The sequence below is a fragment of the Ambystoma mexicanum genome, chromosome 9 (genome assembly GCF_040938575.1).
Source record: "Ambystoma mexicanum isolate Mex_15411 chromosome 9, UKY_AmexF1_1, whole genome shotgun sequence".
Classification (NCBI taxonomy): domain Eukaryota; kingdom Metazoa; phylum Chordata; class Amphibia; order Caudata; family Ambystomatidae; genus Ambystoma; species Ambystoma mexicanum.
This window is the reverse complement of record NC_090931.1, coordinates 1,407,277,349-1,407,349,437: the sequence shown is the minus strand read 5'-3', so window position 1 is coordinate 1,407,349,437 and position 72,089 is coordinate 1,407,277,349.

The window sequence follows — 72,089 nt, the reverse complement described above, 5'->3', positions numbered from 1 at the left end:
CTCGCCAATGACCTTCCTGGCGGCAATAAGCGCATTGATTAATATTCACAGTACTCAGAGGAGCATTTCCTTTTGGAACGTACTGACCTCTAGTCTGTGTCGTACCTCCTCTGGGGTTTCTAACAATTTGCTGCAATAATACTTTGGTTTTCAAATCTCCCTTTCTCTTTTCAATTTTCTCCTTCTCATTATTAACACGGTTCTCATAATACTGAGCCATGTGCAAAACTTCAGATTGAGATTTTGCCTGCCAAGCGCTCTCAGAGGACATAATTTGTGACTGGATGTCGGGTAACAATCCACGTACAAATTTGTCCACGAACAACCTTTTTCCCGACTCTGTACCTAACACAGGCCGTAAGCTTGTCCCAAATAATCCTTTAATTATAGTTTTTAGTTTAGTGACAATCCTATCAGGTAAAGTAAGTATTACCTGTGGTGGTTTCTCACCAGCTGGTCTTTCTCCATCAATTCTAATCATATTTGCCCACGTATCTCCCAGTCCCGGCACATCATCTATTGTCCGAACCTGTTTCCATACATCTACGGGTAGGAGTACAGGGAATAACAAGTCAATGTCACTCAAGGTGAACACAGAGGACTGTAAAACGGACTCTATCTCTTTGTAAAACCCAGTCGGGTTTTTCCTGATATCGGGAACTGATTGTCTAATTGTGTTCACTTCCTGTCGTGAAAACGGGACGTGAACAAATTGCGATACATAATGTGCAGGGATATCCACAGCGGGGGCACCAGTCCCAGCGTTGGCGGGGATCTCAACTTTTGGGACAAAGGTCGGAGGAACCTCTCTCATAGGCAACTGAGATATAGGTACCTCCGGCCGCTTACTAAGCAATAGAGCCAGGTCGAGCGCTAAGGCAGTTGTAGAAGTGTCGGGCGAAAAAGCCCTTTTACAAATCCCCAATAATTCTATGGGGCAACTAACCCTCTTCCTTACACATTCCTCTTGCAGGTGCTGTACCATCACCTGAATTAACTTTCTTTGCATTTCTACTGTATACTGACTATACGTGTCATGCACTTCGTCTGGCGGTGTCGATGAATCTGAGATCCATCGAACCGCATCTTTGGTACAAATTCGTACTTCCTCAGGTGCCGCTCTATGGCACGGAAGGAACCGTTTCTGTACATATATTCTATTGTCCTCATCATCCTCATCTCGTGATTTTTCAAAGTCTTTCCTAAACTCAAACAATCTTTCAACATGTCCATATACTTTCTGCTCTGTGTCCCTCGAAAGTGCCAAAGCATTCACATCTCTCACCTCTTGTCGAAGATCCGAAATTTTGTAATCTACCCCACATCACACACAAATGAGTCCCCAAACCTTCGATAAAAACATTTTTCTCGGGAAAACTATTCAAATTAGATAATGTGGAAAAAACATTAGCTTGATCACCTTTCTCCATGCAATGCTTAGCCCATGCAAACAATTCCTGTTTCCTATCTGTAGAAACAGTACTACGAGTCACAATCTTTGACCCTGCACCTGGATCGACCTCAATCAATACGGGGCCACTCGGGAGCGGAGGTATAGGTAAATTTAACAAAGGTGCAACTATCGGTGCAGGGGGAAGGGGCGGTGCGATAGGCGGAGGAACAACAACCATAGGACTAGGAACAATAGGTTGCCTAGGGGGAACAGGAGTAACAACAGGAGCGACAACAGGAACAGGCGGGGTGCCCAAAATAGGAGCATACGGAGGTGGCGCTGAGGCATCCAGCCTGCGCTCATTTAATAACTTCTCAATAAATTCTTCAGAAACATGGAAATCTTTAGAGGGGTACATTTTTTGGACTCTGAGTGAAAAGGCTCTATCCATATTTTTAACTAATTCTGACCGCTTTTCTTTATCATATAATAATGCTTTTTCAGCGTTTGTTTTATGACGACGTGCATGCTTATCCCTACTTTTAAGCTGCTGTAATGCTTCTTTCTTCCAATTCTGTAACACATCAAAGGCTGCTGGTCTAGCCTTTTTCTTTAACAAGATCGATTCTAAGTATTCAATACGGGGATCTCAAAACTACCATTGATTGGCTACTGAAATTCGGAGGCATGTCTGGTCTGTCTGTGCCAAATATCATTAAACACTATACTTCCAATGCCATACTTACAGTACATAGTACACGCCGGCGACCCCACCTGTGGTGCCGGGCGGCTAAATTCCAAGGATTGTCGATCGCTGCGGAACAGAGCCCTAAAACAGCTAGACAATTTCCCAGGCATTTCACAAAATATTGGTGTTACCTGGTTCAATAATTGTGTCTGCAGATACAATACGCCAAATTCAAATTGTCAGGGTTAAATTAAGAGCCGGGTCACGACTGCACCTGACCAAACCTAAGGAGGACCGTACGGTTTACCAAAGAACTTACCTAACGAATTTTACCTTGTGTTTGGTGGTTTCGGCAAATCTGCCCGCCTCAAAATTGGACCCTCGTCAAGATGCCGTGTCAGACCACACGACTATCGTCCAAGGATCGGATCGTGCAGCGATGCCGAGGTATCGCGTCTCGCTCGGTCGGGCCCGCAGAATCACACCGTCCGATCCCGGTTCGATAGTCTGCGTCAACCTTCAATGATCCCGCATCAATCTTGAGGGTCCCTATTCGGGCGCCAACTGTGGAAACAGAAAAATTGATATGAGGCCGGGAAGCCCAAAAGGAAACACACCAAAAACAGGTTACAAAGAACATACAAAGCGCTTTATTCAAAGATACAACAATTACCAAAGTCAATTGACATACAGATAGCTATTCGGCCCTCAGAGTAACAGAACAAACTATCAACGGAAGTTCGCCGTGTTAGTGTGGGAGACCGAACATTGGGATACTCAGGTTTTTATACTTTTCATCCAGCTCTGGCCAACCCCCTCGCGGGTTAACCATTCTCAGAACCAGGCCTAGGATTCGTTGCCAGGTCAATCCCATAATGTATGCATTTGATCAGTTTCGCTGATACAGTTGTTCATTTACACACAGGTCAGGGATAGGACAAGGTCTCAGTTCGTGACCCCAACAAGTGGCCTGCAGGCATATTACTTATTCTTGTGTGCGGAGGTCACAACGGCCAGAATCCCACTCGAAATGTCATTCGGCCTCCATTTTGTTGTTCAGGGTGACTTCCACACTACGAGAAAACCTAAAATGGCGCCTAAATCCAAGATGGCGATTTACACAATACATTAAGGTCAAGACCTTGCCGCGGAATCTATGTACACGATGTTTTTAGACAACTTGGCGTAGGCCAACATACATTCAAACAATGCGATAGGAGGTACAATATTATTTCGATTTCCACAGCCCCTCTCTCACTTTTCATGCTACTAAACTTATAATCTCCTCCCTTATCTTCTCTCGTCTCTTCTACTGCTCCTCCTTACTCTTTGGGATACTTACTTCTCATCTCGCCCCCCTCAAATCTATCTACCATTCTGCCGTCTGTACCCTCTGTCTCCTTACCTCCCGTGACTCCATCTCGTCTTCCCTTTCCTCCCTTGGCTGGCTTCCCTTTCACTCCCAACTTAAATTTAATTTTCTCTGCTTAGTCTTTAAATCTCTCCATGGTCTTGCTCCCCCTTATCTCTCCTCCCTCCTCTCTTTCTACACTCCCTCCCGCTCCCTTCATTCTGCTGACCACTTCCTTCTCACTGTTCCTCCGTCCCCTTGTGCCCCCTCCCGTTTCTGCTCCTTCCAGCTCCTAGCCTCCCTGCACTGGAACTCCTTACCTCTCTCAATCCGCTCTATTCCTACCTTCTCCTCCTTCCGCACCTCCCTTAAATCTCTCCTTCTCCATCCCCACCATGAAACCCTTCCCCCTTCTTGCTCCCCCTCCTTCCTTTATCTTTTCCCCTTGATCATCAACCTCCTCTTCCCCCATCCACCCCATCCTCACCCTTTTACCCCTTCCGTTTCCCTCCTCCTTCTCCTCCTCACCCCTCCCTCTCCCTCTCAGTTCTACTGCACTACTCCCCCTCTTCCCTTCAGTTTAATTGCTCTACTTACTGTTTTGTTGGTCTGATTCATAATGTTAAATTGCTTCAACTGTTATAATGTTATATGTATCCAGTTGTTAAAATGTACAGCGTTTTGGAGTAAAGCGCTATATAAACATAATAAATACAAATACAAATACCTCTTTTCTCCCTGCAACATCCAATTGAACTCACTGAAAAAGCAAAATAAAAAACATTAAAATACTTGTACTTCCTGCAAAAGCTGCCAAAGCTGCTAGGTATATCAATAGGATAGCCAATGCCACCTCCGATACCCAGGAACTATTTATCATCCTGAGGGAGATAGAAACCCTAGAAACCCCTTCTCTTCCACCAGCACTAAAGACAACGCCTGGTGTGAAACTGTCCAGAACAGCCTCACCGGGAAAATTAGCCATCTCCAAAATAAGATCAATACCACAAGCTCTCTCGTAGCAGCCCCCTTTGTCGCCACCAACTTACAAAGCACCAAGCCCAGACATCCCATGCTTCCATTTCCAACGTATTTCTTCTACCAACCTAGACATTATCATCAAGGGTCTTAAACCCTCGTGCTGTAAAGGGGACCCAGCATCCATTGTCAAAGACTGTGCTGAACCCTTACTCCGGCTCATTGCAGCCATCACAAACTCTTCCTTCACCACTTGCTCTGTGCCCACCACACTCAAAGAATCTTAGATACCCCTCCTGCTAAAAAAAAAAAATACCTTAGACCCCACAATCCCCACTAATTACTGGCCTATCACAACTGCACCCTTCATGCTGAAAATAATTGATAGAGTTGCATATCTCCAGATCCAGGACTTCCTTGAATCTCACAACATCCTAGGCACCCATCAATCAGGCTTCCGCCCCAGGCATGGCACTGAGACAGCCCTTCTTGACTTAAAAAATCAATTGGACAATGCTATTGACTCTGGCAAACTTTCAGTCCTCTTCCTACTTGACTTATCAGCAGAGTTCGACCTGGTTGACCACACTATGGTTTGCCACCACCTCACCACTTCAGCTCACTTCTCCCCTGAAGCCACTAAATGGGTTGCATATTTCCTATCTAACATTACATCAAGAGTCTTTGCAGGTTATGCACTGGCCACTCCTACCCCAATCAATTGTGCTGTCCCCCAAGGATCTTGTGTCTCTCCGCCTTTGTACAACATTTATACAAAGCCCCTTTCTGACCTCCTCGACTCCCTTGACACCTCTTACACAAACAATGCCAATGACACAAAAATCCTTATCCTCCTGTCTGGCAACCACTCCCAAGACACAGCTAAGGTAAATGCCATCAACAAGACCATTCAAATATGAATGGCAAAGCATGTCCTCTGTTTGAACCATGAAAAGACAGACATTTTGAACATTGACTCCCCAGCACACCTCATCAAGCTTGACAAGTCCTTCAACTCCTTCACCATTGATGGCCACAACATCCCTGTTGTATCTGCTGTAAAAACTCTGGGGTCTTCTTGATGCCTCCTTGAAATTTCTTGTGGCAGGTGAATCGGTATAGGCCGATTTGACCGACAAAAAATGGTCACAATGACCAATAGTTCTAAAAATGCTACCACCAAAGGTTCGAACACCAGGAGTTTGAACCTTTGGTGGTAGCATTGTAAAAAAAAAAAATGGGGGCTGCGGGGGTGTCCTTTGCATCGCCCCGCTCACTACACTTCATGGTATAGTGAGCAGGGGTAGCGAGGGACACCCCCACAGCCTTCCACTTAAAAAAAAAAGAAACAGGGGCTTTGGGGGTGTCTTCCGCATCGCCCCGCTCACTACACTTAATGGTATAGAGAGTGGGGGTTGCGGGGACACCCTCGCAGCCTTCCATTTAAAAAAAAAAAGAAATGGGGCTGCAAGGGTGTTGCCCGCATCGCCCCGCTCACTATACTTATGGTATAGTGAGCGGGGCCTGTGGGGGACACCCCTGCAGCCTTCCGTTTACAAAAAAAAAGAAAACAAAAGGACACTATGGTGCCGGTTCCCGATCATGGAAGCTGCAGGAACCCAGTGTGAAGATGAAGGTAAGTGGGGTGTGTTTATGTTGGGGTGTAGTGGGGGTGTGCTTAGGGTGTGGGTGGGGGGGTGTTATGCGTGTGTTGTGTGTGTGGGTGTGAGTATGTATGTGTGTTCACATGAGAAAGGTGCACACTTTTGGTGGTTCGCACCTCTCTCATGTGAACGTTTCGGTAGTTTCTGCCACGGCCAAATCACTTACATTTGGTGAAGCACATTGCTTCCACTTCTGCATATGGCACGAAGCTGATCAATGACAGCAAACTGTTCCTCTCCTCTGGCAACCAGACTTACTTCGCCCAAGCACTCATTGGATCCAAATTGGATTAGTGTTACTCCCTACTCCGCGACACTTCCGAAAAAAAACTTGAATAAACTGCAAGTGGTCCAAAACAATGTCTTCTGAGCTGCCACCGATTTGTGCAAACACGACTATGTATCTGAAACAAGGAAAGCCTGCCACTAGCTCGCCATTAGGGATAGAATATCATGTAAAACTCTATCATCCACCAATGCCTAGCCAGCCACACGCCAACATATCTTATCCAAAAGATCAAAAGATAAGACCCTACAAGACCACTGCCTGGAGATTCCGATATACAATTGTAAAAGATCAGGAGGAGCGAGTTTCCCAGTCCGGGTGGTCACCCTGTAGAACAACACCCTCCCACCACCACCACCTGCAGGCTGCACCTTCCTACCACACATTTAGAAAGAGTTTAAAAACCCACCTTTTTAACAAACTGACTTCACCACTGTACCATTTCCTTTGACATTTCTTGCAACTACCTTCTAGATGCCCCCGGGCTTAGTGTGCTGCTATAAATGTATAAATAAATAAATACATTATAGAGAAACAGTTGCGTTTTACATGAGATATCATCTAGACCCTCTCCCGCTTAACCAGGTTTGCAATTAAAATGCTTACCTGATATAGATAACCTTTTACATACTGCAACATGAAAACACCTTTAATTTACTAACTCACTATGTTTGTTTAATTTATTCATTACTGAAGTAAAGTTTTTCACTTATAAAAAAAATCCAAAAGATGTATTGCCACCATCACTATGTGGTAAGAGCCGTACCCTCAAAAGGGGTAATTGTCACTTGGGATAATGACCCTTTCTCAACATACGACCCTTGGCGCTCCCTCAGTCTATATGGCTATAATAATGGGGCAAGTGACAAAAGTTGTGTTTGTTTTTCTACATTATTGCATGCAACCCACGCTGGCTCTCCCTTCCCCTTCTTTCTCTAGCTCTAAATGTAATTCCATTTACTCCTTTCTTTTTTCCCTCGCTTCGATCACTACCTCCCTGTCGCTGATCCAACTGCAATGCTTAAATAAATCAATGCCACTATTGCCGAAGAAGGAGGACTAACTTATGAAACTGCATCATTAAACCCATCTACAGCCACAGTCCTGGAAAACCTCAATGCAAGGCTTTTATATCGAACAATGAGGGTATTCAACTCGATGCAACCATTAATATCTAGTATTTCAATGTGTGTGGCCTGGAAAATCAAAAGTCTCCCAAACATGACTTTGAGCGCCCCAATAAAGACTGCAAATGTATTTAAAATAGGCCTTGTCTGGCTATTTGCACGCAGCCCAAGCAAAATCACGGCCTCGTAAATTGATCAAGAACATGATCTTTGTTTTGTCTGTGGCATATAAATGAGTCATGAAATGCAATATATAAGTGAGGAAAGCTGGCAAATTTACAGGAATCCCCATTAAACTGTTCTGGCGTGGGTGGGCGCAAAATGCCTGATAACTTACCGATAAGCTTCAGTGCTCTTGTGGTCTTTCTTTCACATGGGTAATATATGTGGTGCATGGACATACTTGAAGCAGGCATTCAGCTGGTCTTTCCTTTATTTCTTCTCATCGCAGTCCATGATCTCTATTTATATAAAGCAGAAAATCTGTTAGTTTGTTCCTTATACAATTCCACACCGTTCTACCAATCTGCACGAAATGATGCATAGTTACCTGTTAGGACCTTCCGGACATTACTGACTAGATGACATTTAGACACCAAGCCCCTTTACCCGGAGTTCTGCCCCTTCATACATGAGACGTTTGCCTGAAATTGGCCAAATATACCTCAATGCAAGGGACAAAACTCATGTGGGACCTTGAAAACCACATTTCAAGACCCTAGGATGCACCGTTTCTTAATTATTTGCACCACAATGATATGCTATCATATGGCATTTATAACACACCTATACACAAGTGTTTCAGGGTGCAACAAGGCAAGGGTGGGGGAACAGAGGGAAGACAGACAGCGATCCTACTAGGCCAGGTGTCATTCAGATTGCGCAAGTGCATGGGAAGGAGAAGGGGAATAGTGCGAGGGAGGGGGAGAAGTGCAGTACATGGGATAAAGAATAATAACAGTAGGTAAAGTACGGCCTGCTTGTGGCAAGTGTGAGGGTAAGTGCAGATATCAGGTGTCAAGTGCTGGTTGTGGGACTGTAGGGATACATAGACAGTCCCGAGTGCAGGGGGTTGCCAGGAAGGCAGTACAGGAGTCCGACTGGTGGTGGAGGGGATCTGGGCCCGAGAACAGATGGTGGCCAGGTAACCAGTGAAGGTTCAGCAAGGGATTCAACAAGGGAGAAGGGGGGAAAAAGCAGAAGCAAAGAGAAAGGTTTTGAGGTACGTCCGGAACTGGAGATGGTTCTCCTTAAGTTTCAGTAAGGCAGGGAGGCTGTTCCAGAGGGAGGCCCCAGCCGAGGAAAGAGATCTACCACCCACTCGTTGCTTGGAGTAGCGACTCACCCTGAGGGAGTTGGAGGCAGATGAGTGAAGAGCTCAAGAAGGAAGATATTTCGGAAGAGAGAGTTTAAGTTATTGAGGCCCCAGGCCCCAGAAGACCTTGTAGACAATGCAGAGGGTTTTGAACTTAATCCTCACAACCACTAGGAGTCAGTGCAGAGATTTCAGTCCTAGAGAGATACGGTCCATGGGCTTGAGGCAAAGGACAAGTCTCGCAGTCCTGTTCTGGAAAAGTTGCAGAGGGCGGAGAGTAGAGGCAGGCTGATTTAGAAAGAGGATGTTGCAACGGTCTAGCCTAGAGAGAACCAGACCTCTAGAGAGACTGTGAGCTTCTGGGTAAAGGAGAGGAAAGGAAGAATACCTCTGAGGAGGTGCAGCTGGTAGTGTGACTTCTTAGAGACGTCACAGATGTGAGGAGAGAAGGAGAGTGTGGAGTCGAAGATGACCCTGAGGTTTTTAGCCTCACAGGTGGGAGCAGGAAGAGGGCCAAGAGAGGCTGGCCAGAGAGTGACAGGAAAGGGGGAAGTTGGGGTACCGATGAGAAGAATCTCAGTCTTACTGGCATTAACACAGAGATCATTGGCCGCACACCACTCCTGGATGGCGGACAGACATTCAGAGATGAGAGAGGGAGAAGAGGTGGCTGAGGGTGGCCTGAAAATGAACACCTGCATAGCACTGGAAGTTGGGGAAGAGCGCGGCAATGCGGTGGGCAAGAAGTGCCAGGTATTGGTTGAAAAGCCAGGGAGAGAGGTTAGACCCCTGGGGAACACCACAGGTAGATATAGAGATAGAGGATATGAAGGACCCAAGTTGAACCAGGGAGGATCGATCAGAGAGGAAATAAGTCAGCCACGCTAGGGCCTGACCAGTGATGCCAAGGTTATCACAGAGATGATTGAGCAGGATGGCATGGTTGACCATATCAAAGGCAGAAGAGAGATCAAGTAAGATGAGGACACAGGGGGTGTTGGAGTCAAGGTTGGAGAGGAGGTCTTCACGGATGTTCAGGAGAGCAGTTTCCGTACTTCTGGCAGCTCTGAAACCAGACTGATGGTCATGGAGGCAACCAACAGATTTAATGTGAAGATTACGCTGAGAGATGGCTAGCTTTTCCAGGAGTTTGCCAAGGAAAGGAGTGATGGAGATTGGCCGATAGTTGACCAGGCAAGATGGGTCGGTCGGCAGAAGGTTTGTTAAGAAGAGGGTGCACAAGGGAGTTCTTCAGGGGGGAAGGGAAGACTCCAGTGGTGAAGGAATGATTGGAGAAGTAGGCCAGGGCAGGCGCCAGGGAGTCAATGTGGTCCTTGATGGTTTTGGAGAAGCAGGGGAGAACCTGTTTTGATGGGACTTTCATAGATCGGACTTGTCTGGAAACCTTGTCAAGGCAGAGAAGGAGGGAGGAGAGGTGGCTGAAGAAGGGCCGGAGGAAGAGCAGGTCACTGAGCGAGGATGGGGAGAGGGGGAGAGAGAGGACGGGATGTCCTGAGTTTTAGAGATGAAGTGAGCGGCCAGAGCCGTGCAGAAGGCTTGGGAAGGGAGAGGAGAGGTAGAGACTGTGGCAGGATTAACCAGTTCCTTGCAGATTTTAATGCACCGCAATGCACCAGATACATTTTCTTTTTGTGTATTTTCTATGTTTTTCTATTTCCAGATGTCTCCCAAAAAGAGCAAATCTATTGGACAAACTAATCCAAAATCATAAAAAGTGAGATTATTAAGGGCTTGTCTCCAGAATCTGTGTGGAGTACGGGTCCATTTTGCTAGTGGGCTTATAAAATAGACCACATTCAGCAATTTTTGGCAAGATGTTCTATCAGAACCTGGTCAATGGCTGCACAGCAAGGAAGGGAGGAGTGTAGGGCAGCAATGAGTATGACTATCCTCCAGTGCAATACATGTTACCAGATTGGACATGGGCCTCCTTGTCCCTCTTCATTCTCGCAGCTCATATTATATGAGGAACTACTCTTAAACCCGACACACATTGCAACACACCAGCTAGGTCAAAAAATATTCAACACCCATGGATGTATCTGTCTTGCACAAACAATAAACGAACACATTGGAGTGCGTTGGTATAAAACACAGACATGGAAATCCAACTAAGGTGCAGTGGTAAATGATTTATAAGTCAGCAATGGTTTACAGGCAGCTTCCTTTGAAATGTTTATTAGCGAAATCATCTGCAACTTGGCACATGATGAAGGTACTGTTCATCCATTGGGCCTCATTACGACCCAGGCGGAGGACCATGGTGCTAATAGCACCATGGTCCATGCTGGTAACTTACCGACTCCGCCATGGAGAAAGGGGGAATTACCACCCCATTACAAGGTTGGTGGGGCGGTAACTCCCCCTTCCTCCATGGCCCTTCGCCATTCCCATTTTGGCCCCATAGGGCTCAATGGGAATGGGGAAGGCGCTAAGTACGGTGCCGTAAATTGCAGCACCGTACTTAGCACCAAGGTCCCTTTGTGGGTCCCTACTTTAACGGCTGGTAAAACCAGCCTTTAAGGTCGGGTCCCGCAAAGGGATCTCGTAATTAGGCGCTAATAGGTTAACAGTGCCGCAGCCTTTTATGGTGCTGTTAACCCATTAGCGCCTGGGTCAAAAATTATAGACCTATTTCGCTTATTGATGCGGACTGCAAGCTTTTTGCCTCTATGCTTCTTTCCGACCTTAACGTTTGGATTAAGGAAAATCATATTCTCCCCAAACAACCAACAGGTTTTAGGGCAGGCCACTCAACTAATCTTAATGGTCTTATTATGAGTGCCCTGCAAAGTTCTTCCTAGGGTAAATATGATGGTTCCCTCTACGTTGTGTCTATCGACCTGTCAAACGCCTTTGATTTGGTTATCAGGTCTAGACTATGGGAAAAATTAACTAAATGGGGCATTCCGGCCGGTCTGTTAACTCTTATTATGGCTATGTATGAAAACTCGGGGGTCCATATCAGGCTTGATTTGGCAGGAACTCTCTCCAGAAGGATAAGAACCCGTATTGGGGTGAGGCAGGGTTGCTCGTTAGCTCCCTGTCTTTTTATCCTTTATATGGCTGATGTGGATGATTTTCTGGGAAATACAGGCATGGTGAGTGCCAAACTGGGGGACTTGAGGCTCTCATGGTTGGCCTATGCCGATGATTTTCTTCTTTTTGATCACACTAAAGTTGGCCTGCAGAGGCTCATTTGCAAATTTGAAGAATACGCCATTCTTAATGGGCTGAAGATTAACCCGAGTAAAACCCGTACTATGGTCTTCTCAAAGGGGAGAACGGGGAAAAACAAAGTATGGAAAATAGGGGGTGAAAACATCATCAGAGCACACAAAATTGTCTATCTCTGCTTTTTGATACTGGCCCAACCTTCCGCGATTGAGCTTAGACAATTTCTTAGACACAAACTGCTCCCACTCATCTCCCAATCCATTAGATTAGACAACAAATACTGCATGTTCTCCCTCAAGCCTGTAGTAGACTTTTTTAAGGGTAAGGTTGCTCCAAAGCTACTTTATGGAATGGAACTTCACTATTCGGCACTTTTGACTTTTTGGGACTCTCTTGAGGGTTCTATTGGAGGAAAATTCTGATATTGCCGAATTCTTTTCCAATAGTGGCCATTAGGTACGAACTAGGGCTAGTCTCACTGCGAGCCAGGATTCTCTGTCTCTGGAGGGTCCTTTCTCTTTTTTCAGCTCTGCTCTTTCCCAAACCTGATACCCTCTATGCTGTTCTGGGTCACGCGATTTTTTCTCAGGGACCTCTGGTCCATAATTTATATCTTAACGCATTCAGTGATCTCTGTGATAAGACCCTGTCGGATATCTCCACTGATAGGGTCACTCTACTAACGAATCCCAATAAGGTTAAGAAGTGTCTTTTTAGTCATGATTAGAGTAACACCATTGAAAAATTGCATTCTTATCCCTCTCTGAGAGACCTACAATTCGACCATAAGAAAAGAGGTCTGTTGTCTTTTATTCTGTCTCAATTTCCCAATAGATATTATCGTTCTCTTCTCATTAAACTCAGATGGAATCTCCTTCCCACCCGGGAAGTCCTACATAAAAGGAAAGAGTTTTCTGATTTAGACCCTATCTGTCGCTTTTGTAAAACTCTCGGGGTGATTGAAACCTCTCGGCATCTCTTTTTAGATTGTACTGCTCTGAAATCTTTAAGGGACAAATATTTAGTTAGATTCAGTGTAATGGGTCAAATGGGGGCTGATAATCAGATCTGGTCACAGTGTCTCACCATTACTAATATTAAGGATGGACTTGCTATGGCGGGTTTTATCAAAGCTCTAGATCTATATGCCCCTCTGATATGATTAAATTTGACTATATGAAATGTTTAATTCCTGAAGGCTTATTGTCTATTTTAAAATTTCAAATTTTAATGTTGGAATTTTATTGTCGCTATAACAAGGGGGGTTGTCCTACCCTCTATGGATCTTAGGGGTGCGCAGGGTGAATTCAGTGCACACTGGTTTTAGACCCTTATGGGTGCCCGTGCAGTTTGGGCAACTATTGAAGGAAACAGCATACTTGCTGCTGTCAAACAGATATCTCTAATGTAGTATTCATGTACAAAATTCCAATTCTTTTATATACAATTGCAGCTTTTTATTGATTAGCTGATGCTTATTTTCTTTGTGCAAAGCATTTTAGTAAATTTTGATTTATGACAATGTGCATTGTGGAACACAGAAGCATAGTTAAACATTCACTATGACATCAATGTGAAAGTAAAAGTCAAAGTAAAAGGCATGGTAAGTAAAGCGTTCATTTGTACATTTTAACTGGCAGTTTGTTTGTGAGCAAAAATGTTTCATGCCAATGAGTGTAGAAAACACAGGATAAAAGTTCAGATGGAGAAGACGTTGGAAATCAGTCTCCTATGCCCGGCTAAAGTCTGACCTCATATTTGGTCTACGTCTGGGTTTGAAGTTAGGAAATGAAAAATGCAGCACAGGATAGGAACCCGAAAGTACTTTCGGAAAAAAAGTGCTGCTGACGTTTCGGCAGAATAGATGGTAGCCTTCTTCTGGGGCCCAAGAAAGTCAGGAGACTCACTGGTCGTGCGTCCAGTTAGAGCGGATGAACCCAAAGGGTTTCATCATAGGGCAGTTGGAAGGGCGGAGGTGGCCTGTGTGGGCGTAGGCAGAGTGGATGGCCGGGATGCCGGTGGGCGGCCAGTGGGTTAATATTGCCGGACCCTCTGGGTGGATTGCGAGGTCAGTGGAAGGTCCATAAGAGTTGAACCTGAGGCTGGTAGGTAAGGTCCCACCTGGAATGGGCAGGGGACCGTCTCACAAGCAGTCCAGAAGTGAAAGCATCATGGATGGACACCAAGACAATAGAGGTAGATATCGGCACCAACAGACCATGGAAACAAAAAACCATGACGAATTGTAATACTGACCACGTTGTGTGCCTCATTCACTGTAAATGCGGCCTTCCGTATGTAGGAAAAATGGCCAGAAAAGTGAAAACGAGAATATTCAAACAAAAAAGTTGTTTGAAAAACAGAACTGAGAACACTCCAATGGACCAATACTTTATTTCCATGAAACATGGACATGAGGACTTCACATGGAAAATCTTACAAACACTCAAAGGGGATCCCAGAACCACGGTCGACCCCAAACTATTCAAATTGGAACAGGAAATGATTTTCAGAATGAGAAGCAACCTTTATGGTTTGAACGATTCGATAGAATGGAATAAGTAAAAAAATGATCCTCTCAAATATTTCAGTCCAAGTCAGTGCCCGGGGAGATGCCGGCCTGTTGGAAGTCACTTCACTAGAATTGAATATGTGATTGGGGGCTCTGTAACATTGCCTGTGAGAGTCTCACAATAGGACCTCCCAACTGATCCATTTTATTTATTTATTTATTTTTCTACATGGAATAAGATATACAAATGTGACCCTTTCAAACGCTCCTGGGAGAGTATGAACCTGTCCCTTAATAGTCACGATACTAGAATTGACAATGGGATTGTAGACACTGTAACATTGCCCCAGAGATCCCAGCAACAGGACCGTCCAATTGATCCATTGTAACTTTGCCTTTGAAAGTTTATTGTGACTACTTTGACAATTAGATTGTTTTCTAGGACCACAATGATTAATAGGGGCGGACTAAGTGTCACATGGATACTGGGAGTTTGGCATTGTACACGCCACACCCCAACTATGTGAAATGAGAACTGTTAACACCATTAGGGAAATGGATAAGCTGCCTCATGAGAATTTGTTTATGGAAACATGTATTATATGTCCATGTTGAGTACAGCGATGCACTCGACACACTAAATATCAGCACTTAGCAGGCTCGATTCACTGGGTTATCTCATAATTTCACACTCTGTTACCCAGCATATTATAATTTTTTCGCAGCTGTGAAAACTAGACCAACCGATTTGCTGAACTGACCTTCACTCGCTTAGGGTCCCACTGTTGAACCCTACCAGGACCTTTTTTCTGAGACGGTTTTAAGTATTGGCTGGCTCCATTTACAAATGGCGCCCGTGGTTCCCGTCCATTTGGTTTCACCAGACGGACTGCAAACATCAACAAGGGACTCTCTCAGTGTCTTGTAACCATAGTTACTGACATGCTTGCTCCGCAGCGTCTTCACGAGTAGACAAGCCAGTGCCGCGGTCAGGACGGGCAATCAAGAAGGTGACTCTAGCGACCCAGAAGGGACTTTGTATCCTGCCCCCACAGACTTGACGAGGTAAGCGAGTTGGCCGTTTAGGAGACTTTTCTCGGGATAAACTAACAACCTGGTAGCCAGCGCACACTGCTCTCTGATACTTTCTTGTAGCAGCCTGACTCTGTGGGTACTCTCCACGGCACCTACAGCTTCCTGACCTCATATAATATATATTTCTTTTTGGCAGGGAGATCAGACGCCCCAATACCAACCGGCACATAGTGTCTTACCAGTGACTACACTACAGCACCTGCTATTCCTCATGATACAGTTCACAGGTACTTCACTTCACTATATTTCTACACTCTATAATAGGAAAGAAGGGGCAGGTTATTGCTGTTAACTGACTAGCCGTGTGCCCACGGTATGCCCCATGCTTGCAGTTTGGAGCATATGGTTTATAGAAATGACCAACTAAGCGGCGCCCGCACTTCTGTTCATCACTCTAGGTGACAGCATCTCCACGCACCACCCAAGTGAGTGACTTCTCTTCCGCCAATCCTTGAGGACTGACAGTCCAGCAGATTGGCTGTGACTGCACTTTCACACTATTGGCAAGACTCCTCCATAGCGCAGCTTGGAATGCAAGCTCCCACTACAGGTGGGTGGAACACACTTTTTTAAATTTTCTGAATTTGACTCTCCCCCTCTACCCTACTATGTTTGTCTTAAGAGAGCCGCGTGCTCCATGTGCGAATGAAAAGCGAATCCTTTGATTTTCTTGCAGCCAAGCTGTAGGAATACTGATTTTTCCTACTACAATTCATTTGTACGCTCGCACAAGAACCACTCTGAGGTCCTTTTTTATCCTTGAAGATTGGTTCACTGTTAATTGATTGAACTTTCTGAGATCTATATGAGCAGTGGCAGCTTACTTCTCTTTTTAACCTTGACAGGTCGTATTTGTTTGTCTACCTTTGCACAAGCTGGATGCTGAATAGGAATTTGATGCGCACAACTTCCTCCTGATGGAAGTTCTGTATATGTGACACTTAAGAACTAAAACATGTTGAGACTTTATGTCTCCGTATAACAACAGTCACAAAACTAGCATCATTTGTTAATATACTAACCATTGCAAATTATGATTCAAAATGTTTTGCTCCTTCCTATGCTCCAATTGAAGGTTAGCCCTTTGTAGGCTATAGGTTGTGATGTTCCTATGACATATTGATTGAATTTGTGTCCAATGATTTAATACTTGTTTTATCTATGTCTTAATTAATTAAAACTACCGTTTGTTAAACGTTCCACTGAAGACCTGTCAATACACGTTCTATTTTCATATATTTAAAGGATTGCTGGTATTACCAGTACCTTTACTACCAGTACCTGTAATACCAGCTGTTTTTTGCCGGTGGGGTGCCTGACTTACCTCTAGTTCATGGCTGGAGGTAAATCAGGCCACACGACCGGTAAGCTTGTAGTTTGCCGGTCCAGAATCGTGCTGGTAAAAAGAATTTACTGGCACATTAATTCCAGACCGGCAAACTTGTAATGACGCCAATTGCGTCTGATGCTGAAGGCACTAAACTAGGGCATGACACAGACAATTGTCTCAAATCTCAGATGAAGTTAGTTGTTTACATCTTTAATTGCAGCACTGCAGGGTGAACACAGAAATGCACAGCACACAATCCCCAAACAATCCAAGGCTGTGCTACCCCACACCTTTAACCTTTATCCATAACTTGTATTGGCTTTCAGAACATTTACTTGAAGATTCAATGGCTTCACTAAGGAGGAGTTCTGTCCTCCCTATTAGCACAGTGGTCTTTTTTTAGAAGCCAGATAGCTTCCACAGTCTTCAGGAAATAACCATCACACAGGTGCACCCTTAATCCAGGTAAGGCTCACACTCTTTTTCTTCATCCATTTCAAATAACTTGTGTTTGTGATGCAAGGTTATCATGTTGGCTTTGAATGCATATTTCTGAATAGCTTAACCAATCAAAAAGAATACAGTTTGTTTCGTTGAATACAGCATTAGTTGCCAAGTTGCATCTCTCTATTCTGAGTGCTATCCTATAACTCAAAATCAAGTCTTTCTCAGAATACTTCTTCCATTTAAATGTACATTCACTGTCTAACCCCCTAGTCTATGGCCAGACAATTCCCAGGGATGGTCACAATATGCCATTCATCCGACAAGGATATGTGCCCTAAAGTACACATGGTAGTGATGGGTGCAATATATTTGTTTAATGTTAATGTTAATGTTAACTGATATTTGTACAGCGCACTATCACCACCGGAGTGGTCCCCTGGTGCTCTGGCGGCTCTGAAAAAAAGGGAAGGGGAGGGGGTGAGTTAGTGGGAATAAGCTGGAAAAGTGCAAGAGAGCAGTGATGTGCTGTTGGCCTCAAACTTGTGGTTCCGTTGGCTGGGCTTGGGGTGCTTTCCGGTCGTTAGTCGTCGTGTGCTGTTGTGCGAGTCCATGTGTGGTTTGCTTTGTTGGTGCAGTGTAGTGAAGTGTGTGCGGATTGTTGTGTTGTAGTAGTGTTTGGTTAGAGTTTGAGAGGTGTATGCAGAGGGGTGAAATTGTTAGTGGATTGGTTAATTGGCATTGCTGTCCGGAAGTGAGGCGCTGAATTTCCGTATTCTCTCCAGGTGGGGTTTGGAACATCTCTGCGTCTCTATCCTGATCTGGGCCATCCGATACTCTCATTCCCTTTCACACATGGCATCCAGTCACATTCATAACCTTACCCAAGTTCGGCCTCGGCCACCTACGTGGCACTTGTCTGTGTGTGGGGCAGCCATGCGTTTGTGTGTCCCTTCAAATCATAACATAACAAAACTTACAGTTACATTTCCCATCAACATTTATCTTCCACAGTGGTGAATACCTGTCCCTAAAGTGGCATTATTATGTATGACCATATTTTGAAATTAAAGTGATGTAACTCTTTTTTTCTCTGGTGCCCTGCATACTGGAATTTCTCTTCTCTTATAGATGAATGGTTGTCCTATTCTTGCTCGGCGTCTGACGAAAACACATTCAATAAGCACCTCCTTCTAATGATTAATAGTGAATGACTAGATTTTCCCCCAGTTTTCAATATGGCATTGTCCCCTAATCACTTGCTGTTCAAGAAAGCCGATAACAGGGAAAGCTCTAGCGTGCACTGCCTTACTGGCATTTGGCAACAAGATCACCATCCATCACGATTTTGCCAAGGAGACTGTCACACAGAGAAAAGCATTTCAGAATTAAATATCCATACTGACAACACTAGGATACACATATTGCCTATATGGCCCATCTATTACAAACAACTTCCCCCCTGGGCACACCCTTCTATGATCCATACGTCTAAGCAGACTTACTCAACAGTCAAAGAATAATGGTGCACCCTGCTTGACCAAGCTCTACTTCGAATATTGGTGGATCCAGTGCTTTGGTTGTTCGGCTCTCTATCCCAGACTTTTCATTTATTTATTGTGATAATTCTAAAGTGAAACACATTTTAGGCATGGTGTCATTACAGATCTGCTGGGTGTCATTTTGCTGTTTGAGCAATAACCTTTTTGTGAATTTTGCAGAACATATACACTCCTAATACAGATGATGCTTTATGTAGATTATAACTAATTTATATGGTGCAAAAACCACCCCTTGGCATTGATTACACACAGAATAGAAGTGTGTATTGTTACCCAACTGACTGGTGCTCATATTTTCTTAACTCATGCAAGGGATTTCAATCAGGCACACGCACAAGTTTCGCCTAGTATGTAGTGCGCAAATTAAACCCTTATTTTATTTGTGTCTATAAGTTCAATATTCTGAATGATATACCACTCATATCACACCCTTCTCAAAATACCCTCCAGGTTACACTGAACCAGGAATCAGGCTAGTTTGTAAAGGTAAATATGTATTTATTTATTTAATATTCAATCACACATAGGTTTAATATAGATATATATGGGGCAGCAATCACCCAAAGGGTGACAATACAATTCAGAAAGATAAGGAAAGCAATTGAATTCACTTATAAGGAGGCAAAATCGAAAACACAGGGAAAAAGAACAGTTTGTTTTGCACACAGATAGCGTTTAGGTTAATATTCCCCCTGCAAAGTTTCGTTTAAATACAATTGAGCAGTCCTACACCAATGTGAGTAATCATCAGTTTTTCAGGAATGAAACACAATGTCTAGAGTTATAGGCAATCTTCCCACCCTAAACAAGAGAGGAAAACCATTTTGGCAAATGACACTTGTAAACTGGCAGATGAAAAATGGCTATGTGAAAGACTGCAAAAAGGTGCAGAAATGCTTAAATGGAGACCACTTCTAAAGAAAGCAACACTAATCAGGTCCTAACACACATGAGCTATAAGATAAGCAACAGAACACACTGTAGATTGGTATCGGATGGAAGAGGCACTTTGAAATGGGAGAATGACAAGTGTAAACTTGTGAATTTTGCAAATTCGCTGCAAACTTTTACTATGCGATATTGAAGAAAAACGGGTCAAATACACTGTTCTGCAATGCAGTTCTTTTCCGTTGTGGAGATAGCTAAGGATGTTAGGTATCAGTGAGAGTTGAAATTGCGTTTCTATCTTTAAAACAAAAGGGTTAAAGAGGTTTTGGTGAGAGGTGTTTTTCCAAAATAGGCGCAAAATTGAAAACAGAAATGTGATGACAGATGGGTTTGATTACACTATATAATGACTATGAAAAAGATAATGCCACAGATGGATTTTACAGTCACGTGATCAGCGTAACCCGTCCTGTTGTCGATTCTGTACTTCTTCCTGGGATTTACTTTAGTTATTCAAAATCACTAGGGATTTATGGTTTTGGAAGACCGGTGAAACAATCAGCGCAAGAAGGATTCTAATAATACTGGAGTTCTGAGTCAAAGATGGGATGGGTTGAGATAAGGATAATACAATGCAGATATACTTAGTGTCACTGTTCTTCCTGTTAATACTTGCAGAAGAAGTTATTAAATTGGACCGTCAGCTCTGCTCAATTAATTGGATCTGGTCTACCGGCAGCTGGGCACTTCTAGCGGGATTGGATCAGCAAGGCGGTTCTGGTCAACTGGACTGCACCTCAGCCTGGATTTGGAAGGGCCCCTTCTGGTTACTGGACATGGTAGGTATCAGGATGCAAGTTTTCAGCGGGCCAACCTTAGTGGTACCAAGCCAAGCTGAATCAGAATTAAATCCCTTCAAGTTTGGGATGTTTGCAATTGCGTCAGGCTAGCAATAATTTTGCAATGCTAGAGTCTGGATTCTGCAAAGAAATCTGGATCTTTTAAGAATTCTGGTGTCAGCTACAAGTTGAAGAGTTCTGGAATAAGGTGCTGCACAGACATCTGAAAGGGTTCTGGAATCAGTGTGTTCTGGAAGCAGTCTGTTTTTGGCGTTTCCATTGTTGAACCAGAACGGACTCTCCCAGCTTCAAATTGCTTTCACTTGATCTCCTTTTGCCATCAGTCCATTCTTTAATTCTTTTCCTTTTCAACCTATCCCTTTCTCTTATTTCCTCATCTTCCATAGGAGTATAGTCCTCCATCTATGGAAGCTTGGTTCGGGGCTTATATCTGATCATCAGCTCTGACAGTGATTATCCAGACATCTCATGAGGAGTATTTCGAGAGCTTCTCAACATCTGGCTTATGGCCTGAGGCATAGACATATTATCCACCACTGCTTTTTGTCTAGTTCTGTCACACACTCCACTCCCTCCGGGGGTCCCATTCCTCATCCCCGTGCCCCGAACACCCCTCTCCCTCTTGCCTGGTTCCGGGACTCACAGGTTGTCTCATTGCCCCAGTTGCCACGGCACCGACTGTGACAAAGCTTGGGTCGGCATGCTCTTTGCACGTGGAGACGTCTACTTCCCTGGCGTCTTCCGTGGCGGCTGCTAGACCGACTTCTTCCGCGTCACGTGACCGCCACCTTCCGCTCGCGTGTTTCTGGACTACACTCACGTGATGCGCTCGCGGGTCATGTGACTGGGAGGAAATAGCACCGCCAGTATTTAAACGGCTCTGTTGCGGGGCTTCGGTGCTTCACAGCTGTTTCTTCGGATTCCTGTACGGCGCTACATACCTTTTGTTTCACATCTTTTGGATCTTGACCTCGGATTTGTTTCACGGACTGGCAACGGATAACCCTTGGCTTTGGTACTTGCTTGATAGATCATTATTACGACCATGGACTGCTTCACGGACTCCTACTACGTTCCGCCTTTCTTGTGCGGATTCTGGCATCAGGTGGGCCTGGCACTTGCAACCTTGCTGGGATACTTACATTCTGGAAGAACAGCCTTGCTGGGTCTCGGAACCTTCCCATAGGTTAAACCGCCACTCCACAGACACCTTTTGGTAAGAATGTTCCACTTACTTGTTGATTGGTTGTTGATACTGTTTTGGCTTGACACTTAACCAGTGTTTCCTTTACAGTGGTTCGGGGTTCCACGAATACCGCAGTTCCGGAAAGAACATCTCCCACCTGTGGCCTCAAAGGCGGCACAGAGAGTGACTTTGATTCTCTATGTGCGGCACTTGTGGACAGAGGACTCTTCGGCTACAAGTCAAGACACAACAGACTGTGAAGCCATCCTGTCGTGTAGCTATGGAGGGAGCTGCGGATGACCCCTTGACCACTATGGTTCAGGCCATAACCGTGTTACGTGCGGACATGGCCGCAGCTAATACAGCCATTCACCAACGCTTGGATACCATTCAGAGTGCTAGACATCCTCTACCCTCAGATGCTGAGTTTGGGGATACCCCCCCAGGCCCCTCGACCGTCCAACCTCCCATTCCACCCCTTCCTAACCCCGTCCCCGTAGTACTGCCCTCTCCTTTTCCTTTGGCTGCCCCTGAGAGGTATCATGGGGATCCTGGAAAGTTTAGAACCTTCTTGAATCAATGCAAATTGCATTTTTTGTGTAGACCCATGGCTTTTCCAGACTCCACCTCTAAGGCAGCTTTTACTCTTTCTCATTTAGCAGGCACTGCTGCTGCCTGGGCCAATCCACTCCTGGAAAACAACAACCCAGCCCTTTATGACTTTGATTTGTTGGTCACTGAGATGTCACGAGTGTTCGATACGCGCCATAAGGTCCAGTCCCGAGACCTGGAACTCCTGGACCTGGGGCAGGGTAGGGGGTCTTTGATCGAATACATTACTAAGTTCAATCAGCTTGCAGCCGAGACTTCCTGGCCTGAATCCAAAAAAGCCGTTGTGTATTATTGCGGCTTAAACAACGCCATGATGGATGCCCTTGCGGTTGTTCCTTCATTACCGACCTCTTACCATGATCTAGTCGATTTAACTCTGCAATTGGACGCCAGACGTTCTGAACACAGGGCTGAGGCTGGTCTCCTGCACACCACTGCCCCATCTCCTTCCACCTCGGCCCCCTCAAACACCAGTTCCGAACCCATGCAAATCGGGGGCATCAGGAGCCCTATCACACCCATAGAAAGGGAACGTAGGAGGGTGGACAATGCTTGCTATTATTGTGGTCTACCTGGCCATTACGTGAAGGAGTGTCCTCGTCGCCCCAAGCTAAAACCATCGGGTTTTCGGAGTGCTCGACCCTAGACTCGGGGACCGGGTTGAGCGCTCCCTGTCATACCCTAACCCTGTGTTTGCTTTCGGCTGCATCAGACCTATATACGTGCAGGCCATTCTACAACCCACACCTGACATCTCACACCCAGTTACGATTATTATAGATTCCGGGGCTACAGGTAATTATATGGACATCACACTGGCCCAAACCCTGAACCTACCTCTGCTAGCCAAAACCTGGCGGAACCAGTACAGGCAGTGGATGGGACTGCTCTGGTTTCTGGACCAATCAGACAGCAGACCGCCCCGATGCTCTTGACCATACAGGCTAAACACAGGGAGACCCTGAGTTTCGATCTCATCTCAATGCCCCAGTTCTGTGTAATTTTGGGAATACCTTGGCTATGGGAGCACAACCCCTTAATTGACTGGAAAGAGGGTTTGGTGCATTTCGAATCCGATCTCTGTCAACATTTCTGTCTAACCGCAGCCACCACTATTGAGACACCCGCTCAAACATTGGGGGTCATGGCTCAATTATCTCTAGAGGATTCCCTTGCCCCCTCCAAAGAACACCACACGGTTGGACTGGTCTCCACACTCATTCCGGCCCAATATCAAGACTATCTAGAAGTGTTCGACCATGGTTCATCAGAAGTTTTACCGCCACATCGTCCATACGACTGCCCAATAAATCTGGTTCCGGACAGCACTTTCCCCACAGGTCGTATCTATTCCTTGTCTCCTACTGAAGATCTAGCCCTCAAAGATTACATTCAAAAGTCCCTCCGTCTGGGCCAGATACGTCCTTCTACATCCCACGCGGCGAGTCCCATTTTCTTTGTCCCCAAGAAGGAGGGTGACTTACGGCCTTGTGTGGACTACCGCAGACTCAATGCCATTACCAAGAAAGACCGCTACCCCATTCCACTAATCACGCCCCTTTTGGACCGTCTCACACATGCCACTGTCTTTACCAAATTAGACCTCCGCGGTGCCTACAATCTGGTCCGTGTGCGTTCCGGGGACGAATGGAAGACCGCTTTTTGTACTCGCTATGGCTTGTATGAGTATACGGTCATGCCGTTCGGTTTGTGCAACGCTCCGGCCACGTTCCAGAGGTTCATGAACGATATCTTTTCTGACATCCTGGACGTTTTTGTGGTGGTCTACTTGGATGACATCCTGATATTCTCCCAGACCATGAAGGACCACGTACCGCATGTCAGGGAAGTATTGTCTCGCCTACGGATGCACTCCCTGTTTGCCAAACCCGAGAAGGGCCAGTTCTATGCTGATTCCGTAGAGTTTCTTGGTTTTCACATCTCGTCGGGACGGCTAGCCATGAACAATTCCAAGGTTCGCACAGTGCTGGATTGGCCGGTCCCCGATTCGTTGAAGGCTCTCCAATCTTTCCTTGGTTTCGCTAACTTTTACAGGTGATTTATCTCCGGGTTTACTTCTTTGGTGTCTCCCCTCACTTCTCTGACTAGCCCTCGCACACCTTTTCTATGGACGGACACACATCAACAGGCCTTCGAGGCTTTAAAAACAGCATTCACTACTGCCCCCATCTTGCAGCACCCAGACCCAGAACTGCCATTCATAGTGGAAGCTGATGCTTCATCCTTTGCCCTAGGTGCTGTATTGTCACAGACTTGCCCTACCTCTGGTCGCCTTCACCCTGTGGCCTTCCATTCCCATAAATTCACAGATGCCGAATCCCACTATACCGTGACCGAAAAGGAACTACTGGCGGTCATGGATGCCTTCCGCGTTTGGAGGCATCAACTCTTGGGTGCTAAGCACCGTGTCGCGGTTTATTCTGATCACCAGAACTTACAAGACCTGGCTTCTCTGAAGTGTATCAACAGCAGGCAGGTCAGGTGGCATCTCTTCTTTGCGACCTTCGACTTTGTGATCAAACATCGCCCGGGTAATACCCATGGCAAAGCCGATGCCTTATCGCGTTCCCCTGGGGGGGTGGCCTTGCCGACATTTCCAGACACCCTTCTGGATGTCGGCAAGGTGGTTTGTTTGTGTACTCCAACTCTGCCCTTACTTGACGCGATACGGGGTTAGGTTGCTTCACACCCAGGCCAGCTGTCCGATTGGGATTTGGTGGTTCACGATGGTCTCCCCTTTGTTTCTGATCGTCTATTCATGCCTACGGTAGACACCCGCAACATGGCCTTGGAATGGTCTCACGACGCCCCGATTCATGGTCATCCTGGGCAGAAACGTACTTTGGCGCTGCTGAGAAGGTGGTGCTGGTGGCCGTCTATGAGAAAGGATGTTGAATCTTACGTCAATGCATGTGTTGTTTGCGCACAGTGTAAGCACCGTAGGGGTCGCCCTGTGGGTCTCTTGCTTCCTTTACCAATTCCTCACAAACCGTGGCACACCTTGACCATGGATTTCGTCACTGACCTACCTCGGATCCGGGGCTTCGATACCTTGTGGGTGGTCATCGATCCCTTTTCTAAGATGGCTCGTTTTATCCCTTGTAAGGGCATTCCCTCGGCACCTCACTGGCCCGGTTGTTCTTTGAGAATGTCTTTTGTCTTTTCGGGCTTCCCTCGGTTCTCATCTCGGACACGGGTTCACAATTCACTTCACGTTTCTGGCGGGCCCTGACTAGGTTGCTCGGGATAGACGTTCGTTTCTCCTCAGCATATCGCCCTGAGACGGACGGTCAGACCGAGCGACTGAACCAGACGCTGGAGCAGTACTTACGTTGTCTGACCCTGCAGCTGCAGTCTTCCTGGTTGAGCGTACTGCATCTTGCGGAATTCGCGTACAAAAACGCTGTCCATTCTTCCACTGGTTTCTCCCCGTTCTACGTACTTTATGGTCAGCCCCCTCGTGTTTTGCCCTTCACGGATTTGCCTACTTCTGCCAATATAGCTGCCCTCCATGTGTTAGGGATCTGGCCTCCGTCCATGCTCGGCTGTCGACTCATCTTGTCGAAGCCCAGGCGTCCATGAAGGCGCAGGCGGACAGGAAACGGGTGATGGCCCCGTTGTATACTGTGAGATCCCGCGTTTGGTTATCCACCCGACATCTGCACTTGGTGGGTTGTCGCAAGCTTCTACCTCGCTTTGTGGGTCCCTATACGATTACTTGTGTTATCAACCCTGTGTCTTATCAACTTGCTCTCCCTGGTTCCTGGCGGCTTCACCCTGTTTTCCACGTTTCTCTGCTCAAGCCCTGTCCCACTCCCACACGGCTTCGCTCTCCTGGGGCCCCGGTGTCTCTATCCACTCCGGATATTTTTGAGGTCTCTGCCATTCTGGGTTCCCGTATCTCTAGGGGGCGTCTCCAGTACCTTGTTGATTGGTCCGGGTATGGCCCCGAGGAGCGGTCCTGGGTCCCGGCTACTGATGTCCAGGCTCCCTGTTTGGTGGCACGGTTTCATAGGGACCACCCCTCGTGCCCACGGGGACGTGGGCCTTTGGGGGGGGGCTCTGTCACGCACTCCACTCCCTCTGGGGGTCCCATTCCTCATCCCCGTGCCCCGAACACCCCTCACCCTCTTGCCCGGTTCCGGGACTCACAGGTTGTCTCTTCACCCCAGTTTCCACGGCGCCGACTGCCACAAAGCTTGGGTCGGCATGCTTGTTGCATGTGGAGACGTCTACCTCCCTGGCGTCTTCCGTGGTGGCTGCTAGACCGACTGCCGCCTTCCGCTCACGTGTTTCTGGACTACACTCACGTGATGCGCTCACGGGTCATGTGACTGGGAGGAAATAGCAGCGCCAGTATTTAAACGGCTCTGTTGCGGGGCTTCGGTGCTTCACAGCTGTTTCTTCGGATTCCTGTACGGCGCTACATACCTTTTGTTTCACATCTTTTGGATCTTGACCTCGGATTTGTTTCACGGACTGGCAACGGATAACCCTTGGCTTTGGTACTTGCTTGTTGGATCATTATTACGACCATGGACTGCTTCACGGACTCCTACTATGTTTCCGCCTTTCTTGTGCGGATTCTGGCATCAGGTGAGCCTGGCACTTGCAACCTTGCTGGGATACTTACATTCTGGAAGAACAGCCTTGCTGGGTCTCGGAACCTTCCCATAGGTTAAACCGCCACTCCACAGACACCTTTTGGTAAGACCGTTCCACTTACTTGTTGATTGGTTGTTGATACTGTTTTGGCTTGACACTTAACCGGTGTTTCCTTTACAGTGGTTCGGGGTTCCACGAATACTGCAGTTCCAGAAAGAAAATCTCCCACCTGTGGCCTCAAAGGCGGCACAGAGAGTGACTTTGATTCTCTCTGTGCGGTACTTGTGGACAGAGGACTCTTCGGCTACACGACAGTCAAGACACAACAAGTTCTCTTTATAGTGTTTATAAATCTCCCGACCATACCATTGGCCTTTTGCAACAGTGGAGTGATCTTTTGGTGCTTAAATCCAAGATGTACACCAAATGTGCTGAAATCATGCCCTTGATATGGTGGGCCATTATCAGTTTTAGCTACATTTGGAACACCCCACTCACTAAATAACTGCTCCAAAAGTGCTGCGACATGATGGAACTCAGTAGATGCTATATGCTTAACCAATAGAAATCTGGGGTACTCATCCACAATTACCAGCAAATATCCTCCTTCTTCAAGCGGGCCAAATAAGTCAACTGCCACTCTTCCATGGCCCTTCAGGTAAGGGCACCAGCTGAAGAGGTTCAGGTCTTTTTCGAGATGCGGTCACCTGACACGCAATACAGCGTTGTAATGTGGTATCAACTATGACATCCATGTATGGAACCCATAATTGACTTCAAAGAATTTTCTTTATATTTGCAACTCCCTGCTGACCTTCATGCGCTAGCATTACAAGTACTTTCCGCAAGCTTTTTTGAGCCACTAACCTAATTCATCTCAGCAGTACTCATTCGTCAGTTACTGACAGCTCACTACTTACTCTGGCTACTTTCCAGATCTCTCCAGTCTACCCCTTCTTCTGTAACTTGAACTTTACTCCAATGTTTCCACTTACCAGCTTTGGTAATCCGAATTCCCACCTGAATTGTAGGATCTGCCTTACTCTTTTCAGCAAATATGTCCTTCTTGACAGCAGATGGCAATGCATTTAGTGACAAATATGACAAAAACTCTTCTGCCTCCTCTTGCATTTTGTTTTCACACACTTCTTTTGGATGTCTCGACAAATAATCCACAGGATTAGCTTCTTTTCCCGGCTTGTAAATAATGTTATAATCATATTCCTATTGACAAATTTCCCATCGTTCAATCCTCGAGGCATCTTAATTCTAGGGTTCCCAAACAGAGCCAGTAGGGCTTGGTGATCTGTACTCAAAGTGAACGGTTTTCCAATTATAAAATGATAACATTTTTCACAAGCCCATAATGCTGCTAAACTCTCCCTTTCAGCTTGTGAATATGCCTGTTCCATTTTACTCAGGGCTCTACTTGCGAACGCCACAATATGTCTGACCTTGTCTTTTCCAGGCTCAGTTTGTCCTAAAATGCCCCATAGACCCACCAGGCTTGCATCCACAGTGATTTTGGTTTCCCATTTTGGATTGAAATATTCTAACTGCCTTTCATTGGCCAATTCCTTTTTTATCAATTCAAAACTTTCTTTGCAATCATCATTCCACTCGACCGCCACCTCTTTCCTAAAAATGATCTCACTTTCGCCACATCCTTGGGAGGATCAGCTCTAAAATAGTACTCACTTTCTCTGGGTCCGCCTTGATTCCATTCGTTGAGAATATGTGTCCGGAAAATCGTAGACTACTTTTTTTCACTCCACAATTTGGACCATTTAATGTTAATCCACTATCCTGAAGGATTCTACATACATGTTCCAATGCCTCATCATGTTGACTTTGATCTATACCATATATCAGTATGTCATCGCTATAATTGAAAGCATGCTTTACTGGTGCAATAACTCTTCTTATTGTTTCTTGAAATATCTCAGCGGCCGAAGAAAATTCAAAACTCAGTCTTTTATATCTAAACAATCCCTCATGAGTCGTAAAAGTGGTTATGGGCCTTGAATTTGGAACAATCACCAGCTGATGATGATCTTGATTTAGATCCAATTTTGTGAACCCAGTGGCCTGATTCAAACAAATGATCATGTCCTCAATACTGGGTCCTGGGTGACTTATTACTAAAACCAACTGAACTCCTCACAAAACATCACAGCCCTAACATTCCAGACCTCCCCATTCCATCTGATATACAGTTCTTTGTTCCATATTCCAATGTATCAGAAACAGTAATGAACTAACACATAGGTGCTTTAATAACATACCCACAACAGAAGTTAGCCTAAGTTAGTACAGTGCGGGAGACAGTGCTACCCTGTTGTGCTCATGAGAGTCATCATGCTCTATATTCCATGTGGAGACCAGCAGTTCAGCCTCCCTTTGACTTATGATCTTTCCTTTTCCTTACCACCTCGCTTCATCTTTGAAGTCCCAACCCTTCATAGTGCGCTAGTCTGATTACAATAAAACGTCAAAACTTCAACAGTAAATAGGAACTTCTTCAGGATGATTGACTCTGGACTTTTTTTTTTCGTTTCTTCTTTATAAAAAGTATTTTGTACAATTAAATCAAATAAATAAATGTTTAAAAAAAACTTCAACAACTTCGAGTCCTGATCCATACAGATGAATTCCTGTTGAAGCTTTGAAAGCAGATTTGATGAATATGAAAGACAGGCATCCTGTTAAGACATTTTGCTGATACAGGAAATGTAGAAAGGTGAGAGAGAGCTTGTCTGCATGTCCTCCACATCTGATCATGCTGTGAACTTGACGTGGATATCCTTTTACATAGACATTTGGATTATACTGTCCAAGCTCATGAATCAGACTCTAGCGGCAGTTGGATCTTGGTGAAGATTTAGGTGGGCGGTATGCAAATTGTTTTTATGACTAAGTTTTGGCATCTGACAGATGCTGCCTAATATTAGAAAATCTATACCATGTCAGCAATTAAATGCTGGGCTCTCAGCTCTTGTGATAGGAGGATATTTCAACTTTTGTTCAAACCCTTTCTGAATTGGCAGTCAAGATGTGTGTATTGACGGCTGAAGATGTGTCCTTTGCTTCTGGCCCTTTAAAGTGTCATGAATGTATCCGATCCATCAGGACTGAAATACCAGAGAGACAGCTGCACCTCACTGATGACACCCACCGCATGTCTGGGGTTACTGTTGGAACTTTTGCTCAGAGGAGACTTGACTGGCATTTCAGGCTAAACTAACTTCATGGGCAGGATGACACTGCTATATGCATGGAGTTTCTCCTGTGTGATGGCACAGCTGGATGAGGACTTCCTAAGTGGGTTAAATCCCAGAAAACAACATATTTTAGCTGAAAGTCACCCCCAGTAGAGGGCTTCTCACATATTTGACTAAATATAAATCCCTTGGGGTTGTACCCTGAGCGATTAGGGTAACCAATATGTTCACCCCTTGCTCGCTGTGTCTAGAAAGGTTGTTGCTCCTCACTGATGACACCGGATAAGACAGAAACCTGTTGTAAGGAGTTGCTGTTGTTCTCTTGCTCAGAGGGGCTTTGGATTGCATTTAATGCTGATCTGCTTTTATGGGCGGTGTGGTGTTTCCTCTTTGAGAACATCTATTGTCCCTTTAAGGATGTGTCATGACAATGTCATAACTGACTGAAAATAAAAGGAGCTTCTGCACGTATGTGCTTTAGAATGGTGTCAGACTCCATGACTAGCACTGTCTCTGTGTCTCATTGTGTTGGGCCTGTAGGCCTACTCTGTGTGATTACGGTCCTACGGGTCTGGGTGTCCCCAGACCAGCATATATAACCTGGGTGCCCCCAGGCCACTTTCCCTCTGCTTGATCGAGCATTTCCGGGAGCCCCTGTCAGCTGATGTCTTGCCGTGTGAGCCCCTATCCCGGGGTGATCCCTGTAACTGTGTGTGTCTGCTAGGTGCCCACACCAACCCTCGGGATGGCCCATGTGCCCGTGAGCCAGCCCACAACTATCCCTGCTAATGTGTGTGCTGGGTGCCCCCACCGATGGTCTGACTGGTCTACCTGACCACAGGTACAGTCACTTCAATGGCAACAAGGGGGCCCATAGCCCCACACTTCTGGCATGGCTGCCTGCCCTGCTGGCAATGTGCTACATGGTCGGAGCTTGTTGATGGAGGAAGTACTGTTGGTGCGGTCTCGTATGCTCCGTTTTGCGACATTCTGCTGTGCGGGAGATTACGCTGCTGCCTGAGGGTTGTGATGCATTAGCTGAACATCACAGAAGGTGAGCGCTCCTGGGGATATGGGGCCGGGCCGATGGTGAGTGCTCTGTGCTCCTGTCATTGGAGCTCTTGTGAAATTAAAAATAATTTGCGCAGCCATACACGCATTCCCAGCAAGGTTCCCCGGCCCATTGGTGGGGAATGCACGCCCCTGTAGGCTCACTCCAGAATAAATGCAACCCACTGGAAAAAAAAGGCCAAGAGATTGCTTGAAAAGATAAGAAGTTTTAATCGCACAAATGGTAAAAGGGCAAGCAGAGGGCTCTGCTTCTCGATAACGCTCTGCCAGAGTCTGCATGAACAACATATTAGAAGGGTGTCCGGCGTCATCAATTCCATCATCACATACAGTCAAAAATCGCAATACTGGTTGGTTAGGCCTTATGGCTGGGGATGTCAGGCTATGATTGGCTATGGCCTGGTCTGCTTGTTTCTTCTCACGTGGGGTCAGCAGGGCTCATCTCTCCAAGGACCGAATGTCAAGCTTTTCACATATTGCTGTTCCATGGTTACTTTACTATAATAACACTACTACATCATTATGGAATGCACCAGGGAAACCTGGGGACTGGCACGGGTGGAGGGCCATGGTCATGCTGACTCACACATTCTCTGCTCGGTTGATATCACACTCTACGCCCCCAGGCTTCCTCCCTCATTTTAAGATATAATATATTCCTCCCTGTACCTCATTCTACAAAGGGTGTTTGTATGGCATAAGGTGAAATGGTCTTCTTCGTGTAGATCTTTTATGGCCATAGCTTTTATTGTCAGTGGCTGGAGGTCGTCCATATCATGGAATGCAGAGGTTCTCGGACTGGGTCAGTGGTGGGTGTCATTACTCCTGGCGGGCCGGGTAGGGGTTAGAGGTCTGCTGTTGGCCTGTCTGTGATTAATGCACTGTGAGGAGCCTGGTGCTGTCTCATGGCCTTGCAGGGCACATTCCTCTCTGGGACAATACGTAATTGCAACAGTTAAGGAACAAAGGGAAGTTTCTATGGGAATCAGCAGCACAAGCTCATCTGCCATCATTGTTTGGGCCAGTTCAGGTTTCTCTGCTGGCCCTTCGTTTACCGCGTGAACATGCAGGACTTAATGGGTCTAACATAACTATGAAAATGGCATCTCTTTATATGCGCACACTAAGTCTATGTATCTATAATTCCTGTAATATTGTGTTTGTGTTGGGTTTCTTAGCACAGCTTTCTCCCTCATGGTACATTGCATGCCTATCAATGGGACGCGCCTCTCCCTAAAGCCCTGGGGGAGGATGAGGAAGGTTAATGTCCTTCTGAACATTCCCCACTTTTGTTACTTCTACAGTAACAAATTCCATTGTATATTTTTGCTCTTTTTCCCCTTCTCACTGCAGCCTCATATCGGGGCATTACCCTTTATTGACATATACACCCTACATACATTCCCCAAGGTCTCTCTGGCTTGTGCATACTCTTCAGGAGTACATGTTATATAAATGCAGCCTACGTGCCCTGCTAAATCTTTATTTTATAGTTTTCAGGGTCAGGGGGGGACAATAATGTTGTGGCAGGACCAGTCTACCTCATCTCCGAAGAGTATGGGAACCATGTGGTAGATAGGGTGCTCAGTTTGTACTTCTGTCTCTTTTGTATTATGAGGTACTTTCAAAACGCCAATTGACACCATCATCATTGCGCTATTAGGTACTGTTTTGGAACAACACCCAATTGACATGCGCAAAAAATGACTAGGAGAAACACAATGATCGGCACCAACATCTTCACCAATGCTCCCAGCCAGTACAGGGCCCAGCTGAAGGCCAGCGCGAACCAGTTCTCTTCTTTAACCCCAGCTTCTTTCTTCATTGTGCCCCCTAGATTGTGCACTTAAGCAATGATATGTGACTGGGTCTAATTTTCCGCATCCTCAGAAGGCACAAATGTGCAACATGAACTCCTGATCTTTTTGCACACGCCTCCTTCCATCGCCATCAGCATATCTAAGACATACCGGTTCCGCATTGTCATTAGTCTTAGTGCGCGCCACTCGTCCCTTATGATGTTAAACACTTGCTCAGTGTCATTCGCCAATTGGACCAATTCCCAGTGCAAAATTTGGAGCTAGTTGGCATTAGCTTGTGCTTGTAAACCAGGTAGCAATAGTGGTGCAAAAAATGTCTCTGCTTCGGGAATACCTTGTATTCTTCAGGAATTTTTTCCGGCAGTTTCAATGAGTTTGTAAAAGAGGACGAGATATCCACCGTCGGGCCCATAGGTCAGTGCTCACGCTCTAGTGCTTGTAAGACAAGATAGCTGCACCACCTGAGGGATGGGTGTGCAGGATTCACTTACTCCAACACAACTCAATAATGAGGACTCAGTAATTTGGCAAAGGGAAGTCTGTTTAATGACAAGTACATCAAACAGGGAAGCAGTTGGGAATCAGCATCGTTGTGATCAGCTGTCTCGCTCCAACTTCCTCGAACTTCAGTTGAACAGCAACCTTTATGCATAAAACACGTCATCATTGATGTCTAATTCTACAAAAAACTCGACATGCAATATAATTGGTTAGGAAAGGTAACTTAAGTATAGGTGCTATATGTAAAGACTGGTAGGGGGTGTCTGTACTGCTCTCTATATGGTAGAGGAGAGGCACAGAAGACCCCAGCCAAGATTCTCTATAAGGTAGCAATGGACGAGCAATCAAGGCCTAGCTTCTCAGGAGGTGATGCAGGCTGGTTCTTAAGTACAGTGTTGTCCCCGAACCCCCACAAAGGAATGTCCACACATTGTATAACTGAAAACACAGTCTTTATATAATTAAGATTCAAAGGTATGTACACAATCACAATAACACACTTTGTACTCGGAAGTCAATAATGATAAATATGTACAATTCTAAAGTGGTACCACTAATGTTATCGAATCTCATTAGAGTGCATCAACTGTACGGTTAAAATGGCACACAGATTAATAACGAGGAAACCAGCAATAGAGATAGGCAGCAACGTAAGATGGTTGGAACAATAGGCAGAACAATGCCCCCCCAACTGGGCAACCTGTAAATAAAGATATATAGCACAAGCCCAGTCCATATAATGTTTGATAGTCTTACTTCTTCCTACTAAGGTTTTAGCCCCCCAATGTACCTGGTGGAGTAGAGTTCTCCGACGATGCGCCGACCGATCCTTCTTGAGTGCCTCACTTTCAGGCGGGAGCCACGGATCGTCGAGAGGTGTCGGGGAACTTGGCGTTCGGTGTCGGGGAATTGACGGCCCTTCTTGAGTGCCCTCCCTTTAAGGCGGAAGTCACGGTCGTCGAACGTCCGACGGTGAACAGGGTGAACTACGGCAGGGAAGTGGCAGCTTCGTTCCTAGCGGTGCTCGTCGACAACAGAGCGTTGGCGTCCTGCAAGGAAGAGGCGTGCGGGGCACCTCGATGACGATAGTTCTGGACCGCAAAGAGATGATGAAGAACTGTGGCCCAGCAAGGGCGTCGAGTCGTCAGCATCTCTGTGGTCCTTGGGTGGCGGGAAACCCACCGGTGGATGTTCCTCGGTGCGTCGACGGTCAGGCCTTCTCCAGCGGGAGACAAGCGGGTGACGATGCAGACGAGGGCGTCCAATGATCAATTGAAGTTCTTAGGCAAACGGGAGCACGGCTGCTCCGGTCGGCGATGGCGGTCATCGACAGTGGCGGACAACAGTCCGAGTGCCTCTCCTTGGAGTTCCGCAGCAATCCCCGTATTGGGTCAGCAGCCTGTCGAAGGTCTGTCTACCAGGGAGCGTTGCCAAAGATCAGCGGTGCATGATGGTCCCTCGTAGCTGGGGGAGAGGGTGCCTTACCAGGTCCTCTCTGGGTCAGTCCTTGGAAACACAGCAGCCTTCAGATTGTGAGGGAGAGACACAGCAGGGGTTTCAAGGTCAAGCGTCAGTTACTCCAGTTACTCGTCGTAGTGGACTTCAGCTACTGAACACGATTCCTAGCAGTGAGAGGTCCCCAGATATACTGTTGATCTCCCATTCATACCGCTGGGTCATACTCAAGCATCCAATCACGACTACGGGCATTCATGCAGGCAGGCAGCCAATCAGGCACACAAGGTATTCAGGCCATTCACTCCTCTCCAGACACTCACAACAAGTTATGTGTATTGGGACAAGTACCGAGCCATTCAACACTCCAAGCTGCATTCATACCGGTTTCGGGCAGGGTTGTCTCAGTCATTGTGTCAACCACCAGATACTAGACACCCACAACACAGAATGCATATTCGTCATACACTCAATTCACCCAGGTCCCACCCACGGGTGGTACCCACACCATACATCACCGGGAAGGCTCCAGCTAGTGTGGCCGGGCCTTCACAACAACACCATATATGGCATTTCCATCCAACAGCCAGTCAGGGGGAAGGGACAGAGTCAGGGCTCCCCAGGACTTTGGGAAAACAAGGTAATGGGTAATAGAAAGCAAGAGGCCACCGGGGCCATCTTGTTTTCCATCAGGAATCAACTGATCCCAATGGCAGGGCCGGGGTTTCCCAAAATGGAGGATACTCCGCGCACCTGTCAAATTCAGCATGGACCAGCCACCAGCCCATACCCTGCTCTGTGGGCCACCCACAGGTGCCCAAAAACATACACTATGGGCACAGGGTTGTACCCCCACCCATGGGTGCCATAAGGGTATCCCACGGGTCCGTTCACCAAACCAAAAGAGAGCTGCACCGCCAGGAGTCCAACATGAACTCCTGCGTGTAAAACATGACAGAACACACAATAGAAAGCAGTAAAGGACAAGGATACGGAGGCCCTGTCCCTCCGATGCATTTCCAGCATCACAGTCTTCCCCCCCCCCCCCCCAGACTGAGGTGGAGGGTGCCTAATCTCCCACAGGATAGACACCCTCATCCAGACGGTCAACATACCTTCTGGAAAGGCCATCTGCATCATCATGACTCTTCCCTGGTCTGTGCGCTATGGTGAAGTCTAGCCCTTGCAGGCTAATGAACCACCTGAGCAGTTTCAGGTTTTCACCCTTTATCTGCATAAGCCACTTCAGGGGCTTATGATCTGTTTGGACCTTGAAGGTAGACCCCGTAAGGTAGGGCCTAAAATGCCCAAGTCTCCAAACTATACTAAAACATTCCTTTTTGACAGTAGCCCACCTAAGTTCTCTACCCTTGAGTTGTCTACTGATGAATATGATAGGATGTTCTCTCCCTTTGTCATCTAACTGGGACAAGACGGCTCCAATTCCGGTGTCGCAGGCATCCGTCTGGACGATAAAGGGTCGGCTGTAGTCAGGCGCACACAACACTGGTGCCCGACACAGACTTTCTTTCAAGCCATCAAAGGCCCTCTCACAGTCTTCAGTCCAATTGACCTTCCTAGGCTACTTGGGTGAAGTCAGAGCTGTCAGTGGTGCAGCTATGGTTCCATAGTTCGCCATGAAATTGCGATAGTACCCAGTGAGGTCCAAAAAGGCTCTCACCTGGGTTTGAGTAGTGGAAGTCTCCCAGTCCTGTACATCCTGTACCTTACTGGGAGAGGTTGGATTTGACCCCTCCTACCTCATGACCAAGATAGGTGACTTTCCCCTGAGCTATCTGGCACTTGGTGGCCTTGATGGTGAGGTTAGCCCTTTTTAAGGCCTGCAACACTCTACCCAGATGTGTCAAGTGCTCTTCCCAAGTGGAACTGTAGACGGCAATGTCGTCTAGATAAGCCACACAAAAGGCTTCCAGCCCACTGAGAGCATGATTGACCAATCTCTGGAAGGTGGCAGGGGCATTCTTCAACCCAAAAGGCATGACCCTAAACTGGTAGAGTCCCTCTGGTGTTGAGAACGCCGTCTTTTCCTTGGCACGGTCCGTCAGAGCTATTTGCCAATAGCCTGAGGTGAGGTCAAAGGTGCTCACAAATTTGGCAGCACCTATGGTGTCCACGAGCTCATCAGCCCTGGGCAATGGGTGCGCGTCAGTTTTGGTGACGGCATTGACTCCTCGGTAGTCCACACAGAACCTCCAATCCTTGTACCTGCCTGGGAACTTGCCTTGGGGACAAGGACCACGGGACCGCCGCCATTCCTGCTGCCTCTGTTCCGAACCCCAGCAATTCCTTGGAACTTGAGTTATTAAGGATGTAATTGGCCTTTGAATATCGCAAGTTGGAAATAGATGCTGAGCTTAAGAAGGAGGAGCTGGCTCAACAAGTTGAACTCAAGAATAGGGATCTTGAACTCAAAGACAAGGACACTGAATGTCAGAGAATCCAACTAGAGAAAGCTCGAGTGGAGACTTCAGCGAAACCCAGTGAGAGTGTCAGGTCCCCAGCAACTAAATTTATGAAGGATTTGGTTGGTGTGTTTTCGGAGGGTTCTGATATCCTCCAATGGATTGAAGCGTTTGAAATGGCTTGTGCAATTCTTGATGTTGACAAAAGAGATTGGGCTAAGTGTTTGCTAAGCAGAGTGCCTCAAACTGGATACGACTGTATTCTGAAGCTGACTTGTGGAAGAAAGGGGTCAGTATGAGTGTATGAAATCTGCTTTAATTGCCAAGTTTGGCAAGACGCCTACCCAATACCTTAAAAGGTTCAGGGATTTTAAGAAAAGAGAGAATGTGTCCTGGGTTGACTGGGTGAGTGCTGCGCACATGAATATGATGGGGTGGATTGATGGTTACAAGGTGAAAACTTTCGTTGGCGATGGTGGTCTTCGACAGTGGCGGACAACAGTCCGAGTGCTTGTCCTTGGAGTTCCGCAGCAGTCCCCGTATCGGGTCGGCAGCCTGTCGAAGGTCTGTCTACCAGGGAGCGTTGGCAAAGATCAGTGGTGCACGATGGTCCCTCGTAGCTCGGGAAGAGGGCGCCTTACCAGGTCCTCTCTGGGTCAGTCCTTGGAAACACAGCAGCCTTCAGATTGCGAGTGAGAGCCACAGCACTCCTTCTCGTCCAGCGGGGTTTCAAGGTCAAGCGTCAGTTACTCCAGTTACTCGTCGTAGTGGACTCCAGCTTCTGAACACGATTCCTAGCAGTGAGATGTCCCCAGATATACTGTTGATCTCCCATTCATTCCGCTGGGTCACACTCAAGCATCCAATCACGACTACGGGCATTCATGCAGGCAGGCAGCCAATCAGGCACACGAGGTATTCAGGCCATTCACTCCTCTCCAGACACTCACAACAAGTTATGTGTATTGGGACAAGTACCGAGCCATTCAACACTCCAAGCTGCATTCATACCGGTTTCGGGCAGGGTTGTCTCAGTCATTGTGTCAACCACCAGATACTAGACACCCACAACACAGAATGCATATTCGTCATACACTCAATTCACCCAGGTCCCACCCACGGGTGGTACCCACAACATACATCACCGGGAAGGCTCCAGCTAGTATGGCCGGGCCTTCACAACAACACCATATATGGCATTTGCATCCAACAGCCAGTCAGGGGGAAGGGACAGAGTCAGGGCTCCCCAGGACTTTGGGAAAACAAGGTAATGGGTAATAGAAAGCAAGAGGCCACCGGGGCCATCTTGTTTTCCATCAGGAATCAACTGATCCCAATGGCAGGGCCGGGGTTTCCCAAAATGGAGGATACTCTGCGCACCTGTCAAATTCAGCATGGACCAGCCACCAGCCCATACCCTGCTCTGTGGGCCACCCACAGGTGCCCAAAAACATACACTATGGGCACAGGGTTGTACCCCCACCCATGGGTGCCATAAGGGTATCCCACGGGTCCGTTCACCAAACCAAAAGAGAGCTGCACCGCCAGGAGTCCCACATGAGCTCCTGCGTGTAAAACATGACAGAACACACAATAGAAAGCAGTAAAGGACAAGGATACGGAGGCCCTGTCCCTCCGATGCATTTCCAGCATCACAGTCGCCCCCCCCCCAGACTGAGGTGGAGGGTGCCTAATCTCCCACAGGATAGACACCCTCATCCAGACGGTCAACATACCTTCTGGAAAGGCCATCTGCATCATCATGACTCTTCTCTGGTCTGTGCTCTATGGTGAAGTCTAGCCCTTGCAGGCTAATGAACCACCTGAGCAGTTTCGGGTTTTCACCCTTTATCTGCATAAGCCACTTCAGGGGCTTATGATCTGTTTGGACCTTGAAGGTAGACCCCGTAAGGTAGGGCCTAAAATGCCCAAGTCTCCAAACTATACTAAAACATTCCTTTTTGACAGTAGCCCACCTAAGTTCTCTACCCTTGAGTTGTCTACTGATGAATATGATAGGATGTTCTCTCCCTTTGTCATCTAACTGGGACAAGACGGCTCCAATTCCGGTGTCGCAGGCATCCGTCTGGACGATAAAGGGTCGGCTGTAGTCAGGCGCACACAACACGGGTGCCCGACACAGACTTTCTTTCAAGCCATCAAAGGCCCTCTCACAGTCTTCAGTCCAATTGACCTTCCTAGGCTACTTGGGTGAAGTCAGAGCTGTCAGTGGTGCAGCTATGGTTCCATAGTTCGCCATGAAATTGCGATAGTACCCAGTGAGGTCCAAAAAGGCTCTCACCTGGGTTTGAGTAGTGGGAGTCTCCCAGTCCTGTACATCCTGTACCTTACTGGGAGAGGTTGGATTTGACCCCTCCTACCTCATGACCAAGATAGGTGACTTTCCCCTGAGCTATCTGGCACTTGTTGGCCTTGATGGTGAGGTTAGCCCTTTTTAAGGCCTGCAACACTCTACCCAGATGTGTCAAGTGCTCTTCCCAAGTGGAACTGTAGACGGCAATGTCGTCTAGATAAGCCACACAAAAGGCTTCCAGCCCACTGAGAGCATGATTGACCAATCTCTGGAAGGTGCCAGGGGCATTCTTCAACCCAAAAGGCATGACCCTAAACTGGTAGAGTCCCTCTGGTGTTGAGAACGCCGTCTTTTCCTTGGCACGGTCCGTCAGAGCTATTTACCAATAGCCTGAGGTGAGGTCAAAGGTGCTCACAAATTTGGCAGCACCTATGGTGTCCACGAGCTCATCAGCCCTGGGCAATGGGTGCGCGTCAGTTTTGGTGACGGCATTGACTCCTCGGTAGTCCACACAGAACCTCCAATCCTTGTACCTGCCTGGGAACTTGCCTTGGGGACAAGGACCACGGGACCGCCGCCATTCTTGCTGCCTCTGTTCCGAACCCCAGCAATTCCTTGGAACTTGAGTTATTAAGGATGTAATTGGCCTTTGAATATCGCAAGTTGGAAATAGATGCTGAGTTTAAGAAGGAGGAGCTGGCTCAACAAGTTGAACTCAAGAATAGGAATCTTGAACTCAAAGAGAAGGACACTGAATGTCAGAGAATCCAACTAGAGAAAGCTTGAGTGGAGACTTCAGCGAAACCCATTGAGAGTGTCAGGTCCCCAGCAACTAAATTTATGAAGGATTTGGTTGGTGTGTTTTCGGAGGGTTCTGATATCCTCCAATGGATTGAAGCGTTTGAAATGGCTTGTGCAATTCTTGATGTTGACAAAAGAGATTGGGCTAAGTGTTTGCTAAGCAGAGTGCCTCAAACTGGATACGACTGTATTCTGAAGCTGACTTGTGGAAGAAAGGGGTCAGTATGAGTGTATGAAATCTGCTTTTATTGCCAAGTTTGGCAAGACGCCTACCCAATACCTTAAAAGGTTCAGGGATTTTAAGAAAAGAGAGAATGTGTCCTGGGTTGACTGGGTGAGTGCTGCGCACATGAATATGATGGGGTGGATTGATGGTTACAAGGTGAAAACTTTCGTTGGCGATGGTGGTCTTTGACAGTGGCGGACAACAGTCCGAGTGCTTGTCCTTGGAGTTCCGCAGCAGTCCCCGTATCGGGTCGGCAGCCTGTCGAAGGTCTGTCTACCAGGGAGCGTTGGCAAAGATCAGCGGTGCACGATGGTCCCTCGTAGCTCGGGAAGAGGGCGCCTTACCAGGTCCTCTCTGGGTCAGTCCTTGGAAACACAGCAGCCTTCAGATTGCGAGTGAGAGCCACAGCACTCCTTCTCGTCCAGCGGGGTTTCAAGGTCAAGCGTCAGTTACTCCAGTTACTCGTCGTAGTGGACTTCAGCTTCTGAACACGATTCCTAGCAGTGAGATGTCCCCAGATATACTGTTGATCTCCCATTCATTCCGCTGGGTCACACTCAAGCATCCAATCACGACTACGGGCATTCATGCAGGCAGGCAGCCAATCAGGCACACGAGGTATTCAGGCCATTCACTCCTCTCCAGACACTCACAACAAGTTATGTGTATTGGGACAAGTACCGAGCCATTCAACACTCCAAGCTGCATTCATACCGGTTTCGGGCAGGGTTGTCTCAGTCATTGTGTCAACCACCAGATACTAGACACCCACAACACAGAATGCATATTCGTCATACACTCAATTCACCCAGGTCCCACCCACGGGTGGTACCCACAACATACATCACCGGGAAGGCTCCAGCTAGTGTGGCCGGGCCTTCACAACAACACCATATATGGCATTTCCATCCAACAGCCAGTCAGGGGGAAGGGACAGAGTCAGGGCTCCCCAGGACTTTGGGAAAACAAGGTAATGGGTAATAGAAAGCAAGAGGCCACCGGGGCCATCTTGTTTTCCATCAGGAATCAACTGATCCCAATGGCAGGGCCGGGGTTTCCCAAAATGGAGGATACTCCGCGCACCTGTCAAATTCAGCATGGAGCTGCCACCAGCAGATACCCTGCTCTGTGGGCCACCCACAGGTGCCCAAAAACATACACTAGGGGCACAGGGTTGTACCCCCACCCATGGATGCCATAAGGGTATCCCACGGGTCCGTTCACCAAACCAAAAGAGAGCTGCACCGTCAGGAGTCCCACATGAACTCCTGCATGGAAAACTTGACAAAACACACAATACAAAGCAGTAAAGGACAAGGATACGGAGGCCCTGTCCCTCTGATGCATTTCCAGCATCACACGATATCTGCATATGATAATAGAGCATGCAGATTGGATAATTCTTATCGGGTGGGCGTCTACGCCCCTCCCTCTACATCACACGTGATAGACGTCACTACATGTACGACGTCTCATTGGTTCTACGATATATAATACACTAGATAAATTGGTCCATTGTGATTGGGCAGGTTACACCCCTAGACATATATTTCCACTTTTAATTAGCAGCATGCAGAATGGACACCCAGGTGCCTGGTGTCCCAAGTTTCACCCTGCCTCCCTTCCATCAATCAGTATCTTGGGGCTATGTGTCAATTAGGTGGCTGGGCATGGCCTCGAAACTGTAGCCTCTTATCTGAAGAATTTATGGCACCCTTGGATCTGCGTGACATCAGACGTTGGTAATTCTTTGCGCCTGTCTTGGTCACATGTCTGTTCACCGTGAATCTGCTTCAGTTTCCAGCTTTTAGTGTATTTAATTCTGTTTTCAGCCTCGCCCCCTGCATGGACATCCCTTATCTTAACCTTCACTGGGTAGGCTGGTATGCTCTGAAGTTTCAATTCCTGTTAGCTGACGCTTTCCTCCCTTTCTCTGGTTGACATTGATTTCCTAGGCATGAGGTGCTCTTTGTTGAGTTTCGATTCCGCTCCTTCTCCTGGCTTTGGCTGGGATATGAAACCAGGCCTGTTAGGCCTCTGGCTACCTGGGCATACTTCTGCTTTTACAAAATGGAGTCGCACTTGTATAGCGTGCCTTATTGAGGTAGATATAGTTGACACTTGCCGCTCTATTCTTCTACTAAGCATTGCAAGCAGTATCATTTTCTCAGCTTCTTGCGTTCCAAGCCTATTTACACGTGTTTAACTGGTGGGTTACTTCCACCTTGTCTCATAGTAACATTTCCTCACGTTTAACATCGTCTCTTTCCTGTGTCCATTACATCTATTTTCATAGCTACTCGTACTGGTGTGCTTTCTTCAATAGCTGCTTTTGCTCATTTGCGAGTCTGTCCAGGCCTTTGTGTCATTTCCACTGGCCTTCCATTACAGCTCTTTGGGTCTTTTCATGGACCGTCTGTAGCTACTCTTCATTTCCTCTCTGCGGCTGGTACGGCTGTCTGATAGGGTACCGTGCTGTCCAGGGCTGTCTGGTTATGGGCACTTCTACTGGTATGGATCTTCTGATGGACACTGGGCAGAGTCCCAGTGCAGTTCTTTGTTGGTTCATCTACTCCTCATACATCACATATCTTGGCGAGTCCGTTCTTGGTACCTCGAAATGAGGGGAAGGGGTGCAGGCCATGTCTGGGACCTCCTCTACACTCCCCCCTCTGGTCGGTTCATCAACCCCTTCTGCGATCTCTTTTGCATTTATTTCCTTTGATTCTTTGGTGTTATGTTCATCGTCTTCAGGGTTTGTACATGATGGTGTGAATGTGTGAGTCTTTGGAGTCCATATTTTTATCACCCCTTTCAAACTCCCTGCTGTTTTCACGTGTTCGTCTTTGTTCCATGTCATTAGCTGACATTGTCCATTTGGACTGCAGTAGATCCATTTTCCTTCATATCTTCTTCATTTCTTAGGATATGTGAACCTTGTTCTTCATGGCGCAAATTTGATGGCCTTCACAAAGTCTCTTATTTCTTCATCAGTCAGGTCTCTGGGTTTCCATCCTGGTTCGACATCAACCATTATTTTCATCCCTATGGCTTTCTTCGCAGTTTTCTGGCACTGTGTAATGACTATCTTGATAACACAGAATCCTAGCAGTACCATTGCTAGAAGGGCTCCCAGTAACTTGAATATGTCTGCCATCCATTGTGGGACCCATGATAACAGAGCTCCAAACCAGCTGTCATCGTCCACTTCATCACTTTCTTTGATCATCTGGTTTTTCAGGTTTGTCAACATACTTATGGCTTCTGTCAGAGTTCCATTTTCTTCATCGTGCGATGGTATAAATGTGCAACATGATTCTCCGATTTTTGCACAAACACCTCCATCCATTGCTGTGATCATGTCTAGTACGTATCTGTTCTGGAAGGTCATCAGTCGGATTGTTCTTAGTTCTTTCTTGATCGCGTTAAATCTCTTTATAGTAGAGTTGATGGTCTGCAATAACTCCCATCTGGTTATCTGCAACCATTTTGTATTTACACCAACTTGGACGTGGGACAGGAGTAGTGTTGTGAATACTGTTGAGGTGAGGCTAAACAGTCTGTGCTCGTATGGGATTCCATGGAATGCTTCTTCTGATTTGGTTGAAAAGTAATTCTCTCTTTTCATCCTGGATACCAGTTCCGCAGATCTCCTTTTTCTTAGATGAGCATCTGCCCTCGGGAAACTGTCAATACTCAGGTCATTTTTCTCGATCACTAGTGCAGGAACATGGACGTTCACTAGTGTGCATTTGCCTCCCCAATTTTTCGGCAACCTTATGTAAGCTTTGGATCCACACGCCAAGTAATGGTCCATAATTACTGCGGTCCCTTGCATCATTCCTGGGGCTTCAAAGATTCGTCCGCAGTTTAGATTTTCTCCCATCTTCCTTGTGCCATTGTTTCTGAAGCATAGTTTCAGGCTCTCCAGTGGCACTATCTGCAGGGGTCCCCTTCTATCTTTGACCCATGTTAGTAACTTTACTAGCTTTGGCCATAGGGGTTTGCACAGATTTTGAGAGTTTTCTATTGCTTCCTTGCAGGCTCCAAGGACCATCCAAGCTCGGCAGATCACTACTCCTTCTTCCCATCCATTTGGGGAAACCACTGTTCCCCAGATCTGCATTTGGCCTATGTTCTTCCAGATTTGTGCCTCTTCTGCAGTTTTTCCTTGAATATTCAGTCTCGGGTTTGTTACCCATCGTGTTCCTGATCCTTTGACGTCAGGATTCTCGTATCTGATCACGTGATTCCTGGTGTGCGACCTGTTTCTTGTTTTAATGTCCTGGACATAGCCATCTTCATCTGGGTAGTCCGTTTCGGTGGCCCATATCAGTGAAGGGTCTCTTCCCATAAATTGTCCTCAGGTGTTGCACATTGCTATATGTGGCATACAGTGTGCTATGGGGACATCAATTTCTACAGCCACAAAGATCTTGGATTTTCCCATGCTGTACGGTAGGAGCACGCAGACAAAGCATTCTCCTTCTGATTGTCTTTGTCCTACTTCCTTCATGTGTTGATACCATATGTTGTTTCCGAGATGGGCTGTTCTGTACAGGTAATCATTGAGTTCATTGTTGTCTTCATGCGGGTTTCTCTTGATCCTCAATGTCCTTTTGTAGTTAGCTATAACCACGTCTCTAAATGCGTCTATATGACTCTTTCTTGCTGGAGGATTCTTGGGCATGCTTGGTAGCGGAGTGGGTTTCATTACCTGTATCGTTGTGGCAGGTGAAGGTTTTGCGTTTCTTTTCCTCTCCTTTTGTAATCTTTCGTAGATGTTCTCTAACTTCCGTTGGCTCACCAACTCCCCAATGCGTGGCTGTGTCATAGGTCTGGTGCTTGTTCCTTGCATCTGAGCTGGCGTGCTTACTGTTATAGTCTCAGTAGTTCTAGTTTTCAGTTCCTCGATGGTACATTAGCATTTGTGTTTTCTCTGTTAGTTCCTTGGTGGCTACTTCTGTTCTTTTGAGGGATTTTGCTATGACCTTTCCCTTTGGTTTCTTACTTGGCTCCTCTTGGTTACTTCCACTATTTTCTGGAACTGTTCGTTCTGTAGGCAGTTTCCCTTTCTCTGTTGTCCTTGTTTGAGGCCCTGTTGCCATTGACACTTGCCCTTGTTTGTGTGTGTTCAGTGTGCGTGTGTGTACAGTGGTCAGTGCTACATTTTCATTCACTCCGTGGCCTTTTTCTTCATTCATTACCTCAAGTGTGTATGAATCACTGCTAATTACATTTAGTTTTATCTCGTTTGTTTTACCATCAGCTTTTTTGGGGACTGGGATCACTATATAGGGTGTGGGTGATTTTGTAGGCCCCAGACGTTCGTTATCTGGTGGTTGCATTGAAATTGGGACACTTTGTGCACTAATAAAGAAAGCAGTTCTGATAGTCAACGACAGAAAGACAATGATAATTACTAAGCATATACACCTGATATACTTGTAGGACATCTGGCAGCATGTCCTCCCAGGGAAGCGGGGCGCCCCCTGCTGATGGTAAAACTAAGTTACTGTTCTGGGCCCCCATTTCGAACAAGTCCATAGTCAGTTATGTATTCCTTCTCTTGCTCTGATTTCGTAGCTCAAGAGCTCATTACTACTTAAAGTGACGAGTGCTTTTCAAGTGTCCCCCCTCTTGCGGGTGATGTCAGCAATCTCTGAGTATGCAGGACAGTTCCTTTTGCTAGACTATGGAAAAAGGGTTAGGCTAGCATCAACAGGTGCATCACATTCATAATGCATCTCTATAGTAGGTAAAGTCCCAGTGCACTCCTTGAATTTGCCTTGGTCCTGAGGACATGCTGGAACCTGTTAAATGCGAAGGAATGAAAAGACAGAACTGCCAATAATCACACAAAATAAAATGATGTAAAAATAAAACAAAAATAGAAATAAAAGTGAACATGGAAAAAATAAGAATACAAATAAGGAAAAATAGAGGAAAAAGTAAAAAGGAAAAATAAGATGCTGAACTGTCTTGTTTCTGCTCTTCTTGATCTGTCCTTCGGCTGAAAATATGGCACTGTGTCTCTTTCTCTCGGTCTGTCCCACAGTGGAAAATTGAAGAACTGTGTCTCTGTCCCTTCGATCTGTCCCATGGTGGAGAGATAAGCACTGTCTCTCTGTTTCCTCGATCTGTCCCACGGTGGAAAGATAAGCACTGTCTCTCTGTTTCCTCGATCCATCCCACGGTGGTAAGCCTCACTGGAACCTCCTTACGTTTCCCTCTGGAAGTTAGATAGCTCCACCTGGAGCATTATGCCATGGAGGAGTGGGCCCATGTGTGAGATGTTGGCTGGATCGCTAAGGAAGGTGATGACGTTAACATCTGCAGGCCTCCCCACCATTTCCGGATAGTCTGTGACTAGTCTAAGCAAGATGTTGTGCGCCAGCCGTGTGTCCTCGGGTGATAGGGACATTTGTCCTGTTTGGCTGGGTCCTGGTCATGAGCTTTCCTTTTGATTCATACAGTCTCTGCACCTTCCTGTTGCGTGGACTACCACGAGGCGCTTTAGTTTAGTCCACAGCTGGTTCAACTGAGCTGCTTTTCTTGGGTCTCTGATGAAAGTACGTGTGTCAGTTGTTCTCCCGATGAGTCCTGGGCATTTCTCGATTATTTGAAAGAACAAAGTGAATGTGAGATCATCAATGTCTACCGGCGGCGGAAGCATTTGTGTCCTCTTTGCTGCGCTCGAGTTGCTCAGCGAAGGCTTCCGTGATGACAGTCAGCAGTTGCGAGATAATTTTCTCGTTTTCAGGATCTTGAATAAAGTCTGTGACACTGGTTTCTCTCCCTATGAGTGTCAGATATGATATTGCCACCAGCTGGAAGTAGGTTAGCACATCCCACATGAGGTCTCAGCTGGGAGATACCATAAGTTCTGTAAACAAAGTCTTGACACTGGTTGCTTTCAGGACGCTGTGTTACACTCTCAAGAACTGTCCTTCTCCTTTTTTTTCCAGTCTATCAGAGTCTTGATTCTTTATACTACTTGAGCGTGACGTTATTTCAAAAGTTTGTTTCATCAGCGTAGTTGTGACTTTGTGTATGTAGTTCTCTTCTTTATCCTGCAACTGTGGTGCCCAGAGTGTCCGTATTATTGTTCTTTATCACCTTTCTCTGGTTTGGGGAAATGTTCTTATTCAAAAGTCACAAATTAAAACAGAGTTCTTTGTCATTGTGTTGCTGCTCATGCGTCCTTCTTCCTCGCCATGGATCTTGTCTGCACGTGCTGAGGTTCTTTCCCATTGTCTGTGGCTTCTTTGTGGTTGGATGCAGCTGGAGGGTTCTCTCCTATATAAGGTTTAATGTCATTCAGTAAGAGCCATGCCCTTCTGCCCTAGACTTTGACGGCTGATGGGCGGATGAGAACCCGCGTCACCAGGAAAGACAGGTGGCTCACATAGACTTTGCGCGGAGTCTGTTTCAGCACTTCCTGTTGTATTTTGTGCTGCGCTGCACCCTTTTCTTTGTCGCTGCAGCTGGACTGAAATGACAGAGACACTGGATGTCATACAATTCAAGTAGTCCTGCATCTCTGTCCCCTAGACCTCTTTTGTTGGCTGGGCATCACATCTAGCTCTATCTCAGGGCGTGAGAGGGGTCTTCATCCTTCTGCCTGTGACTATCTCATGTGGCGTGAGATGATGGTCGGAGCCTGGTTGGTTCCGAAGTGCATACAATGCCAGTGGCAGACAGTGCAGCCATCCCTTTCTTAATGTGAGCTTCAACTTGGCTATCCTCTCCTTTAACAGGCCGTTGAGCCGCTCACATATACCATTCCCCTCCGGATGATACACCGACAAGAACTTGTGCTTTATACCAAGCAACAAGCTGATCTGCTCGAAAACTGCATTAACAAAGTGAGCCCCATTGTCTGATCTCATTACCTCGCACACCCCCCATCTAGGGAACACTCCCTCACTAGAAATTTGGCTGCACAGGTAGAGTCTGGGTGTGCACAGGGACCTGCTTCTATCCATCTAGAGAATGGACACACCACCAAAATTAAATACCTGTACCCGTTGCACACATGAATCATGTCGACGTAGTCGATATGCAAGTGCTGGAATGGCCCATTTGGCTGGGGTATAACTACTCTTACTACTTTAAGTGTGCGTCCAGCGTTGAATTGCTGGCAGATTATGCAGTTCACCATGAAGAACACAACATGCTCTGTTAAATTCGGTGTAAACCAGTCTTCTGTGAGCTTCGCAGCGAGATTTTCTTTTGACATATGTATAGGGTAGTGTAATTGCTCCAATGCTACTTTCAGTAGGGCGACAGGTATTACTGGTTTACCAGTCCTGTCTTGCCTCCACAACCCATCAGAGGGGTTTAAGGAACACCCTCAACACTTCCACAAATCTGTCTCCTCCTGAGGTGCCTCCCCTTGGAGTTCCATTAGCTGAGTCTGTCCCATGTTGCTATAGGCCTCTGGTGTGGCTCGTGCTACCATCATAGACTCATGGGTACATGCCACCTCCACGTCCATGATTGTTTCATCCTTGGATGCCATGCGCTTGGCTTCCGTGCCCTCTTCATGATTTCCACGTGACACGAAATCTGTCCCTTTGGTCTGGGCGGCGCATTTCATGACTGCTATGCCCACTGGGAGCTTTTATCAACCTGTCCAATAAGGCTGCATGTTGCACTGGCGTGCCATCCCCTCGGAAGTAGCCTCTCCTTTTCCAGGGTGCTAAGCCTGCATGCACAGTAGATGTCACATAGGCAGATTCATTGTACACCGTTACTTCCTGGTCTGCATGATTCTCAATGGTGAGTATCAGCGCCAATAGTTCTGCAGCTTGCGCAGAATAGTGAGATGGTATTCGTGCACTGACGAGTACCTGGAACTCTCCATTCGCTAGGTGTCACGGCCACGCATGTGTATCTTTGTCCATCTTCTTGGTCGATTCTAGATGAGCCGTCAATAAACACGATCTCATCACCTGCCAGGGCATTTTCTTTTACCCTGGGGATTTCATCATAGAATTCCTCATAATTCGCGCAGTCATATACGCGTTCTCCCTCTGTGACCGGCTCAGCTATGAACGTAGCTGGATTCACAGTTTTACATCGCACTATTTTGATCGATGGGTTAGAAATAATCACTTCATATGTGGATGCTCTCTGAGATGTCAGCGTGCCATTTGGCTTCTCTAGTATGGCGAACGATTGCTCGACATACAATGTCATTGAGCACCCCATCACAATGGATGATGCCTTTTCAATGGCGAACGCGGCAGCAGCTAGATTTTGTTTGCATGGGAAGTGGCCCTTCATGACCGGGTCCAGACTCCCGCTGTAATATGCTAGGGGCTTGTACCCCAGTGAGGTTCGCTGCCCAAGCACTGCCATCATAAAATTACCATCAGTGTGTGAGAACAGGTAGAATTCCTTTGCATAATTAGGAATCCCGAGAAGTGGGGCTTTACAAATCGCCCCCTTGAGTTCTGCAACCCCCTTTTCCATTGCCTCAGTCCATTCAATGTTTTCCCTTGTAGCCTGGGCCTTCTTTAGGGCCTGAAGCAAGGGCTTGGTATATGAGCTGTAGTCGAAGACCCATGCTCTGACATAATTGCACAGGCCCAAGAAGCTTTGCATTTGTTTTATCGTGAGCGGTTTAGCCGTGTTCATGATAGCTTCAGCCCTTTCTGGGGTTACCTTTTTCCCTTAGTGTGAGATTAGCTGTCCTATGTACAGCACCTCTCGCTGACAGTATTGTAGCTTTTCCTTGTCAACATTATATCCTTTCTCAGCCAGGATAGTCAGTAGCAGGACAGAGTCGCGCCTGCATTGTTCCTCAGTGACGCTGCACATCAGAATGTCATCCACATACTGCAAAACAACACTGTCAACTGCAATATTGCTTAGGTCCATCTGCAGGACTCTGTTGAATATGGATGGAGACTCACAGTACCCCTGTGGCAGCCTTATGCTTTTCAGGTGCATTTGCCTGAAAGCAAATGACGTCAGGTCTTGTGAGTCACGGTGCAACAGGATTGAGAAAAACGCATTTTTCAAGTCAATCACCGTGAAATATTTTGCCTCAGTGGGTATGTTGCATGGAATTGTGGATGGATTAGGGACTGGAGGGAACTCGGCTTCAACTATATTGCTTAATGCTCTTAAATCTTGGATTAAATGCCAAGACCCTCCCTTTGATTTCTTGACAGAGTAAATCACCGTATTGCAAGGTGATTCTGACGTCACTAGGATGCCCTGCTCCATCATGGTGGAAATTGTCTTTGCGATCCCTTCATCTGCCTCTCTGGACATAGGATATTGTCGTGCTCTTGGTAAAATTGCTCCTGGTTTCAGTTTAATTTTCACTTCACCTGCCCCCTTCAGGAGGCCTACGTCATAGGGCCCTGTAGTCCATACCGCGACAGGTACTTGGGCCATGTCATCATCAAAGTATTCTGGACTTATAAGTGCCAACATCATTCTCTGTGGCACCTCCCGTTTGATCATTTTAACCCAAAATATGAGACTCACTTCCACCCTTGTCTCTTCTAGGTCAGGGTGTTCTTCGAACAGATCGTCATCGGTGACGTCAGTCACTCGATACCCTTCTTCGATGGCGATAATCGCACAACATTGACTGCCTTCGTCATCATATCCTTCGACCAATACCACTTTCCCTCGCACTGCGGCAGATTGTATCATTAAGGGAAATACTTGTCCCTCTTCTTCATGCATAGGTATTCTTGGTCTGAATAGAAACTCATCAGGTGTCCTCAGAGTTCTATCTGCAAGGCCTGGCAATCCCACCATGAGCACCCGCATGCCATATGCGAAGACTTCCGTCTCTATTGGTATAGCTCTCATGGCTATACGTCCTGAGTATGCTCAGATCATTTCGCACACGTTTGAATAATGCATTCCTGGAGTGGAGCACACTATACCATTCTCGGTAAACGAGATTGTCATATTCAACTTAGTCATTAAGTCCCGACCCAGGATATTTACTGGAATCTGACGTGAATATAATAAGGGTACATTCATTTTGCGTTCTCCCACAGAGACTCTACGGTGAGCTCCTGTGAAACTCTGGGTATCTATGGCCTCGCCGGACAAGGAAAACTTGCCTTCTCATATGCAGGAGCGTGTCGCACCCGTGTCAACTAATAAGGAATATTCTTTACCCCCTATGACGACATTCAACCTAGGTTCCCTATTAGGGTCTGTTGTCACTGATAGGATAGAACACATCAGAGTCCCCCATGAGCTGTCCTATTTCATATATAAGTTTGGCCCCCTGTATACTTGCTGATTTCCCCCATTTCCAGGGTTGACTCCCCCTCCGGAGCTTGTGCCATGCGACATTTGTGGTGGGTCCTGCTGGGATTGTCCTTGCGGTACGTTCCCCATGTGCAAGGGTTGAACCACTTGCTGCGGACCTTGCTACGAGCCTGACACCTCCTGCTGCACTGTGTGATTTTGGGCACTGCCATGGTGTGGGACAGCAGGCTGATTCACCATGCCTGTTCCCATTCCTTGGCCGTTTTGCCACATGCCTTGGCTTCCGCACATGCGCGCCACATGTCCTGTCATTCCACACAGCCAACACAATGGCGTTGGTCGGGCCATCTGTCCATCTGGCATAGCTGGACTGCCCATCTGTGCATTCTGAAAGCCACCTTGATTATTCTGAAAGCCTCCTTGGTTACCTCGAAACCCACCCCGATTACTCTGCCATCCTCTTCCTCCAAAACCCTTTCCCCTTGGGTAAAATCCCGCGCTACCCTGATTATTCAGTGATGGGTTAGTCGCTTGCTGTGTTCGCGGTCAGCTGGGCTTGTCAGCATGGCTCCCTCGAGAGCAGACTTTGAAAGTTTCTTTTGCACCAGCTTCGCCTCCTCACCCTTACGAGTTGCTTCCTTTTTCCGATTTTTTTCTTGCAACAATCTACAGTAATATGCAATTGTCAACTGTATTTCAGCCCACGGTTTAGCTTCTATTCCTACCGATTTCTTGAGCTGTTTTTGCACTGGCTCAGGCAACCCTTGGCATTATATATGGTAGAAAACAGGGATAGATTTCGTCCAAGACTCATGTGTTTCGAGCACCCACGTGTCTTGAAAATTCTGGATATAAATCAAAGAATCCTCTGACTCTTTCATTTTCTGAGTCATTATAGCCCCCATATCAGAAGTGTCTCGATATAGCGTTCGCAGCGCTTTCCACACAGCTGCTCTGCAATTATTAAATGGCGCTCCATCATGGGAGGTGTTAATTAGGGTTACCCTAGTGTAGCCTGCCCGTTTCCATACATCGTCTGCTCTTTCACCAAGTATGGCAATTAGGAGGCCCTTAATGTCCCCTATTGCTAAGATGACACCCCCTGTCATTTTCTCCAACTCATGTATCCACTTCCCGGCTCCCGATGTCAGCATTGGGAGCTTATTTTTTAGGTTCTATTGGTCCATGTGTGGCCATGGAAAATATTGTGGTCTTGCTCCTGCTGCTTTTGTAGCAGTGGGAAATGGAATGTGCAGTCTTACTTTTCTTTCCCCATAGCTCCCCGGTCTATTGCTGGGGTGGCATTTCCGCCTTACCGTCTCCCTGGCAATGCCCTTAATCTATCTGCATAGGCAGGTGCTGACACCCCCCCCCCTCTGACGGTGGGCTGTTCCTTCATGTCGGCCGGACTGCACGGCAGACTTAGGTGTCCTACTTGTGGACTTGCTAGCATCTGACCATCATACCCCTCGGCCCCTTGGGAGCTGTTTTCCGCACTGTCTCCCTTCCTCGTGTGCCTCATCCTCCGTTTCCCCACCAGAGTCAGATTCTGAATACTCCCAGTTCACATAACTCCTTGCATCTTCTTCGTCCTGCCCAATCTCCAGTCTGTCTAGGGACAGTCCCCTGTTCCCACTACTTCGGGTGACATCCTCTGTGTCATATAGCTGAGTGCTCTCCAGGCGCTCATATTCACATCCCTCATGGGATCTCTGTTCTAGCCCCATCTCATTGTATATCTTATAAATCATTTCCCCGATGCTTCTGGTGTCGAAGTCATCCTCAATATTTGTCCCACTCGTACCTGGTACCGAGTCATGTGCTGGAAAGAATTCTTCTATGTCTTCCCATTCTACAACAGGATTGGGTTTTTTAACTTCCCGCTCCAAATATTCAAGATCTCGTGCCCTCTGTCTGCGCTTACGTTCTGCTTCCTCATCTATTCCCTTGCGCTTCCTCGCTTCTTCTCTAGCCTTGTCTACTTCCCTCATCCTTTCGTTTCTACGTTCCTTTGCCCTTCTAATTTCCTCATCTTCTCTTCTTTTCACTCTCCTCTCACGTACCCTTTGCTCCTCTTCCAACCTTTGCTTATTCTGTTTGTACTGGTCATAGGCTGCCTTCTGTTTGCGATCGAGCTGTTTCTCTTGCTCTTGGCGATATAGTTGTTCTCGCATCAGCCTATCCTTCCTTCTTGTCCTTTCATCCCTTATTTCCTTTTCCTTTTCTCTCTCTCTCTCCTTTGCATCTCAACAAACCTCTCTCTTGGCCTTTCATCATCACTTCCCTTTCCATCTAGTTTCAGCAATATCTGCCCTCCCATCAATTCGTCTTTTGTGAATGTTATCTCATCGGTTACCAGACATTTGGTCGAAAAAAATTGGTCGACCAGACAAATGGTCGAACCAATTTGGTCGAAAACCAAATGGTCGAATTTTTTTTTATTTTTTTCACTTTTTTTTAGTTTTTTTGGGGGGGGACCTCCTCTCCAACCCGTTTTTTTTATTAAAAAAACCCTTTTTTTTTAAAACGAAAACCCGAAAAATAAATATATAATAAAATAACAAAATTCGACCATTTGGTTTTCGACCAAATTGCGTCGACCAAATGTCATTCAACCAGTTTTTATTCGACCAAATGACTGGACACCATCTCATCAGTTCTACCTTCACTTCATTTCCCTTTCTGTCCCTCTCTCTCCCTAACGAGAGATGCACAACTCTGTGCCTGATCCTTTCCTTCATCATTGCGTCTCTCCTTGTCCCTCGGGACTGCAGAGGCAAGATTAATTTCCTTGTCCTTTTCTTTATTGTAGTCATTATTATACGTAGCGGACTCATATGTGGGGTTGATATACCCTGTGGCTGCCTTTAGTTCTCTTAACGGGTAGAGCCCCTCTGTCTTACTTCACTCGATGGCTGGCTCAGGCAGGGCCGGTGGCGCGGTAGGCGTCTCACCCCCCTCCATGCATACGTTTGATATCCAATCTGCAGGAGGCTCTTCCTCCTTCGTCTGCTCAAACATCTTCCATAGTTCTAGAACAGCAAGACGTTTTTCTAGCTTCTTGCCTGTGTATGTGGCATGTAGATAAGTCGTCATGTGTTGTAAGACGGCTTTTGATAGGGACCCATCTGTGGCCAAGGCATAAACATCTTGTGGGCGGTACCCTTAACCCACTCTGTGCTATACTTTTTTAATTTAGCTGCATGCTTAGGTAGTTGCTTGCATAGATCAACACACAACAGAACACATAGGACAGACACTTGACAGACTAAACGAACACCATCTGGTCATACATATACCTGCCTTCTAATCAATACCCTGTCATGAACTTTAAACAAACTCCTTTAATGCGTCTTTAAACGTCATTGTAGTCTAATTTTCCCTTAATATATGGGCTATGAGTTCACGTTTCTTCTGACCGCTGTATTACAGCGCAGGAACAAGGCAAATCCTTACGTTTTTCTCTTGGGTGCCCCCCCGGTAACCTTAGGATTTTCTCTTGGGAGCCACCCCAGTATCCTTACGTTTTTCTCTCGGGTGCCCCCCTGGTAACCTTACGTTTTTCTCTTGGGAGCCCCCGCCGGTATACTTACATTTTTCTCTTGGGTGCCCCCCTGGTATCCTTATGTTTTTCTCTCGGGTGCCCCCCGGTAACCTTTTTTCTCTTGGGTGCCCCCCTGGTAACCTTACGTTTTTCTCTTGGGTGCCACCTCGTAAACTTACATTTTTATCTTGGGTGCCCCCCCAGTAACATTACGTTTTTCTCTCGGGTGCCCCCCCCAGTAACCTTACGTTTTTCTCTTGGGTGCCCCCAGTATTCTTACGTTTTTCTCTCGAGTGCCCCCCGGTAACCTTACGTTTTTCTCTCGGGTGCCCACCCGGTAACCTTACATTTTTCTCTCTGGTGCCCCCCCAGTAACCTTACGTTTTTCTCTCGGGAGCCCCCCCAGTCTCCTTACGTTTTTCTATCGGATGCCCCCGGTAACCTTACGTTTTTCTCTCGGGTGCCCCCCAGTATCCTTACGTTTTTCTCTTGGGTGCCCCACGGTATCCTTATGTTTTTCTCTCTTATACTCGAGTTATTAACCCTATATATATATATATATATATATATATATATATATATATATATATATTTTCAAACGAATACAGTCTTCTCTACTTCTGACTATTTTATTTTTTTCTCCGCCACCCTCCGTCACCTTTCCCTTACTTGTTCTAATGCCTACAAGACATTTGCCAAAGTAACGAGTTTGTTGTTTCACTCACCGATCGCATCTTTTCCTCTCTGGAGCTTCGGGATCACCGCCCTTCCTTTTCAGCCTCTTGCGATCTTTTCATCTGATTGGCTACCTGTGGGAATGAGAAGCGTTATGCTTGGAAAGGCGGGTTCCTTCAGACGCACTGCAGATTTTTATGGACTTAAACTATCAATGTCCATGGGAAGCTTCTCAGCCTACTCAGCCAGAATGGCGAAAGGACTCGTGATATTGCAGAAGGCTTAGAGTTACTTCGTGCCGTTGGTCTATAGGTGTCTTATAACGATATTAATCAATAATCCATAATCGATGGCTGAAACCATCCTCACGCTACCAAGTGTAAAAGAGGAAGAGATATCCACCGACGGGCCCATAGGTCAGTGCTCACCCTCTAGTACTTGTAAAACAAGATAGCTGCACCACATGAGGGATGGGGGTGCAGGATTCACTTACTCCAACACGACTCAATAATGAGGACTCAGTAATTTGGCAAAGGGAAGTCCGTTTAATGACAAGTACATCAAACAGGGAAGACGTTTGGGAATCAGCATCGTTGTGATCACCTGTCTCACTCCGACTTCCTTGAACTTCAGTTGAACTTCAACCTTGATGCATAAAACACATCATCATTGACGTCTAATTCTACAAAAAACTCGACATGGAATATGATTGGTTAGGAAAGGTAACTTAAGTATAGGTGCTATATCTGTATATGATAATAGAGCTTGCGGATTGGATAATTCTTATCGGGTGGGCGTCTACGCCCCTCCCCCTACATCACACGTGATAGACATCACTACAAGTACGACATCTCATTGGTTCTACGATATATAGGACCCTAGATAACTTGGTCCATTGTGATTGGGCAGGTTACACCCCTAGACATACATTTCCATTTTTTATTAGCAGCATGCAGAATGGACACCCAGGAGCCTCCCTTCCATCAATCAGTATCTTGGGGCTATGTGTCAATTATTTGGCTGGGCATGGCCTCAAAACTGTAGCCTCTTATCTGGAGAAGTTATGGCACCCTTGGATCTGGGTGACATCAGACGTTGGTAATTCTTTGCGCCTGTCTTGGTCACATGTCTGTTCACTGTGAATTTGCTTCAGTTTCCAGCTTTTAGTGTATTTAATTCTGTTTATGGCGTCACCACCTGCATGGGCCTCCCTTAGCTTGACCTTCACGGGCCAGGCTGGTATGGTCTGAAGTTTCGATTCCTGTTAGCTGACGCTCTCCTCCCTTTCTTTGGTTGACCTCGATTTCCCAGGCATGAGCTGCTCTTTGTTGAGTTTCAATTCCGCTCCTTCTCCTGGCTTTGACTGGGATATGAAACCAGGCCAGTAGGGCCTCTGGCCGCCTGGGCATACTTCTGCTTTCAAAAAATGGAGTCGCACTTGTATAGCGTGCCTTATTGAGGTAGATATATTTGGCGCTTGCCGCTCTATTCTTCTACTAAGCATTGCAAGCAGTATCGTTTTCTTAGCTTCTTGCGTTCAAAGCCTATTTACACGTGTTTAACTGGTGGGTTACTTCCATCTTGTCTCACAGCAACGTTTCCTCACATTTTAACATTGTCTCTTTCCTGTGTCCATTACATCTATTTTTATAGCTACTCGCACTGGCGTGCTATCTTCGATAGCTACTTTTATTCATTTGCGAGTCTGTCCAGGCCCTTGTGTAATTTCCACTGGCCTTCCATTACAGCTCTTTGGGTCTCTTCATGGACTGTCTGTAGTTACTCTTCATTTCGTCTCAGCGGCTGGTACGGCTGTCTGATAGGGTACCGTGCTGCCCAGGGCTGTCTGATTATGGGCGCTTCTACCGGTATGGATCTTCTGATGTACACTGGGCAGAGTCCCAGTGCAGTTTTTTGTTGGTTCATCTGCTCCTCATACGTCACATATCTTGGGGAGTCCGTTCCTGGTACCTTGAAATGAGGGGCAGGGGTGCAGGCCATGTCTGGGACCTCCTCTACAAGTCTTTGGATAGATAGTTTGATGTTCTCATTTTCCTCCGCAGCTGGTTATATGTCTCCTTCCGAGGGTGGATGAGAAAGTCTGGTGGTGGCAGTGGATTTTGTTCTGGGGACACTGGCAGTGCTTCGTTGGGCAGTGGCCCCCTTTCAGGTGTACTTCTGGGACTACTAATAGGGTTGAGTGTAGCGCAGCTAGCGAAAGATAGCCCCTCCAGGGTGGTGGCTGGTGCAAGTATGCTTGTTGGCCACACACCAAATAGTAGTCGATTAGTGCTGCAGTGCCCCTCTTTAAATCTGGAATCAACAATGTCCTGTTGCATCGCTCATTGGAACCGACAATGACAGTTCCTTCGCTGAAAAAGCACATCTCATATTTATTTTCTTGGTGCACTTTTACTGGTTTCTCCATTGCTGAAATCCATGTCAATTTTGTAACGCACTCTGTCCATGTGTGTGCACATGTTTGTTCCACGAGGGCCACTGTTTTTTCTTGAAACCCCAGGAGGCCTTCAGCTCTGCAAGTGCAGGTTGTTTCCTGACATTTGTTGTTAACATACTTTGCTCCCTCGATCACCAAATATGGTTGCTTTAGACAGTTGGTGTTTGTTGGATTGGTTTTGCATTTCTGGGCATTTGGATCGACAAGTTGTAGATGCACGATCTGGATCGACAAGTTGTAGATCCATGCTGTGTGCCTGGAAAGTGCCTTTGAGCCTACATAGGGCAAGTTGGATCAGGCACAGTGCCTCTATAATCGGTATTTCCTGTGGTACTAGAACCTTGGGTGCCCCGATGTGTGCACTATTAACGAGCATACATAGCAACTTATATTGGTTATTCATCTACCCACTGCACTCATGTCAGAGTACCAACTATTCGAGTGCTCGGGATGATGGATATATTCAACCGCATCCAGGCTTAGGCCATGATATGCATAGTTGAACCTACGTGCTTTTCTTTTCATCCTGTCATGGCGCGATATATAGCTCCCTGCTGATATCCTTCTGCTAACAATGGTGCTATTACTACTATTGGTTCTACAAAAGAGGTTTTTAAGAGTGGGAAGTAGTATTTCAAACATTTTACTCACACATACAGTCATATGGGCATTGGTGTTATTTGCTTGGGACATGATATACATATATACAATTATGTTTGTCAGTTTAGTTACATTGAGAGGTGTGCTTTTGTTCAGGTTTCCCTTGCCACCTTCTTCTAGATGGCTTGCCCAGATAAAAGACGACCCCCAATATATTCCCAACAGTAACATAGGGAAAGTAAACAAAATGTCTGTAAGGTGCAGGCCGCATTGATAAGAATACATTGAAGTAGAACTAATGACATTTCTATCGTTATGCAATGAACAATTTGACGATGAACAATGCATCTTCTTTCACCTGTAATTAAATCAAAAACGGGTATGTAAAGAGGGATGGTAGGGCAAGGGGATCAGGGGAGGGAGGGTGGGGAGGTAGTGGAAAGGAGAGAGAGAGAGAGACAGAGATTACATTTATAGAGATTATGATTTTATCAGCAATGCATGTCTGATGTCTTTGCACATGCACTCATTTTGACAGCAGAAAGCTAATTACGGTTAGGTAGACTAGTCGTGTTAGTATTTACGGTACTGGTGAGGAATTTGGTGGTGCCCTTCGAATGTCTGAAAGGTGTATCCTATATTGAAGCCCTTTCACCTTTACTGCCAGACGGGTGGAAAACACCACTTTATAGGGCCCATGGAACATAGGATTGTTCCGATTGCACTCAAAACATTTTACATACACTAGCTCCCCCGGAAAGAGTGGTTAGATGGGTGCTGTGTCCGCAAGTGGAACTGTAGTGTTTTGGATGTTGTCTGGGAGAAGAGGTGACATTTTATGTGAGACATGTTTAATCGCACATGTTAAGTTTGTCAGGTATTCCTTGAACTCCTCTCACAGAGCTGTTACATCTCTGTGTGCATCTGATGCCCTCCTCACAGGGGATATAGGCGTGTGCATACGGCTACCAGTCACTATCTCATGTGGTGAGAGATGGTGGTCCTTACTTGGCTTAGTGAGTAAGTTGAACAGGGCCAGGGGCCAACAATGCACCCAGTTATTTTTTAGGCTGTTGTTCAGTTTGGAAAACTAGCTTTTAAGAATGCTGTTAATTCCCTTCACAACACCATTGGCTTGGGGGTGATACATTGAGCACATGCAGTGTTTTATTTGAACAAAGGTTGTGATTTCCTTAAAGAGCTCATTAAAAAAGTGGGTGCCATTATCGGATCTTAAAATATTGCACAACCCCCACCAGGGGAACTCTTCACGCACAAGGAATTTTGTGGCACATTTGGCTGCTCGGTGGGCGCAGGGGCCGCGCTCAGCCCACCGCAAGAATGGGCACACCACTACAATGAGATACTGGGCTCCATTGCATCTCTCGCCCATATCCGCATAATCAATATGGAGTTTGGAGAAGGACCCAATGGGGCAGGGTCAAGCTACCTCGTAACATGCAGAGAGTCATTTCAGTGCTAAACCCTTGGCAAGTAGTGTATTGTATGACCTTTGTGGAGAGGTGTTCTTGGAGATTTGGTATGAAACAATCCTCCAGTAAGTCTGCTGCAATGTGGGAAGTGTAGTGTAGTTGTTCCAAGGCTGTAGTAGCAGTTCCATGGGCATTACTGCATTCCCAGTGCATTCTCCATAGGAGATCAGTTTGTGATTGTGCATACCCGCGCTTGAGTGGTTGTGCCAAGTGTCCTTCTTTTCCTGTGTAGATCTACACTGAAGCTCTCCTATTTGTGCTTGGGCAGTGCTGTGTATGGGTCTTTCTCTGATCATGTGGAAATGGTAGTAACGTCATATTCATCAGGGTTAGGTATTTGAAGGTACAGTGCAGCTATGGCCGCTGCATCTGCAGCTGTATTTCCCAAAGAGCCTTTCCAAAGAGACTTCATCAGTGTTATTGGTATGGGTGGTGCATATCATGACCGCTACTACAGATGGTTTCGTCAGGGTGGAAATCAGGGCATTTAATAGCCCTGTGTGTTGTACTTGGGAATCCGTCTGCTTGTTGGAAGCCCCTTCTGCTCCATTGTGAGAGACCAGCATGCACAGTTGTGGTGACGTTAGTTGATTCTGAATAAATGGTTACCTAGCATCCCTTTGATGCTCAGAGAGCTTCTATGAGTACTAAGAGCTCTGCTGCTTGTGCTGAGTAATGCATGGGAAGTCTTTACATTACACGTGTTGCATTTTCTCCTGCTTCTAAGCGCACCACAGCTGCCCAGAATGCCTTTGTCCCATCTCTTGGTCGATTGTTGCTGACCCATCAACAAAGAACCCCTTGCACTCTCCTAGAGGACTACACTTTGCTTTTGAGGGTGCCATCTTCTTCACCCTCATAGGTGGTGCAATTGTGTTGTTTTAAGTCCTCATCTGTGAATGGTTCCATTAGGAACGTGGCAGAGTTCACTGTTTTGCACCTTACAACATGGACATTTGGGCTTCAGATATTAATCTCGTAGGCCCATGCCCTCTGGGTGGTGAGAGTGGACTTCCACTTTCCAGGATTGCAAATACTGAGTGTTCCACGTACAATGTCACTGAGCACCCAGTTAAAATTGTGGCGCTCTTCTCGATCCCGAAGGCATCTGCAGCAAGGGCATGATCACATGCGAACTGTCCTTGCATCACTGAGACTAATGTACCGCTATAAGTGTGCCGTTTGAATGTGAAAATATGTAAAATTCCTGCGTGTAATCTGAGGTGGTGAGGACTGGGGCTGTGGAAATTATTTCTTTTAGATTGTCTAAACTTTGCACCATGTCTGCTGTCCAATCCATCTTATGGCTGTCTTTTTGTGCTTCTTTGAGGCCCTCTAAGAGTGGTCTGGTGTAAGCTCTGTAGTCCAGAATCCAAGCCCTGCAGTAGTTGCACAACTCCAGGAATTTCTGCATGCCCTTTACTGTAACTGGTTTAAGCATGGCACGCATTGTCGCCGCTTTGTCAGGTATAATTATTTTGCCGTCCAATGAAATGAGCTGCCTTAGATAGAGTACTTCAAGCTGACAGTATTGGAGCTTGGCCTTATTAACCTTGTAACCCTTGCGGGCTAGCAGTTGCAGCAGGGTGATAGAATCTCTGTAGCAGTCTTGCTCACTTTCTCTGCACACCAATAAGTCATCTATGTTTTGGATGACCGTGCTGGGTACATGGATGTTGCCTAAATCTTCGTGTAATATCCTGTCAAATATGCTGGGACTCTCACAATAACCTTGGAGCAATCGAGTGTGCTCAGAGTGCTTTCTGCTGTGTGTAAATGCTGTGTGGTACTGTGAATCTGGGTGCAATGTATTGAGTAAAAGGTGTTTTATAAGTCGACCACTGTGAAGTGCATTGCTTCTTTGGGGATGCTGCACAAGATGGAGGCCGGGTTTGGAGCAAGAGGAAACTCCTTCTGTACTACGCCATTGAGTGGGTGGAGATCCTGGTTCATCCTCCAACTACACCCATCGTTTTCTTAACATGGTATATGGCCGTGTTACATGGTGATGTAGAGGGCACCATGATCCTTTGGTATAATAAAACGCTCCATAGAATCCCTGCTTGACGAGAGTTTTGCAAGATCGCTGGAAGTCACCATCGCTGATGCATGATTTCTCAGCTCCTGAGTCTACCATAAAGATTAAGGGCCTCATTACACGTTGTGTGGTAAAAACCTCAAAATACCGGCATGGTGCTATCAACGTGTCCGCCCTCGCAAGAGAGCGCTAATAGCGTACCATTACGAGTATGTGGACACGAGCATAGTGCCATGCCGGTAAACCCCCTACCGCCATGGCGCTAAAGAACCAAAAAAGTTACTTACCGCCCTCGACGAAAGTGCAGATTGCACCTCCACCCTCCTGCTGCATGCAAATAGCGGTCACCGTAATTAGCGGTCACCGTTAAATTGCGGAACCGGAAATAGCGCCATCGCACAGGAACGGGAAAGAGCACGGCGGCCATCTTCAAAAACACAATCCATTGCCATCCTCTGCCCCCTGGACCTGTTTGGAGTCGTTAGCAGTTGAAAATCATCCGGGACACCTTCAACATGCCAAGGCATTCAAAAAAAGCACTGACAGGCAGTGCAAAGAAAAATTTACAGCAGAGGAGTTCAACATGCTGACCCAGACCCTGGCTGACAATGCTGAGGTTGTTTTTGCCAATGACATGCGGCGGCCGACACTACTTAAAAAAAAAGCCATCTGGGAAGAAGTTGCGGTAAAAGTCAGTGCAGTGGGCACCAGCACCCGCACTGTGCGTGAGTGCAGGAAAAGGTGGGGCGACCTCAGACTGCGGGTGAGGGGCATCCTTGCCGAAAAACACCGAATAGCCAGTGCAGGTGGAGCTGGTTCACCCACCAGACTAAAAGAATGGGAGGAGACCTGTGGAAACCTAATCGCTGTGGAATCCATTGAGGGAGTAGGCACCATGGAGCTAGGCGTGGGTACCACTTTGGATGGAGGTGAGTGTACACATGACAGGATGCTATGTGAATGTACTGTTCCCCCCATATGTGAGCACAGAATCCTCTCATGCATGGACACACATCCCCACATGCATCCATCCCTCACCATGTCAGTGTCAGACCCAAACACAAACACATGCACACATCACCAGAGACAAGTGCCAAACACAGCCATGCATGGATGACGCACTGAACTGGCACATCACCTGCATCCACAACTACTAAGTCCCAATGGCCACAACTGCATCATTGATGTATTCTGCATTAAGTATATTGAAACGCAACCAATGCCATCCCCCTTCTTGTCCCTGACAGGCTCACAAATAGATGGTGAGGATGCCGCAAATGCATCCCAGGCACCAGCTACGAGTAAGAGGCCAAGGGCACAGGACTCGGAGGACACCCCACAACACCAAGGGGCAAGGGGGGAAGTTCACACCTGATGAGTGTGAAACATCGTAGGAGTGCCACTGCCAGGGCAGAAGTAGATGCACCACAAACTGCAGCCCCACCACCGGAGGTGAACTCACAGCCACCAATACCAGCCACCGAGGGCCCACCATCAGCTGTGGCAAGCTCTGCTGGAGAGGCAGCCGCCACTGCCCCCCTATCTGATCCTGAGGACACTATAGTTGGCCCAATGGAGATGCACACCCCAAGCCCCCCTAGAACCCCAGAGCCAGCACCATTCGAGACACCTGCGTCTGATGTTACTGTTGAGGACAACCTTCCAGCCATAATGTCCCCCATGGTGGCTTCACCTGCTGAAATGGATGCATCTGAGGGCACAGCATCCAGTACACCATCACCCAGCACTGCCCTCCATCTGCCCACCATCCTGCAGCGTCAACAGGAACTGACTGTGCTGGTTGGCCAGCATGTTGAGGAGGCTACCCATCTCAGGGAGGATATTGTGGAGACGGCAAGGCACTCCACTGAGAGGATGGACGCCTGTACTGACAGGCTGTGTGACGAGATATCCAGGCACAGGGAGGTCCCTACTCGCATAGCCAACACAATGGACCGCCACTTCTCACAACCAGGACAGTCTGCCCCATCGTCATCTGCCGGCTCAACACAGACAAGCTCCCTCCGCCGCTCAACACGCACCACCAGGCGCACGTCTGGCCATCCTCCAAATGCTGCTACAGACAATGGCCAATAGGGGGTTAATGGCGATTCCTCTGTGTGCATGGGCCAACGCAAACATGGCAGACACATGAGGAACCGTTGTGGGGGGTGGGGGGAAGGGTGTTATGGGTCTGTTGTGGGGGGTGGGGGGAAGGGTGTTATGTGTCTGTTGTGGGGATGGGGGGTGCCGGGAAGGGTGTTATGGGTCTGTTGTGGGGGGTGGGGGGAAGGGTGTTATGGGTCTGTTGTGGGGGGTGGGGGGAAGGGTGTTATGGGTCTGCTGTGGGGGGTGGAGGGAAGGGTGTTATGGGTCTGTTGTGGGGGGTGGGGGGAAGGGTGGTGGGATGTTTGGGGACATGCACTTTTTTATCTTTCCGTTACTTAATACACTGGTGTCTAATCAAAACACAGGCTTGGACATATTCATTGTGTTTGTGTACTTTATTGGAGACAGTGTTCATTGCGTACTTCTAAATATACACCAGTTCATCACTACCCATGTCCATGTGACAGTACCAAAACATGTCCCTCAGAATATTTGGTTGATCCGAGGCTTTCTCACATCACGTCCCTCCTGGCCATCCCCTCTTGCATGTCCTGCATCCCCTTCACCTCCGTCCTCATCAGCTTCATCATCCTCATCAGGTGCTTCTATTTCAACGTCAGGGGGCAGTGGCACATTTCGTCTGATACACATATTGTGCAGCATGACACATGCCATGGTGATCTTGGCCACTTTCTTATGGCCATACAGAACAGCGCCATCAGACCTGCTAATGCACCTAAACCGTGATTTCAAAAGGCCAAAAGTCTGTTCGATCACGATGCGGGTACGGGTATATGCATGATTGTATTCCTCTTCATGCCTGTTCTGTGGGTTCTGTACAGGTGTGAGGAGCCAGCTCTTCAGGGGATAGCCCGCATCACCTGTATGGGGGAACGAATGGGGTCCTGTTACTGTTCACCTGCAGATCAGCCTGTTCATATCACACAAATTGACATTGCATAGTGATTCCAGTACACAGTCAATGGCATACATGCAGATGGTCCGTGTGACAGCAATGTGCAAGGGTGAGCTCGACCCTGCAAGTAGACATGCCCCATTACTGTCTACAATAGTAATTGACATGTCCTGGGTGAGGCGAGGTCTTAGGTGTCCCTGGGCCCAGGCAGATTTTGTTCCTCACTGTTGTTGTACTGCCATTCCAACATAGATGTTGCCATGCAGTGAGGCATCACTTCAGTGGTGGTAAAGGTGTGTGGTGAAATGCAATGTGTATGGCTAGGGCTGATCCTTTTGCATGCATCATATGGCACATTGCATTATTGATGTTGTGCTGGACTGATTCCGGATGACTATCTTCATGGCACGTATGGAATCTGGCCATTTTGTGGCATACAATGTTGTGCAATGTGTATGTGAATGGATGTTTGATGCTACTAGACCTGGAATTTCTGGTGTGTAGTGTAGCTCATACTTGCATGTCGGTTCATCTCTAGTACGTTGCGGCCTTCCCAGATGGACATTGGCATACATATTTATGTGCATTTCCCAGACAGATGACAAGCTACACCCAGTTGGAGTATGTTTCTCTCCCCCGCCCTAATCACACCCAGTTGGAGTATGTTTCTCTCCCCCCCCCAATCACACCCAGTTGGAGTATGTTTCTCTCCCCCCCAATCACACTGCCATGTGCTTGCCCTGCTACTCACCAAGTAGCCATGAATGTTGTGTGGTTTGTCGCTCCATGTAGCGTGGGATGGTTGAGTTCCGCAGGACCATGGAGTCATGGGTTGATCCGAGAAATCGGGCACAGCAATGTGTGATTATCTTGTTGGCGTCGCATACCATCTGGACATTGATGGAGTGGAATTGCTTCCTGTTTCGGTAAACCACTTTATTGCGATGTGGGACCACCAATTCCACATGTGTACTGTCGATGACCCCAATGCAACTTGGGATGCCTGCCAGTGAATAGAATCCAACTTTGGTGTTTGCAATCTCCTGGGCAGTCCGTGGCATGGATATGTGTTCAGGTGCATGCTTCAGGAGGGCATCAAGTACCTGATTCAGCATGCCTGAGAATACTGGTTGGGAGATGCCATGCATCTGGGCCACTGTATGCTGTTAGGTGCCTGTGGCCAGGAAGTGGAGCACAGTCACCACCTTGAGTAGAGGGGGGATGGCAGTTCTGATGTCTATGAGGCTCACAATGTCATTGTGTATCATGTCCACAATGCTGGTGATGGTATCCCGGTCCAGATGGTACAGGGTGTGTATCTGCTCAGGGGTTAGGTTAAATGGACTGGCTCTGATCCTGGGGATTGGTGGGTGCCTCTGTGGTATGATTAAGTGCTGTGGTGGTGCTTGCTGTGCCTGTCTTGCCCTCCTCCTCCTCCCCCTGCGTCTTCTTTGTGCTGCCTGTTGTTGTTGCAGCTGCGCTGCAATCATGTCCTCCAGCCCATGTAATGCTGCTAGTATTGGAACCATCTTGGTGTTGGAAGGGGTGTGTGAAGGGGTGTGATGTGCTCCTTTTGAGCTGCCACAGTCTCCATTGCCTCCACCTGTGCTGATTGTGTCCACCTGTGGCAGGTGGGTACACTGCTACGTGTGGTTCGCGATGCCGGTATTTGCACCATGGCGATAAGGGGTTTGGGGGGCTTTACCATGCCGCTATTGGCATGTCCACTCAACTTGTGATGCTGTGCTAATAGCGGCATGGCGTAATTTACGGGATGGTGGGTCGCGCGCACGCAGACTGCCCGCTATTAGTGGCACCGTACTTAGCGGTGCCGCTAATAGCGGTGTGTCGGGTCGTGATTCGCATGGGGATTTAACGTTGCCGGTATTTCATTACCGGTAACGTTAAATCCCTACCGCCTACTGTGTAATGAGGCCCTAAATGTTTATTCTCTATCTCTGCCCCCACCAAGAGTTCCTCTTCTGGGTTTAGGGGCATCGACAGGACTGGACACGAAAGTGCTCTCTGTGGCCTGTCCTAGTCAGGATATGTATTTGTCTCTTGGAACCAAAAAGGGATTCCCCCACCACTGTAGCGGCCTGAAACGTGGCCACTGTGCCATTGGGCGCACCACCAAAGGCATTTGTGTTCCCTGCTTGCTGCATGCTGGAGTGAGGCGGGTACTGCTGTGCTATCTATTGTGGATGTGGCGTTGAGAGGGGGCCAGGTGAGGTACTGGGTGTAAGCCTGCCCAATCTCATATGGTATTGAGGTCATTCTGGGGGAGTAGTCCTTGGGGGGTCCCTCAGGGTGGGGGGCCGTAGCTCTGCTGGCCATAGCCATACCCCATCCCTTGCCTACTCCTGCATTTCCTTGAAAAATGTCCCCACTTTCCGCATGTTCAGCACTGCCCCGTACCTCCTCCCCTGGGTTCCAGTTCCCCGAAACCTTCCCCCCTTGATCCTCTGATCCCACCTCATCTTCGCTGCTTCTCATCTTGCCACTCTGGCAGAGGGAAACGCGGGTTTCCGCCCCTCTGTCCTTGTCTTCCTTCGGCCCACATCACGGCTATTTCTCGCATTTGTGAAATTGGGGATATATCCTCCCTCCTATATCTGTACTGGCATTGGTCCCGTTGGTGAGTGATTCTGTGATGTACCTCAGAGGGGCTAATGCAGACCTTAGTACTGTGGAGGCTTTCACCACATTAGTTTGTAAGGACAAAATACCTATATAAAGGGAGAGCTCTAGGTTTCCCAAGCCAGCTGTTAGGCGTGTTGCCGCCAAGAGTTGGGCGTGCATAGATGTGTGTCTAGAGAGAACATGGGGTAAGTGGTCAGGGAGGGGAGGGGAAGAGGAGACATGATTGCCATGTGACAGTTATATGAGCTATCATGTTGTTGTAATTCACTGTAACTTAAGAAAATAACATTCATAACAAAATAACTCAAGCGACAAGACAAATACAATCCTAAACAGAACCTGTATAGCATCTTGCAGAATAGACTCCCACACACACTCGATAGACAACAGCACCATCCAACAGATCAGACAAAAATCAACCACGGGCGAGTTGCTTTCTCATTAATGCTCAGTCTGCGCCCAAATGACATCTAATAACTACTCCTTTATGGCAGCACAAGGTTATTCTTTGTTCTAGCTGAAAAATGTAGTTAATCTCACCAGCAGGTGGAGAGGAATAATTACCCTCATAGACAACATTACCTTGACAATGACATTACCTCCCCCTCACCCCCCCCAGCATTCCGCTTATGAATCCCACCTGCATGTTAGGTCATGGTTACCATCCAGATTTTGTATTTTTGACAAGGCATTTTGTATTGTTAGTTATATATTTTGCAATTCATTTGTGCATGAAATTCTGCTTACCAATGTTTTTTTATGAATCTGCTTTTAGAGTGATTCCTGAAAAATGCCCTTGAATGACTGATTCATGAACTTAATTAGCAAACAATGAGTATAAACCTGTTCTTTGAAAAACAGAGCATCCAGTTCCTTCCCAGTTGTATGTATACATATATGTGTGTGTCTATGAATGGATGTTTGATCAGGCAGGAGACCTTGTAGGAATCGTATCTTGTGCATGGCCACAGCCCTAAAATTAAGGTTTGTATTGCTGTTGTGTCTCCAGTTGAAGGTAGCATGCCCAAGGATGCACTGTAGACATTTTGTTAGGCAACGTTAACACATGGATGTTATTACTGACCTCGTCTCAGCGAATCAGAATGTCCGGAATGCACTCAATGGCTACTGGTATTGGCTCCATTCCAAACATTCTGAATTCAGACACAGCCTGGGAAACGACAGAATGCATGTCTGTGCATTCAATAAACAGCAATGCAGTTCACAGTAACACTGCTTTTCAGCAAGACACTCTCCTTCTCTCTGGGCGAATGTTTATTTATTTATTTGTTTTAATTTTTTTATGGTGCTTTCAATTTGCTGTCCAAAATCGAAATGAACTCACCAACGTGAAAACTAAAACTTAGGACAATGCTTCCTCTTCTGTGTAACGTGTTCACTGTTACACTAAGCCTAGTGCATGTTCATGCTCGAACTGTCCCACTTCAACAAAGTTTACAATACACAGTCTTACCTTTTAAATAATGCCTTGCTATTTAAATGTTACACAATGAAACCACATTTAATGTATTAACACCGTTTGTCTATTTGCCAGTTTAATCATCAACTTGAATTGTTACCACACCACTACACTTTCAAAATCTATATTGCAATTACCACTATATGTTAATATCCCAATGGCCAACAGGTGAGGTCATTATCGCTTGGGGTAATGACCGTTCCTAAAAGCTGCAGGCCATAAATTAGGGGCGGGCCATTATCCTGCCATAATATCTAATTTACTCGGTCTAGAATACTATGGTTACTCACACTGATGGGTTCAGCTTGTTTCCACATAATTAATCCACTGGGTCCTTGGCTTGTGCTTTGGAAAGAAAAAAAGGTGCACATTTATTTTTGCCAACATTTGGTTTAATGAACAAAAGTGAACTTAGCAAACACAAAAAAGCAGTGGGGATGGGACTAAGAGCAGATGACGAATTACTTACGAAATGATCAACTTCAGTATGTTGCATTGGAAGCCTATTTTTAATATCATAAAGCACAGGTGGGCAGATTTAGTTTTGTTGTACCCAGGGCACAGCATACACATAGTGCCCATATGACGTTACATTGCAGTTTCCAGATCTAAAATAAAATAAATGGCAGCGCCCCACTAGCACAATGGCCCATTTTTGCAAGGGTCCCTACGCCTGGCAACCTGATCCTCCCTTCCACATTTAACCCAAATCATTTGATTTATTTCCATTGCAGTATAAGGGCCCTTCATGTAAAGGAGACTTGTGTAAGTCGTCCAGGGGAAGTATCCAGCCTACACTGAGTGGAATGTCTATATTCCATATGGAGAGCAGGATTACTTTCACCAGATGCTTGCGATGTTATTTCCAGACAAGCTGAAAAGGTATATGCCCCCTCAGAGTGGATTGAAATGGTTTCATGGCTTGGTATGTAATTACATGCCCAGGGAAATGTAATGCAATTACATGGCAGACACACTCACACACATGCACGTACACACGCAAGCACACACACATACACAAACTTGTTGCTCAATCAAAAAGGGAGATCTGACATTCTGATATGTGCATGCTTGTGGCAAGGAGTCAATTCTAGCTACATTTTGTGTATAATGAGGATGTGTTCTGCACAGGAAAAGCTGGACCCGTGCCAGCCATCGCTCAGTGCAGAAGTAGATGGCTGGGCACAAAGACACATTTGACAAAGTCTCCTTATGGAGGCTTAGAAGCAGGTCCAGAGCCCAATGCCGGTCCTGGTGGTGCGGCGCGATGCACAGGTGGCGTGTCTCATTGTGTGACTGGCAGCTTCCCTGATTCTCAAAGAGGACCTGTGTGATTAAGGAGCTCTAGGTAAGATGCTGCACAGCCTGGCACACCAGAGCAATCTAAGTTCCAGCAGCTGCTTGTAGCTAACGTATATCTGAGTGGAGTCCCGGGAGCCTGTGGGCGCCACCAGGTCCCCATAATAATGCTTGAAGGCATTCCAGCTTGCATACCTTAAAGGGCCCATCACCTGGACCGCTTCGGTCACCCGGACCATATTTAGTGATGGCAATACTTAGTTCAGGGCAGGTTCTGGATAGGCCCCTGCCTGCCTTGCTCATACACCTGGACCTGGTAGTGGCCGGCTCTGAACAGTGATGAGCGCACCCATCTGTAATTCAGAGACATGCCCAGAAGTGACTGCCCACCCACACTGGTCATTCATGCCCCTTCAGATGCCATTTGGGTAAGGAGCACAGGGCAGGCGCAGCATGAATTGCCTATATCCCGGACCATGTGCACATGAGAAATTCCCTTGTGCGAATCACTCCAGACACAAACTGCACGTATTTTACAACCTACATATACATTTTGCACGTTAGAAACATCTTTGTGAAAAATTTAGTTGCATACCATGTGGTTAGCTAGGCCCAACAGGCAACAATTCTGGTG